Below are 72,089 nucleotides of genomic sequence, written 5' to 3' on the forward strand. Positions count from 1 at the left end.
TACTGTATAGATCTTCCAAACAAAAACTAAACAAAGAACCATAGAACAAAATAATACAATCAATAATTTGGACTTAACAGACATATATAGAATATTTCATCCATCAACAAGAGAATACACTTTCTTCTCAGCAATACATGGATCCTTCTCTAAAATAGACCATATGTTATGCCACAAAGCAACTCTTAGCAAATATGAAAAAAATAGAAAGCTAATACCCTGCATTCTATCAGATCATAAAGGAATAAAATTAGAAATCAATGATATAATAAAAATATAAGCTACTCCAATACCTGAAGACTAAATAAAATGCTATTTAATGATGAATGGATAGCTGAAGAAATCAGGAATTAAATAAAAAAATAATATAGGTAATGAGAACACCAATACAACATAACAAAATCTCTGTAACACAATGAAGGCAGTGCAAAGAGGAAAATTTATTGCATTGATCTCATTCATTAAAAGAATAAAAAGTCAACAAATAAATGAACTAACATTACATATCAAAACCCTATAAAAAGAACAAATCAATTCCTAAAGTAGCAGAAGACAGGAAATAATTAAAATCAGATTTGTAATCAATGAAATTAAAACAAAAGAAACAATTCAGAAAATTGACAAAATGAAAAATTGATTCTTTGAAAAAAATAAATAAAATTGATAAGTCACACTAATGAAGAGAAAGAGAAAGAATACTCAAATTACTAAAACCGTGATGAAAAAGGATGTATCACCACAGACATGTCTGAAAACAGAAGATAATTAGAAACTACTTTGAAAATTTATACTCCAAAAAAATTGGAAAATCTCAAAGACATTGACAAAGTTTAGAGATATATACCTGCCCTAACTGAATCAGGAGGACATATACAATTTAAACAGATCTATTTCAAGCAATGAAATAGAAGATGTCATTAAAAAGTCCACCAATCAAGAAAAGCCCAGGACCAGATAGATTCTCAGCTTTCTACACAACCTTCAAAGAAGAATTAACACCAATATTCCTCAAATTATTCCATGAAATAGAAAAGGAAGGAACCTTCCAAACTCATCCTAGGAGGCTAGTATCTCACTGATAGCAAAACCAGATAAAGACACATCAAGGAAAGAAAACTTCAGACAAATATCCCTGATGATCATAGATGCCAAAATTCTCAATAAAATTCTGGGACATACAAAAACATATTAAAAAGTTAGTGCACCACAATCAAGTGGGGTTCAGCCCAGGAATGCAAGGTTGGTTCAACATAGGGAAATCAATAAACATAATTAATCACATCAATAGACTTAAAGACAAGAATCATATGATATCTTAATAGATGCACAAAAAGCATTTGACAAAACGCAGTAAGTCTTCATGTTCAAATCACTAGGAAAAACTAGGGATAGTAGGAATACCTCAACATTGTAGAAAGCTATCTATGCTAACCACAAGGCCATCATCATTCTACATGGAGAATAATTAAAAGCATTCCTTCTAAAAACTGGAACAAGACAGGGATGCCCTCTTTCACCACTTAAAATACACATAGTCCTGGAATCTCTAGCCAGAGCAATTAGAAGAAAGAAATTAAAGGGATACAAATAGAAAAAAAAAAAGGATTTGAACTATCATTATTTGCTGATGACATGATTCTATATTTAGAAGATCCAAAAAATTCCACCAGAAAATTTCTAGAACTATAAACAATAAATGAATTCAGCAAAATAGCAGGATATAAAATCAACACCCATAAATCAAATGCATTTCTGTACATCAGTGATGAATCCTCTGAAAGAGAAATTAGGAAAACTACCCCATTCACAATAGCCTCAAAAAAAAGGGAAAGATCTTCCATGCACTTGTATAGGCGAATTGTCATACTACCAAAAGCATTATACAGATTTAATGCAATTCCTCTTAAAATCCCAATGATATTTTTCATAGAACTAGAAAAAGCAACATGAAATTAATTTGGAAAAATAAGAGACCCAGAAGAGCCAAAGCAATCCTTAGCAAGTACAGTGAGGCAAAAGGCACAGTAATACCAGAACTTAAACTATACTACAGAGCCACAGTGACAAAAATGACATGGTACTGGGACCAAGACAGACACATAAACCAATGGTATAGAATAGAAGACACGGGGACTAATCCACATAAATACAGTTATCTCATACTAGATAAAGGTGCCAAAAATTGAGAAAAGACAGCCTCTTCAACAAAGAGTGCTGGGAAAACTAGAAATCCTCATGTAACAAAATGAAATTAAATCCCTATATATTCCACCTTACACAAAAGTCAACCCAAGTGGATCAAAGACTTAGGCCTTTGAACAGAGACACTATCCCTAATAGAAAAAAGTAGGCCCAAATCTTCACCATGTTGGCTTAGGAAATGACTTCTTTAACAAGACCTCCAAAGCACAAGAAGTAAAATCAAGAATCAATAAATGGGATGGATTTAAACTAAAAAGATTCCTCGCAGCAAAGGAAACAATTAATAATGTGAAGAGAGAGCCTACAGAATGGGAAAAAAATCTTTACCACATGCACATCAGATAGAGCATTAATCCCCCGGTTATGTGAAGAACTCTAAAAACTCAACACCAAAAAAACAAATAACCCAATCAATAAATGAGTTAAAGATCTGGACATGCATTTCACAGAAGAAGAATTGCAGATACATGAAAAAATGTTCAAAATCTCAAGCCATTAGAGAAATGCAAATCAAAATTATACTGAGATTCCATGTCATTCTAGTCAGAATGGCAATCATCAAGAATACAAACAATGTTGGTGAAGATGTGGGCAAAAAAGGCACACTCATACATTGCTGGTAGAACTGCAAATTGGTGCAGCCAATATGGAAAGCAGTATGGAGATTCCTTGGAAAACTAGGAATGGAACCACCATTTGACCCAGCTATCCCACAACTTGTTTTATACCCAAAGGACTCAAAATCAGCATACTATAGTAATGCAGCCACATCAATGTTTATAGCAGCACAATTCAAAAGAGCCAAACTGTGGAACCAACCTAGATGCCCTTTAACAAATGAATGGATAAAGAATATGTTGGTATGTATACACAATGGAATACTACTCAGCCTTAAAGAGGGATGAAATTATGGCATTTGCAGGTAAATGGATGGAGCTGGAGAATATTATCCTAAGTTAAATAAGCCAACCCAAAAAAAACAAAGGCCAAATGTTTTCTCTGATATGTAGATGATATTTCACAATAAGGTGGGCAGCGGGGCTAGAGAAAAATAGAGGTACTTTGGATTAGGCAGAGAGGCGTGAAGGGACGGGTGGTATAGGAGTAGAAAGGATAGTAAAATGAATCAGACATTATTATCCTATGTACACATATGATTACACAAGTGGTGTGATTCTACATCATGTACAGTCAGAAAAAAATGAGAAGTTATACTCCATTTGTGTATGATGTGTCAAAATCCATTCTACTTCCTCGTCAACACTTATTGTTGTTTGTATTCTTAATAGCTGCCATTCTGACTGGAGTGAGATGAAATCTTAGAGTACTTTTGATTTGCATTTCTCTAATTGCTAGAGATGTTGAACATTTTTTTCATATATTTGTTGATTAATTGTATGTCATCCTCTACATTATTAGTGGGACTGCAAATTGGTGCAGCCAATATGGAAAGCAGTATGGATATTCCTTGGAAAACTGGGAATGGAACGACCATTTGAGCCAGCTATCCCTCTCCTCTGTCTATATCCAAAAGACTTAAGAACAGCATACTACAGGGACATAGCTACATCAATGTTTATAGCAGCACAATTCACAATACTTAAACTTTGGATCTAACATAGATGTCCTTCGGTAGATGAATGGATAATGAAAATGTGGTATATATACACAATGGAATACTATTCAGCATTAAAAGAGAATAAAATCATGGCATCTGCAGGTAAATGGATGGGACTGGAGAATGTAATGCTAAGTGAAGTTAGCCAGTCTCCAAAAAAACAAATGCAGAATTTTTTTTTTTTCCTGATACAAGGATGCTGATTCATAATGGGGTTAGTGGGGAGGAGCATGGGTGGATTAGATGAACTCTAGATAGAGTAAAGGGGAAGGGAAGGGGCATGGGGGTAGGAAAGACGGTGGAATGAGATGGACATCATTACCCTAAGTACATGTTTTAAGACACGAATGGCGTGAGTCTACTCTGTGTGCAACCAGAGATGTGAAAATGTGTGCTCTATATGTGTACTATGAATTGTAATGCATTCTGCTGTCATACATAACAAATTAGAATTTTTAAAAATCCATTCTACTGTCATGTTTAATTAACTAACAACAAAAAAAAACCCCTATGGGTTATTATAGCAAAGAGCAGTTCCCTGGCCCACTGACCGCTGAGGAGAAATGGAGGTGAAACTGGGCAAGGCTGCCTGCCCTACACGTGGTGGAGTTGAGGTCTACACTGTGTGAGGCATCCCTGGAACACAGACTCAATCTAGGAAGTTGAATCTGTAATATGTTGTCTGAGCTGACAGGTGGAAAAGAAATATGAATCTATTTAGCATCTTTACATTCCTGAAAAGTGCCATGCAATAACTGGGTCTCCAAGCTCTCTTCCAGGATTTTGCAGTCACTCCTTGTCTAGTTAAATGAGCTGGATCACTTCATGCAAACCATCCATGCTTATTCTCCCCTTTATACCTCATTAACTCTTCCCTTAAATGCCCCCCTTTCTCCTGGGTCCAGAAGCAGACCCTGAAGCACAGATACAGGTAATGGACTAAGAAAACACACCTACAAGAAACCAGAAGGGCAGATAGGAAGAAGGGGAGGCCAGGGGGCAGAAAGAAAGACTGTGTGGTCGCCCCTGAAGCCCCAGGATGTGACCTGTGTTGCAGGGAGCTCTAGGTATAAATGCCACCCTGAAGGTGGTGCTAAGACAAAGGTGAGGGGCTAATGTATTCCAGAAACCCCTGCAGACGTTGGAAATGGCTGCCCGGAAGTAGTTCAGGTGGGGCACCTCAAGTTCACTCTGCCTGTCATAGTTTCTCCCATTTGGGAGGTCACAGTGTCTGAGGGGAAACTCACAGAAGGAAAGTCGGTGCAATAGATCAATTTCCTGACATTGCATCTGGTCCTAAAGTCTACCTTACGCTCACCATGTCCATCTCTACCGTTCTTTCAGAACATCCCTTGGCATTGGCTGATGTTTCGGTGTTAGCAGTGATCCAAGCCTTCATCCCTGAGAAGTCGGGGTCCTAGCTACCATTTTTATCAAACCATAGCATGAGAACACTAAGCAATGGGGGGAGGGTGTCCTAAGGGCAGAACACATTTCTGCCTGTTCCCATTGTGAAGCAGCGACTCCCTCTCATGACCCTAGTCACTCTTGACTTTCACACATTTTTTCTGGGGCTGTACATACCAAGAGTTCAGCCCAAGCTCCCACCTCCTCTATGAAGGCTTCCCTGGTTTTTGCAGACCACAGAGCCTTCCTCCTTGCCTAACTCAAAGAACCTACTGCCGTACCTCTCCTCTGGTCTGAATCACATGTTGCACCGTGAATCCTCATTACAGGACTTCTGTTGACCTTGGACTAGAACTCTGGTGACTTAGAGTGTGTGTCTTACCTTTCCACTGGGAACTGAACTCATTTCATCTCATACTCGACTCACCTACCTCCAGTGCTGGGTGCAGACTGCTGTGCGCCCGTGGGTTGGTCAACTCGTGTGGAATCGGCGACTGAACACCTTACAGAGTAGCCTGTGTGCGCCCCGGACTAGATGCTGATTTTCTCATATAAGTGTGGTTTCCCTGAGTTCCCTCATGTATTTGGTTTTCAATGACACTCATTATCATTCAGTCCACAATCATCTTTCAAACAATGAAGAAAAGACAGCTTTGAGAGGTTTAACCACTTCACAATTTAAAATCAGCTCAAATCCTTAAAAGCATATGTTTTTAGAGAATCCATTACAAATTACTTGCAAATGAAGGCCATGACTTTTTTCCCACGCAGAGAGATTTGTCTTTTTTGGCATTACTCTGACCTCGAAATTGACAAACCTGCTTTGTTTAGGGATACTGGAGGGCATAGGAAACACTGCCAATCATTACAGAAAGGGGCAATTCAATTTCCACTGAGCATCTTTTTGGTGCCAGAAATTGTCCTAGGTGCTTGATATGAACTGCATTGTCCAGGAGATTTTTTTTTTCTCCTTTTTTCTTCTTTTCTCTGAAGCTCATACATCGGAGGGTTTTGAAGCATGTTATAGTCTCTTGTGGGAACTTAAAGAGAAAGGGAAAAAACTCAAACCACTCTGCTTTGCAATTAATTACTTCTTCTGGGAAGACTTTGCCTTATAATTATAGCATTTATCTGTATTTATCATTTTTTTATTGTTTCTGTTCTGTTGTATGCTTTATTTAGAACCAAAAGTCAAATACAAAATTAGTACTAATCTTAACCACATGACTCCAAGCATGCTATCTCTTCTCCACAAGCAGTACTGAGATGAAATAGAATATTTATATTACTAATGATAAAGGTTAAGATATAATGAATGCTTGCTGAGCCGGGCACCCTGTACAGCTCTTTACACACATCATCTCATTTAATGCTTATAGAAATTTCTCACAATAGGTACTATCATTATCTCTGTTTAACAAATACAGAAAATTAAGACTCAAAGAAGCCGAATGCTTTCCCAAAGATCATATAGCTAGATTGTAAGCTACACAGACTAGAGATCCTGATTCCCTCCTTGGACATGGATGAGAGGGTTATTCTCAGCCCTGGTCTTGCTGGCTTGGGTCTCAGTTTCCTCATTTATTGAAGGGTCACATTACTTCCCCCTGTCTTTCCATTCATCCACTGGCCCATTTTAGAACATTTTATTTTTGCTGTTTCTTATTTTACTTAAAGGATTTATCAGTGGCTCTCAAAGAACAGAAAGTATTTCACATTCCTCTTTATATCTAAAATTCCTAAGCCACTATTGTAAATGCTTTAACTGTATTAGTTAATTTAATCCTCACATGCCAAGAGGAAGATATTCTTTGTAGCTGAGTTTATTTCATACTTAAGGAGGTTACTTGACCTCAATCACAATCACATTAACAGAGTCAGATAGATTCGAACTTATGTAGTTTGGCTCCAGGGTGTATGCTCTTAATTACTATGCTGTACGAGAAAGTAATTTAATTTCCTTCTTAAATACAGGTCTAATTTCAGAAAGAATTTTTCTGTACCTTTTTATCTCCTGTATTCCTTTACTCTTTGGCTCTTGTTTTTATTCTGTTTTCTGTATTTATTCTTTCTGTAAATGGAAATATAATTTTCATTGCATGGTACTTTAAAAATCCCAGATATTAAATCTAATAGAGACATGAATATTAGTTTATCATTGATTTTTGTTTTCCTTAGGAGTGGTATGGAAAGAGAAAAGGTTTCCTCTAATTTTCAAATTTTACAACCTTGAATGTGAAGGGTAGCACAATATGTGAATGTGAAGGTACCTCCACAGTATGTCAATTGAGTATGATTACTTGAGCCAAAGACAATTGTGAAGGAGTAGATATCAGCAAAAAGCTCTCTGCCCTCATCTTATTTGCCCAACAGCAGGACAAATGTTCAAATATGCCTATCCTCTCATCTCTTCCAGAAGGACAAACATCAGTCACAGAGACAAACTTAGACTCTTGTCAGCTTGAAACTGGCACCAGAATAGTCCCTATCACAAACTTTACTCAGTGGACTCATTGACCCTTGGTTTCACACATATTTGCCTGCCCATGATTTACCCTCCCCAGAGGTTCAAGGTCTGTTTCCTTTGTCTTGCATTTCTCTAAATATATGTAGTTCCTTGGCTAGGATGCTATATAATCCAAATCTAACCAAACATTTGAGACATACATCTCTGAATCTTGCCCTCTATATGAGGTATTCTTGTGAATAAGCTTCTATTTGATTTCCTCTTGTGAATCTGTGTTTTACTACAGAGGACCAGCTCAGACCCTACAAGGAGAGAAGAAAAAAAATACTTTGTTTCTTCCCCTACAAGTTCAAGGAGAAAATCCTACATGGGTCCAGAAAAAAGGTAAGTAATATTAAAAGTACAAGAATATGAATGACTTCAGATTTTGACTCTTAGACTTAGAGAAAATAAGGTTTTTAATTAAATCAACACAAGTCTAAGATGAACAAAACAATTACAGTGAGCCTTAGGTCTCAGATATGCACTTGGTCTCACAAGTCACAGAAACCAGATCTTATTTAAGGCATAGGGACTGAAAAAGATTATTAACTAATTTCTCTAATTGTAAAAAAATAGAATAAATAATAAAACTAAATGGAATATAATTTTTAAAATAACTGTCATTTTTTAAATAGAAGCTGTAAAATATCAAATTAAAAAAAAAAGGTCAGTTAGGCATTCTAACATTGCAAAATCCTGAGGCATAACTAATAACTAAAGGATTTAAAAGAATTTATTTATTTATTCAAAAGAATTTCCAATGATCAAAACATTACCCTTTGGTAATGATTTTTATCAAGAAATAAAAGAGCAAAAGTTTAAAAGATAAACAAATCCACTTTTTTTTTTTTTTTTTTGGCAGTGCTGGGGATTGAAGTCAGGGCCTCGCATGTCTACAGAAAATAGTTGCAGGCATAATCAAGACCACAGACTCTGCATCCTTCCCAGCCTGCCCATGAATGTTTTGAGATCCATCAGTGAGAGATGCCTTTGTACCCACAAGTGGAACAAATTAATAAAATTAAATCTAATACAATAACACTCACATGTATGACATGTGACAGTAATACTACATAAGGTTAAGACAGAAGATGGTGATAAAGGCAGAGTTATAGACAGCTAATGAAAAATTGATAGGTGATAGATGATGGATTTATTATAATAAAGGTGCATTTAAAAGTTTAGTCACAATATATCTTCCTGGTATTGAATTGTAGAAAAGTGATACTCCAAGGCTGTCCAGACCAAAGGAGAGCTGTGGATTTAGTTTTCCATTTATGACAAGATGAGTATTGAAATAGAGAGTCTTAGGAACTTTCACAGTTTCCTGTCTGTTCAATCTAGCAGTGAAAAAGTTTGAAGCTGTATTTCGTACCTTTCTTTTTTTTTAAACCATTTTTCTAGTAATTCATTTTTATGATTTTTATAAAAGAATAAGCCTCTGGTGGGTTAGAAATTTTTAAAATAAAGCAGTTCCTTTCCCCTAGATAGCATGAGAAGCTGTAATAAAATTATATGTGGTCATGGGGATGCCATGGATTTTCCCCTCTGTGGTGGCTGCACAAATGCACAAATTTAATTGGGCTACATTTTACATTTCCAGGGATTGTGATTGTCACCATCATTGTAGGAGAAAGTAGAGGAGGTGGATGAGCTGAGAGAAAGCATTGCAGCTGTGAGCTAGAACAGCAAGTCTGGGCGTTCTGCAGTTACTGTCCCTCTCCCTTGACTTCAAGGCTAGAGCTGCCTTTGAAGCCCTAGAGCAGGAGGAATGCGGGAATGCCTGTCAGGCTTTAGGAAATAAGTGGAATCGGTGACCTGCCTCAGCCCCATTTTGCTTTGGTAGCACTTTTTATATGGCCACAGTTTATTATCCATGCAAAGCAAAGCTGCCTTCCAATGAGATGTGTGTGCACAGGTGCTCAAACGTGCACAGGGCTAACTCCTTTCTGCAAAAAGACAAACAAGTGAGCTAAAAAAAATCTCCAGTCTACTCCACCCATTTCTACTGCTTATCGCAAACCACAGAAAGTACAAAAAGTCCATTCTTAGGCTTGTTTATGTCACCTTTCTCTGAAAAGAGACAATGATTATCTTAATGTACATTTTTTGCCTTATCTATAGATTATTTTTTCAGAAAATTGATAAAATTTGACTAATCTTAGCAAGCATTTATCTTGTCCCCCATGAGCTCTCCCCATTTCTTGGTCCACTGAACTCATGACCAGTGATAGATCAATAGTACCTATTACCTGGAAAATGCCAGGTGTCAGGACCAGCTTACTTTCAGACTGACTTGCTAGTGGCAAATACAGCTTTTTCTTTTCTCATCATTATATCCTTTAACAAGCAATTTAAAAATATATATATATCACAATGTAGTTCATTGTGCTCCTAGGTGAATGTTCCCCCAGGGTCTCCTGTGTGTGGACCCTGTGTATGGGCTGGAATGTAGGTGCTAATATGAAGTTCTGAGGTACAGATTACACTTATGTTGAAAAGGAACTCAAAATAGAAGAAATGGACTCACATATTCTCCAGGCGTTAGATCGAACATCTGAAGGAAAGTTTAAATTATCATTGACTAAATCCCATTTTCCATTGATCCATAGTGCACATGTCATAAGAAGAAAGGGTTTAAGAATACTCGTACCCAGACTCACAGTTGGTGTCATGTGCTCACAGTTCAGGGCAGGAGGCTGCCTACATTTCTGTTTCTTAGAAATGTTCTGCTAATTAAAAAAAAAAAAAAAAGCAAGAAAAAAGAATATGATGGAAAACAGTCCTAGAAACCTGTGATCGTATTTTAAAATATAAGGAAAATTAGATGAGCTAGTTATTTTTCAAATATGTTTAAAAGCAATGGAAAGAACCATGTGTTGAATATAACAGATGCATGAAAAAAAAAAAAAAAGACTCCAGAAGCAGCTGCAGGTAACTTAGGATAAAGAGAAAATCCCAGCAGCATCAGACATTAATTTATTGTGAACACTGGTAGTTTGTATTAAGAGGGGTCTCTCCAAAATATCAAAATAAAACACAACAAATTGTAGCCTATATAGATATGTACGATATAACAAAACGAAAACATACAAAGTACAACATAAGCCTGGCACGGTGGTGCACACTTGTAACCGCAGCAACCCGGGGAGCCTGAGACAGGAAAATCGCAAGTTGCCGGCCTTAGCGACTTAGCAAGGCCATAAGCAACTTAACTTCAAAATAAAACAGGCCGAGGGATGTGGCTTACCAGTAAAGAACCACTGGGTTAAATCTTCAGTACCAAAACAACAACAAAAAGTACAATACAATAGTATCAAATAAGTAATCAACAGCAAGAATATATTAATTCAGGCTAGTGTTATAATTAAGGCAGTACTAACACAATAAACTCACCATGTACTTGAAATCTGTATTTAATAAATAAATATTTAAAACCATTGAAAGAGAAAAGGAAAATGACAACACAAATCCTAAATAAAACAATGCAAGGGTAACAAATTATATTACATTTCTGATAAAATTCTGGGGGGAAAATATCCGTGAAATTTACACATTTGAATTTAATCAATTTATCAAGCACTAATAAATATATTAATTAATAAAAATTGGAATAAAATGAGAACTTCAGCAATTTGCTTGTGCTTGTGTGGTATCTCTTATCTCTACTACAAAGATTGAAATCAATGTCTGACTTCCTTGGGAGATTCGAGCCTCTGTAGAACTGGTGGGTGGGTCATGTCTGGGTGTCAGTTACCCATGTAGTAAGTGCTCAGTAAATAATTTTAATGAATAAAAGAATTTAAAAAAAAAAAGAAATTTCTGAGTTTCAGGACGAGATGAAGAGAGTTAAAACAATAGAAGGTGTTGATGAAGACTCTAAAATGAAAGCATTTAACTCTGACATTTACTGGACAATTTTTCAAAACACCTTCAAAGCGGGGAAAGGAAGACAATCATGAAATATTACTTTTTGAGAGACAGTAAGTGTCAGGCATTATGCTCAGAAACCTCTGTGTGGGAGCAGGTAAGTGGGTGGGTATACAAATGAGATCAGAAGACATGAAAGTATCAATGTTTGTTAATATATGATTGAAAATCAGAAAATAAGAGACATATAAATCCTAAAACAAATTAAGCACTTTTTTGTTGTAGGATCTATGGAAAACCCAAGTATTGCAATTGAATTCTTATGCATCTAGGATAGTTAGAATGTGAAGGAATGAATGACATTCCAGGCAGCAAAAACTGAGTACCTATGACTCTTGTGTTAACAAAGAGATCTTCCTTGCAGTCTCGGACTCATACCCCCATGGACTCACACCCCCATCATAAATGTACAAAACCACATGCATTAATAGAAAGGGAGAGCCTCAGTACGGTTGAAAAGCTTTAAAGGACCTGTACTATTCTATGTAGAAATCCACTTCAGTGGCATTATTTGAGTCATGCCCCATCCACACTCCATCCCATCTTCCACCTCTAGATTGGTTTTCTTAAAATATAAATTGTTTGATGCATCCAATGGTCCAGATCTTCCACGTTCACCAAACCCCTCCCCTGCCATGGTTCAGAAAAAGGCCATTCTCCAAAATCATGTGCACGGTCTTTTCCATTTGTGATGTATCACCACCTTTTAAAATATTCCTATCTGAAGGCTGTTTGTTTTGTTTTTGTTTTTGGTTTGGTTTTTGGTACCAGGGATTGAACCCAGGGGCACTTAACTACTGAGCTATATCCCCAGCCCTTTTTGTTTTTATTTTTTATTTTTCAGTTTTGAGACAGGTTCTCACTAATTTGCTCAGACCTTTCTAAGTTGCTGAGGCTTATGATCCTCCTGTCTCAGCCCCCAGAGCTTTTGAGTTTTTATTGTTTTCTTATGGTAGCAAGAACATTTAATAGGAGACCTACCCTTTTAACAAACTTAGTCCCTCCTCATCTGCAGGGAATGTGTTCCAAGAAGTTCCTTGGATGCCTAAAAGCACAGATTATTTGATACCTCATATAAGTGGAACTAGATTGTCCTATGACTGGCCTATTACACTTAGCAGAGTGTCCTTCAATCTCATTCATATTGTCACATTTAATTTTTATATCAATTTTCTTTCTCCATAATTGCCTTCTTATTGATTTCTAATACCCATGTTCCTCATCCTGCATTTTTTCTATTCATTTGCCTTCCTGTGAAGCTTCTCTAAATCTTTTTCAGTTTGGGCTACTTCTTCATCATTGAGCATATAATCTTATCTGCTGCCCCCTACTGACACCTTCGCTTGCTTGTGACATTTCTTGTAGGCTTTGCTTCTAGTGAGCTGAATAATCTGTGCTTCTGCAATGTTTCCAATTAGACTGAACATGTGCCTCTCACCACATTTGTATTTCTCATCGCATTCAGCACGGTGTCTTACATGTAGTCACACAGCAGTAAATATTCTTTAATTGATGGGATAGTCATAAATTCCTTAGAGGAACATTTCATTTGGCTTTCTATCCCCAAAGTCTAGGAAATACCTGATGTAAAGCGAATGCTCAATAAATATTGCTGTATGTGAGGAGAAACAGGTTTCATGTGCATGGAGAAATACATTTTTCTTGTTCCTGGAAATGTGGCAAAGTTACATCACAGAGGAGCAGTGAGACGGGAGACATTACTGGGGCAATCTTTGGAAAATACAACTCATCATTTCATTTTTCAACCCCAACAGTTCTGCTCCTGCCTCAGTGCTTTGTGCTGGCCCTTCCCTCTGCCTAGAACGCTGTTCTCCTGATAGCAGCCTGTGTTGCTCTCTTGTAACTTTCAAGCCTTTGAGCTCTCTTTTACTTAAAGTCTGCTAATATGTCAGTTCCTCACCAATCACTCTATTTTACCTTACACCTGAACACCTCTCCTTGTGACCAGGTACTCACAATTGCCCACGACTCACCCATCTAACTTTGGCTTGATCAAACTTCAGCCAAGGCCCTGAACTTTGGCTTGCATTCAAGTTTTAATGAACACAAAACCACTAAAATGTGGAACATCCCCCCTCAACAGCTTATTTTGATAACAAGCCAGCCACAAAGAAAAACATCTCTACTGAGGAAGCCTCTTCTGCCACCTGCTCCCCCCCACTTTCTTCCCCCCTCCCCTGCAAACTTCAGGCTAGTTCTGCCTTCCCTTCTCTATGAACAATAAGCCCTTTCCTGTTTGATTTTGAGATGCTTCAGATTTCTGAGATCAAAGAACCCTTCTTATTGCAATTGTCTTTTAAAATCAAGTTCCCCTTTATCTAAGTCTGTATTTATTTTGATTTGACACCTGGAACACTTAATTCATTTTACTGCATACCATTTTTGTATTACTAATAGCTTTCTAGCATACAGTACATCTTATTTATTTAATACTACCTATTCGTTATGTTGGTGCGCTCTCTCTCTCTCTCTCTCTCTCTCTCTCAGAATATGAACAACATGGCAGCAGGACACTTTTCTCTTTTGAATTTTCTCTACTGAATTCCCATCACCGACTCCAAACACGGCAGGTGCTCCAACAGCTTTGTCAATATAATGGATAAGCTGACTGGTGCCTGCAGTGGGATGGAAGCTGGTCCCACCTAATGCATCAAGATATAGAGGGATGTTTGCTCCCCATTCTGGCAGGATCTCACACCCTTTCCTTGTTAACTAAGCTCTGACATTTCCTTGCAGTAGGCTCTTATTTCAATCTCCTAATTCCATAAAACTAGCACTCTGAGTTGGTTTTTCTTAATCCTAACTTCTTTTCCTCTCTCTCCTCTTGAACTTCACTCAGAAACCAAAGCCAGGTTATTTCTGGGCAATTTTTCCCTGTGCTGTCCTCCCTTTGGATTTTCAATCATTTCCTCTTAACACGTTGCTGTTAATTTGAGCCAAACTCAGGTCCTACCTAATACCAGACACCTGCCAGTCCCTCCTTGCGGCCTGTTGTCCTCAGATTCCGTGTTCTGTCACCTGGTCTGGACCTCCCTCTCTCCCCACCAGCCAGTTCCACCCCAGCTTTCTCTGCCTCCTTAGTGGGTACCATTCCTGTTTCTGTCACCTCCTCTTTTACGTCCTGCTGTTTACTGAACTAAGTCCCACATCCTAAGACAGAAGAAAAAGAAACCAATCTTCTCTTCCCAATCAGGCAGGGTTATTGTTTAAAGGTAGAACTTTTGTCAAAAAGATCTGATAACACAATGATTTTATGTTCCAAAGCTTTCTCCCATTTCCAGGACCTAGGTAGAGAGAGGGAAAGAGGAGGGGAAGAATCAAATGTTTTATGATCATAATGAGTTTCGGGTCATGACCACATAATTCACCTTTTTATCACACACTGCTGATCCTCTAAATAAAATACTAGACCCCATTAAAATGAATGAGACACCAACGTCTCAGAATGTCACCCAAGCATTGCTAATTAGGGGGTTATGCTCAAAAGCATCCAAGGTACACAAGCCTTTGAGTTTGCAAAATTGATCCAGAAATCTGATGAAGGAAATTTATAAGATTTCTGACCCAACAGGGAAAGCATGAAAGTTAAGAAACTCAAAACCATGGTGGGGAGGGGAGGGCAGCAAGGGAGGGGACTCCCCTTGCATTTAAAAATGAAATGTATTTGTTTCCAACTTTACTTTTAAATGTAGGCAGCCTCACACTATATTTTAATATCCTTGTTGACTTATTTTCCAATTGTTGGATCCTCAAATGAGGCAGATGGTCACAGAAAGAGGCCTCGAATCCAAATCAACAGCCTCATTCAGCATCTGAGTCTCATTTGTAAAGTGTAAATAATAATTTATGTGCCTATCCATGAGTTAATAATGTGGATTAAACAAGGAGTCAAATTTAAAATATTTTTTTAATTTTTTTTAGTTGTTGATGGACCTTTATTTTATTCATTTATTTATATGCAGTGCTGAGACTTGAACCCAGTGCCTCACACATGTAAGGCAAATGCACTACCACTGAGCCATAACCATAGCCCTTAATATATATTTTAATGCTAAAGTTATAACCAGTCATAAATCTATGTGTTAACTTGGAATATAGGAGAATACTGATATGAATGGAAACATTTCTCTTTTTATTTAATAGAAACATTACTGTATAAGATAATTAATATTTTAAAACGTAGTTCTTACCCTAAATCAATATATAAATTTAATATATTTTAAATGTATTTGCTAAATGAATCTAAAATGCAAGTGGAATAGTAAATGAGAATAACTGAGATTTGGGGGGAAGGAAAGGGAAGAGCAAGAGGGGGCCTGTCGTGCTATCAGGATGTCACACTATAAGGTACCAATCAAAAGTGTGGGGGGAAAAGAGGGGCCTTGTTCTAAGATAGAAATTCCAATGTAAGACTTAAAAAAAAAAATGGTTCTCAACTGGGAAGTGATTTTTGTCTGCCAGGGGTAGTTGACAATGTCCTTGAGAGGTTTGTGCTTGTCACAACTGGGCTGGGAGTGGAAGGCACGTGCCCCTGACTTCTATCTGGCAGTACCCTAGGGTGTTGTTCAACCTCGCACAATGCACACGAGGATCCTCGCAGCCAAGCATTATCCAGGCGGCATGTGAATAGGGACAAGCTGAAGAAGCATTGAGCTAAGTATCAAAACTGTGGAGTAGGACTGAGAGTGACAGAGAGTGGCAAGTTCAGGTGGATTCTCAGAGAGCACAAGAGGACTACACAAAATAGCATGTCCCACCAGCTTGATGGCATCCTTAATAAATGCCAGTGACTAGTGGATTGCAAGGAATGATTGTGTCTTTATTTTATACCAAAAACTAGATGTTTTAATAAAATAAACAAAAGAAAATAGGAAGTGAATAGTTATTTAAACTTGGGGTGGAGAAACTATTTCTAGAAGTGACATTTCCTCTATCCACCTTCTAAGATCCACTATAAGTTCCGGTTCCTGTTCCTGAATCCCCGTAAAGTGGTAGGTAGGTAGGAGGGTACACACACTCCCCTTGCCCAGCCAACACTCCAACACCCAGTGACAGGAGGCTGGCTCAGGTCTGCAGATAAACACGAGACCTGGGTGAACAGGGTTTTGTAAAAGCTGTCCGTTTCGCCTTTCAGCCCTGCTTTCCAAACCAGGACAGAGTGCTGCCAAGGCACACACTGCTTCCCTCCTCAGGACTGCAGCATGACATTGTGTTTGATGTTTCTTCTTTTAATTCCCCATCCCTGGGAGGATACTGAGGGTCTAGCAGATCTGACCTCAAAGCAATAATATACAGAACTCTTTTGCAACTTTTAGTCCCAAAGAGCTGTGCACAACCCAATTAAATCTGCGGGTGTATTTGGAGACGCTCTTCCCAGTCCATCGTACCTCATTTATTTCTTTTGTGCATAGAAATCCATATGGTCCTGTAGCCTCGTTTGGACTCAGGATATGAGCCCGTCCCATCACTAGCCACAGGAGCACCTGGGACAGACTCACAAGTAAGGAGACAATGAGAGTCGACAACTGGGACTCCAGAAAGCAGAAGAGGTTCTCTGCAGAGAAAAAGATCTCAGAGCCACGGTGGGTCATGCACTGAGCAGGACAAAGGCAGGATGTCAAATTAGACAACATGGTCTATTATGCTTCAGAGAATCAGAGCCTCCCAAACCTTTGCAGAGAAACACAATCCTGGGATTTAAGCAGCAAGAGCTGTTGAGCCTAAAATAAGTACCCTGAGGTTATACACTCTTCCCTTAACACAGTCTTTCTGTAAAATGTTGTCCCAGACAACACTGAGTTTTAGTTTCTTCTTTGAATTGTCCACATTATCTACCCAATCATCAGTTTTTCACAAAAGTTCCTCTATTTTGTTTTTTTTGTTTGTTTGGTTTTTTGGTTTCTTTTTTTTTTTGCATCTGTAAAGTTTGATTTTTTTCTTTAATTTTGCACATAACCCTAATGGGGCTTTCCATCTCTACTCTGAGCAACGTAAGGGCAAGGACATTGTTATTTTGTTTCCTGAAGAACATAAAGCATTGATCCTTTTCCCCAAAATAGTGGTATTTGTGATTTTTAATTATAGCTGGTTGATAACTCTATAGAGTGAGTGGAAGATAGAATAATACCTCATTTACTGGAATTCACTATGCCAGCAGACTTATCCGTTTGATAAGAAAGAACCAGTAAGTAAGAAAAAGGAAAACTTAAAACGTCCAAAGTAGGTGTTACTAAGTTAACTTTGCACCCTCTTAAATAAGCATAACTAAAAGACAAAACCTGAAGTGACTACCTCTGGGAATTATTTTAACAATATGAAATAAGATTTAAGTATGGAGTAAAAAAAAAAAAAAAAAAAAAAACCATTGTTGTTATAGATAGCATAAAATGTGGATTATCTTTCACCAAAAACCAAACAATTTGAACCCCTCTCCTGGCTACAGAAAGAAGAGTCTATTATTAGGTAACAAAGAACTTACACAAAGTAATTTTTAGAAATTAAATGACTGCTACATTGGTTAGAGAAGAAATTCCAAGAGACACTAAAATATCTCAAATAATCATAATGAAAACACCACATATCAATTTGAGGCAGCAGCTAAGGCAGTGCTAGGGGGAAAAAATCACAACCATCTATACTTAGACCAAAAAAAAAAAAGTGATTTGTGTTCTACCTTAAAAAAGGGTCAGAAAAAGAAGAGCAACCTGAACACAAGGTGGACAGAAAGGAAAGATACAGTAAATACAAAAACCCGAATCTATAAAATGGCACGGAAACCTTTGAGAAAATGAGAAAACCAGACAGGTTTTTTAAAAAATCTTCAAACACTTTGAGAGTGCATATTATGTGCTACACTAATTAATGACACAAATTAAAACAGTACAGTTTATTGTGTTCCTGTCCCCAAATTCACCACATTTGAGGTTTCAGAGACACACTTCACAGAATGATTCCAGCATGAAACACCCAAAAGTCCATCTGGTCAGAGGTGCCTACGACCCAGAAGGAGCCCGGTAAATGTTTGTCAAGGGAGTGAATGAACTCTCTCCTTTAACAGATGGGGAGGCCCAAGGAGGGGAAGAGGCTTGACCAGGGTCACTGAAGCCGTAAGCGGTGGAGCCTGTGTTGAATGAAACCTCTGGACTTGGCATTTGTCCTTCCTGTCGGACGATGTCCTCTTCCTTAGCCATTTCATCTGTCATGTCTCAGCCCTCTGATGCCATTAGTGAGCCTAAATAACCAGTTCTGTTTTGAAATGTCCCTGGCAACCCATCCTTAGGAAGAGTTTCATTAATACTCGCCAGGCAAGGAGCCCACGGGGACAGGGAGAGGTGACAGGCCCACTGACCTCTGGACTTACCGCTCCACCTAGCACGGTGGAGCCGAACTGGGTCTCCTCCTGCTGGCGAGAATCGCCTTCCTCAAACTCTCCCGCGCTCAGTAACAGCTGGTGTGTCAGATTAAACCTGCTGCAACACATTTCCTTGGGACTGAGCTAAGGCACAACTGAGACAGGAGGACTAATTCCCACCAGCGCAGACTGAGCCTTTGTGAAACACAGAGGAAAAAAAATAACAGGGCTGTAATCCAAGTAGGATCAGGGGCAGGACGTGCTCAGACCTTAGTAACTCAGCAACTCAGATCAGAAAGGAGGCAGAAGCTGGAACTGACAGAAAAGTGGCAGGAAACGTAGCAGGAAGTGGTTGTAGGGCCGGCACTTGCAAAGGCACAGCCAGTTCTAGCTCCTGAATACATAAAAATGATAGAAAGTATATTTATGTTATGTCCTGTATATTGGGAACTCTTCTCAATGTGGTATAAAACATGTAGAATTTGTTTAATGCTCCCAGCAAACTTAGAATGTAAAAAGCTATTGTTGTCCCCATTTTACAGATGGGAAAATGGAGTCAGAGATAGGTTAAGTAGATTACCTAAGTTCACAAGGTTCATAAGTGTTAGAATCAGCCTGTCGGTGCAGGTGGTCTTCTTCCAAAGTTCATGGTTTTGCTGCTCTCTCCCCTCTACCAATGCTCCATAAAGAATCACTTTTATTCTGGACATGAGCTCTTGACTAGATAGACAGACCCACCCTCTGAGGCTCCTCCAGAGGCCAAAACACTGCAGCATGACAAGCACTTGAAGCTCAAGCCTCAAAGAAGGTTAAACATAGGCTGAGTAGCAGGCGTATCCATTCCTCCCTCTCTCCATTGATTCTGTATGAATCACGTAGCCCTTGAAGGAGTGGACTGGGATATGACCAGAGTTAATACTCTGAAGGAACAGAGGATGGTTGTTTGAAAGTGAATCACCAATTTTGATTTAACACCCACCACAGACGAGTTTTGCACACTGGAGGCTGTCTGGGGCTCAGAGAGGGAAGAGAACGAAGGCAGAGTAGCTGTCTGCGATCAGATGATGTGTGAGGTCTGAGCGGGCGGCAGGGTCCTGCGCCTGCTCTTATGGACTCGCAGTCTGAAAGGGGAGACAAGTATCAATCACGGAATCCATGAGTGCGTGTGTAGGGGCAGAGTGAGCCAGGGCCTCCAAGAGAAGGAAGATCACTCCATCAGCCATGCACAAAGGAAGCCGAGCTGGCCCTGGGCATCAGCGTCATCTGCCGCAAGAAAGAGATGCTCGGCTTGGGCTGGGGCTGAAGGATGAAAGGCTTTATCGAGGTGGCACAAAAAAGATGAGAAGAGAGTTCTAGAAAGAATAAACAGCTCTTGTAAAAGCAAAGAGCTAGGAGGCAATGAGGCCCCCTGGGTGGCCAGCCCCAAGGCAGCGAGCAGAGCCAGTGAATTGAAACTGCAGGGAGAGGCAGGCCACGCAGCATCTGGGGTCAGGAAAACCACCCAGGGACGTAAGCAGAGCAGTGGCCTCATGTAGGGACACTCGATGCTCCCAATGAGTGACAATAAATAATGAAACTCAGACCCTCCAGCCTCTACCTCCAGCCTCTCTGTATTCTTCCCAGCAATGCAAAGCCCAGCCAGAGTCCCTCACCAAGCCACTCAGACCCCAGAACTTCAGGGTTGGCACAACATCCATTCCACATATTTGCAAAACCTTCTCACGCCCTGTCTGAAGCCCAGTCAGTCAGCGCTCTGTGGGGAAGTGAGTGTCTGAAGTCAGCATGGGTTTCATAGCTGGTAATTTCCAGCAAATCAAAGCACCTTATGAGTCTCCCTTCTTCAACTGCACAAAAGGGATGGTAACGTCAATCTGTGACTCTGATAATGTGAACAATGTTTCCGGCATCATCTCCAGTTTTCTGCAGGTACCCAATAATTAACAATTTAATTTGAATTCAGCTCTTCATTTCGAGTTCTCAGCTGAGCAAAAGTTCTAAGACACCATCCTGTGTATCAAACAGAGCTCATCATTAAATTAGCCCAGTAGTCCACCAAATAATTACACATGTTAGAGAAGCCTATTAAAAAAAGCAGAAATTTAAATAATCATGAACTTCCCCAAGGTAAAGAAAAGAGGAACCAAAGAAAGGAAAGTTGTCGACTGTGGGTATAATTTTCCATTGTTTCATTCCTTGAAAAATGACATAATTTTGCTTGGGCTCCAAAAATTAAAGACATACCACCAAAAGAAGATGAACTGTAAATATTTTGGCCAGAAGTAAACATTTGAAAAAATTATCTATTTGTATATTTGTATATATCTATTTGCCTATTCAAATGTATTTGTATATTTGTGTGTGTTTATTTGTCTTTTCCATTTCTACTTGCAGGCTCATTCCATAGTAAGTGTTCTAAATCATGAGAGGAATAAAATTCAGTGCCTCCCTTTAAGGACTTCACAGTCTGCAGAAGAGAAATATATTCAAGTAAATAAGTGCAGATTTAGGAATAGAGTGCTATAGAAGAGTTTGGAGCAAGGGATACTCTCCCTGCTTGTGAGAATATCAAGAAAAGCCTCCTCCAGAGGTGAGTTTCACCTGAGCAGGATTTGAGGCTTGTATTCTAAATTTTCTAAGAAAAGAAGAAACAGCATTGATGGTAGGAAGAATGGTCTATACAAAGAAGTGAAGGCTCCAAAATGTTATGTTTTCTCATGTTCCTACTAAGGCATCTCCTTGTCGACTTTCAGGTAAAAACATTAGGCAATGGATGGGTGATAAACATTTCCAGATGTAAGAAAAGTTCTAAATACTGGGAAATGAAAAGCATCATGGCAACTTGATTATAAGCCTTACCTGTTGATGATAGAAGGCAGAGGGAATAACCATTGCGAGCATGCAATTCCCTGTCATGTTACAAGGACAGCTTCATGACACCGCTGTGACCTGGTGGGTGATTGAAGAGGGGCTAATTACTTCTGACCTAGTTGTTCTATTATGATGGGTTGATATATGCAATAGATGAGAGAAAATGGGCTTTTGGAATTGTAATAGGTAACATTTTGCTTTGGACTCAGTTGAATTTGAACCAGGGAACAGGATGAAATAGAGCAGGGGAGATGGCAAACACCCGAGGAGGGGTGTCACATATCGGTTAGTCTGACATGAGAAGGTGTCTTGACATCACTTCATAACAAATCCGACAACTGTGGTTCCACCTTTTTCCTGCAAATAAGGGCCTCTTTACAAGCTGAAGGTCTGCAGAGCCCTTAGTACAAGAACATCATTTGTGTGGAACTTTCACATCACTCCTTTCAAAAAAATATATAAATTTTCTCATATTTCTGGGGTGGGTATAATCCCTCTGCCCCTAATCCATTTTGGAGATAAAGAAGCCAAATCCTAGGGAAGTAGCCAACTAGTTGCCAAGTTATGAAATCGTGAGTTAAGCCTTTCCTGTTCTGCTTAGAAACCCAATGTCCTGCCTGACTCTGCTCTTAGTTGGGAGAGGGAGGCCTGGGAGAACAATTTGTGCCTGTGGGAGACACAGAGATTCCAAGACACCAAGGCAGGACAGAGCCAGGAGACAGGAGAGGGCAGCACTGTCTTTCCCCAGCCCTCAGGGTCAGTGAAGGGGAAAGGAAGAAGCCCTGCCAGACCTGCTGGGGAGGGAGGTCCTGCAGATGCATGCCTCCATGAGTTCCTGTGGACCTGAAGCTGGTGTCCTGTAAGTGCACAGGATGAGGATTGTGACACTAACCCTGCAGGTTCACACTGGCAAACTGGAACCACTGTGGGTTGTAAGACACTTCTGTGGGCTGGAGCAAACAGTCATTGATTTTCCTAACATCTCTCTCTCCTTCTCTCTTTTTTTTTTTTTTTTTTTTTTGCAATGTACAACTCAGATATGGGTTGGTGAAACAGGCTAAGGTTTTAAAAATGATACTCTTTATTTATGAGCAACCATGTCTGCAGAACCCTTTTGCAATATTGGAGTCAAGGCCCAACACAACCTTTTCAGCAATCATAAGCTCCATTTACCATTGTATCACTAGCAAACACACTGCAGATGTGCAAAAAGACTTGCCTAAATAATAGGGAATGATTGCATAATGTGCAGAAAGTAGGTATTAGGTTTCATCAAATGGTGTTCACAAGCAATAAATAAGACTTGCAGAATCTGCTGGATATAAAGTGTATTGTAATATCCATCTTCTACTCTTCTGAAGTCCTGAGTAACACTATCCAGGGCAAACAATTAATAGCCGTTTGCTTTGTAATAGCGCACGTGCGCGCGCGCACACACACACACACACACACACACACACACACTCACTGAGTCCCCTTCAATCTTCTGAGTTGTAGCAGGCTATTGAGGGTTGAACAGTTTGATGAAGCTATTATGTGACTTTTCATTTACTATCCAAGAAGGCAAATTCCTAGGGAATGTGTGGGGGTGTTGATGGTATTTTATGGGGCCTACAATCATTTGTCATGTTGGTTGGGTGAGTTAATTAACTCAGAGATTTCGTATCTCTAGTAGTGAAAGTGGAAATGCTAACAGTCATTGAGTTTCAAGGGAAAAACGTGAAACTGTGGGCATGGAGGTCAGACTTCCTGAATCCAAATCCTTCTTCCACCACCACCGTGGACCCCGGGTGCTCCATGCAGATTCCTTTGAAGGACTGAGAACAGGCCTGTGGCTGCTGGAGTATGTACTATGATCATCCCACTGTTGGGTCCCTCTCCACAGATTGCTCTCCAGTAGCCAAAGAGAGCTGCCTTGCCCGACACTATACCCCACCTCCTGGGGAGATTCTGCAAGAATTCAAAGGCTTGGATGTCTCTGAAGGGCCATTTCAACACCAGAAATGCCTTCTGGGACAGTTTCAGCCAGGTCACATTATCTTTACTCAAACCTGCCTCACTCTCTCTCCCCCTGACAGGTACTGCTCGGGAGAACACTCCCCAATAAACTTCCTGCAAGAAAAATTTCCAATTCAGAATCTCTTTCCAGGAATCTTGGTATTTTGTAAAAAAGTATCACACTGGTAAAGGCACATGGTAGAGTTGGAATTCTGATAAGAATCCCGTGAGTTCAAGCCCAAGTCTCCTCTTGGCCTCCATCTTTCTGTCTCTGCACATGAAATGGGGTGAAGGACGTCTGCACACAATAGGCCCTTGTATTTCAGCTCCTTAATAATCAGTGTATTCTGATCTTAGCAGGAATTGTCATAAAGAAATTGATGTTATCATCATAATCTCTTTGATCTAGTCCAGTTTTTCCATCAGAGAAGGATGCCAGGACTTAGGTATATATATATATAGGTATATATATATATATATATATATATATATATATATATATATACTTATTTTCTCACATATTTTTAATTTCTTTATAATTTTAAAAATTACTAAAATGAGTATAAGCTTGAACAATAAAAATTTTTTAAATAAATTTTTATTTATATATAACAACAAGAATTTTAGACAGATGATCATGCAAACTAGCAAAGATCACTACCTTTCATCCATCAACCACTCATCATTCATTCATTTATTTTTTATCCATCCAAACGGCCACTCTATGTTGTGGACTTCCCAAGCATCATAAGAAGCTCTAAGAAATTCCAAACACAATCCACTTTCACCTTCACATCGACAATATGAAGATTAGTAGATTCTCAATCTTTTCCTAGATGATCCAGATAGGAAGAGGCACAGTGAAAACTCTAACCCCGCTGTCTCTAAAGCCCCTGCCTTTACAACTACCACAGTATGTTGTCATCCTCACTGGTACCCAACTAAATAAAAGTGATAGGAACTTTTATGTGAAAAATAACCAAAAAAAAAAAAATCTTAAAGTTCAGGAGAGAAGACTATTTAAATAAATAAATAATCCTCTGAAACTTCCCAGAAAAGGCACAGGTTGGCCTTTTGGGGAACCTAGACGCACTTCCAGAGAGAAAGCCTGGCGATTTTATTTAAGAAATGAGTAGAAGGGTCCCAGACTTGAATCGAAGACTTGAGTTCAAGTTCTGTCTTCATCTATTACCAACTGTGTTTCCCCAGACATCTTACTGAACTCTCTGAGCTTTTCTTTTGTCATTGTAGAAGACCTCATGTTTTGAAGAAAATATCAAACACATTTACTCCACCAGCAGATAATATGGTAGACATTTAACAAATGTGTTTAATTTGAGCTATCCCACATCTCTAGGCTATAGTAAGAAAATGGTGTAAAGTGATTCAGCTACTTTGTAGTCATTCTTTTATTTTGCATTATACTATTTGGTCATGAAATGCCAAACATTCACGTGTTTTTGCCACACATGGACACACACACACACACACACACACACATACACACACACACACTCCCACAGTTAGGGATGAGTCAGAATCCACAAGGAAGGAGTGTTTAGGCACCAGGATAAACTTTCACATGGAGAGCAGCAGTAGTCTTCTTAATTAAAATCTCTGAAGAACTCTTGTTGTTGACAATATCACCACCCAAAGCTATATTTACGTTGTTAATTATTCACGTTGCCTTGAATAAGAAACAATGCCCAGGCTTCCCATAAAATTTCCAAAAATTAAACCAGGGAAATGGGCAATAAATGTCATTTGAAATGGTACTGATGCTAGTTAATTGCAAGACAACTGTAAAATATTGGGACATGAGGTGCTTCAACAATGCCTAATTAGTAACTATATGGACATTTTCTTGGAAAAAAATGGCAATTACGTGGAGCAAACACTTAGCAGTCATCATCAAAGGCCCTTTACCAATATTAGCTCATTAATCTTTCCCACAACACCTGGTAGGAGGCAATACCCATCCACATTGAGAGAAGGGGTAATGGGGGGACCAAATCCACTTCTGCTGCCGTCGCTTATCGATTTGTCACCCTCACACTGAAAGCACCCAGGAGGGATTCCCTCGGCCAGAGCAGAAAGGTGGTTTGCTTATTAGCTTGCCCAGGCCAGGTGCGAGGCCAGTGTAGTGACTTCTTGGTTCCTCCTCACCTCCAGCCCCGCCCCAGGTCCCAGAGAATCCCCCACATTGCACTGCACCTGCAGAATGCACTCTCTTGAAGTTAGCCCTGTTCCTTTTCCTCTGCAAGAAGGCTTTGGACTTCAAACACACAAGACCACAGGGGAGGCAGCGCTGGGCCCCCTTCCATGAAGCCCAGCTTACCACAGCCGAACATGGTTCACAACTTTTGGTTTCAACACAACTATAAGATCTGGAATTATGTCCTAAGTATAAGAGAATCGAATCAGGTGCAAACATAAAACAGCAGTGAATTGTATCTTACGTGACCTAATTTAATCCACATTAAAATTGGTGGCAAACATCTCATTTGTACCTAATTTTGTGTTCTCTCTCCAAAAGAGGGTCCCCGAATTGTATAAATTCTAGACTCAAGAAAACATGGATCTGCTGTTTATGCCTGTTGAGTTCCTCCTTCTGAGTCAGGAGCCACATTTTGTGGGATTCCTGAGGGCTGACCCCCTACAGAGGTCGAGTCGGCTTCTCAACCCCTACAGCAGCTGCATCCTCCACTGAGGCCCGTGTTCATTTTCTGACCTAACATCATCTGTCTTCAAAAAGTTATGAATAATAATGTGAAAATAGAGAATAAGAAAGGGATGGAGATCCACAGGAAGAAGGGAAGGGAGAAGAAGGGGGGCTGGGGTGGAGAGAGGAGGTGAGAGCCGCCTGTGCCCCCACACAGGTGAGCGCCTAATGTGCATTCACCTAACGACAATATGTGATGGGGACAACCACCCCCCACACACTTCATCGACAAAGACACTAAGGCCTGGGGAGTTTACGTGACCTCCAAACCCCACAGCTGGTATGAAGGTGAGCCACACCACAGTGCCACCCCCAACAGACCCTAAGTTCTCAGCTCTCCCCACGATGCTGCCTGAGAATGTGTTTCTTGTTCACCTCCCACTTGCCTCTTAAGCCCTCGCCTAATCCACGGCCAGTGAAGAGCATCTGGGGATGTTACTACCCTGAAAAAAATGTTGGATGATTTGAAATCCAATTTTCTTAGAGCAACATATACAGTTCAAGGAAGAAGCAAGAAGCATCCTTAATTTGTTCCTGTGTATGAGGAAAGAAGACACATGATCATGTAAGATCATGGGAGGATAGATTTTAGGGTCTGATGAGCCTCAATTAAAAAATCCTGGGCCCTATTCCACATCAGTAAAATGGGCACAGTGATAGTACCTATACGTGAGTCTGATATGATGATTAAATGAGCAGATATTTAGTGCCTGGTACTTAGGAAGCACTCAATGATTTCTGGCTGTGTTTTAAAAATACCAACTATGAATGATTGCTAGTGATCACTCCTTCATTCAGAGTGTACTGTATTAACCAACCACGCTGACTGGCCCTGGAGTCACACAATTTAGACTTAAATCCTGTCTCATCAAATTACTTTCTACATAACCACAAGGGCTCTGCTGAGCCTCTGTGCCTCCGCTTCCTTATTAATATCAAGGATGTAGTAACAGCATCTGCTCGATCTTTTTAATAAAGATGGTTGCAGAGACTGAAAGAGTCTTGCATGAAAGCTTTTTAAGCCTCTGCCTGGCCAACAACAAGAGGTGGATGGATGTCGGCTAGTGATAGATTTCAGGCAGGCACACCTTGCGCACAGAAGGACTTGGTCTGTGTTTGAGACACAGAGTCAAAAAAATTAACTAAACATTCACTCAACAAACATCCATCATCTGCTAGGTAAAAGATGGCGTCCTGTGGACCATGGATTCAGGCATCAATACATTGCTCCTGCCCTCGGCTGAGATAATCATGTGTTCTGGCATAGACAAAGCCACAAGGATCATTAGAAGCATGTGAAGGGAGAAACTACTCTTTCTCAGAGCATCCAGGGATGTTGAACAAATGAAGTATTTTATAGTCTCCCAAAATTCCAGGAAGATACATTTTATTCACCTCTGGCACCCTCGGGTTTGTTTAATATCTCAGTTCTTATGTCAAGTGAACAAATGATGGCCTTTCTTCATGAAGTGATAGCCTGTCTTTAAACATTGCTACAGACAGGGAGTTGGGGAACTAGCGGATTCCACTGCTCCATGGCTCCTAAGTCCTTCCACCTACTGATTGGACTGCAGCCTGGTCCCCTGGACACACCCACACTTGGAGATGGCCCTTTCTCTGCAGAAGGGAAGAGCAAATCTAAGCCCTCTCCCACCCTGCAGGCCTTTCTCACATGCCCAAGTCATTATTTCTTTCAGTTAAACTTTTGGGCCTCCCATGATGAAACCCTCACACACGAGCACCTTTTCTCAGCCCTGAGCATCTCAATGGCAGAAGTAAAGGCTGAACCGCGCCCTGGGCACTCCCGCCACCCACCACCCTCTGCCTTAGTCTCAGCATCTCCCCCTCCTCCCCGTCTGCCCTGCCCACACTTGTGACTTGGGACCACTCTGCCAGAGTTCCCCTCTTAGTCCTTACCGGGGGCCTAACCCATGCTCAAGTCTCAGCCCCTGGAAACAGGAGCTGCTGCAGATCTGTCTCAATCTTACTAAGAAAAAATGTCTCCTGCAGGAATTTCAGGGCCCAAGGGGGCCAACATTAGTGTTTGAAGCATTTCTTGTTGGCACAAGGCCAATGCTAATGTGGTCTATGGTGTGGGGCCGCCCCCAATCACCGAGTTCACTTCCAAATGCCAGAGACTGCTGCCCACTGCCAGATGCGGTGTGGTGTGCCTGATGATACAGAATTAACCTGCAGGACTTGCTGACCCTCTTGTCCTCAACAGAGAGCAAAAGCATGATAAAGTCCAGACCCCTCAGCTTACCCTTCTTAGACCCCGAGCTTGGCTCTTATGCCTACCCAACTTATTTACCACTATATCCTCACACCCCAAATCATGGCCAATCTGCAATTTCACTGTGTCTGTCACCTATGAGATTGGCCAGTGTCATACCTTCCGCTTGTGAGACTCTCTGGACCACCTCTGCCACAGCGACCTGCTCAAACCCGATTTCCCAGTGAAGTTTCCCAACACTTTAGTTAAAATGGATCAGGCCCACTCTCATCTTTAGACTCAGAATACTTTTTGAGCTCTTATGAAATTAATTATTCACTCAAAAAAAGAATCATAAGCTCTTATCTGTTAAGGGTACAGCATGTAATCGTCCCAAAAATCACGAGGCAAGGATAATCACCTAAAATATTCTTTTTTGAACAAGAAAGCTGATTAGCATTTAGCATCTTGCCAAAACCACAGGGGATGTGGATGGTGGGATCGTTACTGTCTGCCTTCAGCGTCTGAGCAATCAGGCCCTGGCTCTATCTCCTGAGGCTCCTGCAGGCCCAGAAGCTCAGAAGCAGAAGTTTCCTGAGGACGTGCTCCTAAAAGGCACGCTCCTGGCATGCAAAGGAAGAAGAGAAGCGTGACCTGCGAGGTATTTGTGGGCAGAGGACGAGGGGCAATGGTCCGTGGCCCAGAGAAACCAAGGAGGATCAGAAGGAAACTGAGACCCCTAGTGGCAAGTGGAAGAGGTATCTGAAATGGAGACAGTTCTTTGGGCAAAAGGGAAGCTATGTGCCAAGGCAGGGAGAGGAGGCAGGCCGAGAAAGCTCTACCCATGTCAAAGGGATAAACACCCCAGAGCTATTTAAAAAAGAATGAGAAGAACTTCAAAGGTAAGCAACGCCCTTCCTGACAGAGCATCTTCAGGTCCTGAGTGACACAGTTTTAGAGGGTCCTGGAAGACCCCAGAGTAGAATGTTTCCAGCCATCCTCTAGGAGAGCAGAGGCCATTGGCTCCCCTCTCCACTCTCCACTCAAAGCCAATATGTGCCCCAAGTGGGTGGCAGGCATGTGCACTAAGAAGCGTGAGGGCCCTCTCTTGCCTTCCAACCATCCTAGTCCTCCAGTTTCATTCTGTATCAGGCAGCTCATCGTGAAGACGAATATCAAGCACATGCATTGTATTGGAACAATTTTTAAATATCAACAATCCTCCTGTAGCCTGATGCAAAAGGCAAGTTCAAACCCCTCTAAATACAACGCACAAAGTGTTAGGAGTGATGAGGGAGGCGTGCCCCACGTTGAAACTCCACTGGATCCAACTGCTTGCTCAGTTCTAGAATCTCACCTTCCACATTCCTAACACAAGGCTCTTGAACACCTCTGGAAATGGGGAGTGTGTGAGGCAACAGTTCCCAGCGTTTAATGATTCTAATGTCCTTCTACATCAGAGAAAGTTGAGGTCTGCCCTCTTGTCACCCCCAGCCCTTTTCTCTGGAACTGAACAGAGCAAACGTCTCCACACTTCCACCAAAAGATAGGTGAATATGCGAGGACGTTTGCCTTTCTGGGTCTCTGCTTCTTTAGCCCACAGTTCCTCAATTGTTCTTTAGAATCATAGTGAGATTCTTCATCCTATGAATATCTCCTGCAGGTTTTCCTCCAATGTGTTGGTGTTTCAGCGAGTGTTTCTGTGGGGCCTAAATCTGGAAAATCCTAGTGATGCTGAGCTTTTAGGGAAAGGATTGGTCATTTGGAGGTAAGGTTTTCTGAAAGTCTTTGGTGCAAGAGAAAGGCTATGGATCATCTGGGAATCCAGCCCTGAGGGGATTCCCTACCACCAGGGAACCAGGGAAACTACCCAGGGCTGCCTTGCTATCCTCACTGACCCCAAAGGATGCTCTTAGTATTGGGGTTCTGCACATGAGGAGAAAATTCACCCACACTCCACTCAGGAGCTGACTCTCCAAATCCACCATAAGGTTGACTCTTAAAACATGCTCATCATTGGCTCCCTGACGTGCCAGTCCCAATCCATAGGGCACTTAGCTCCACACTCTATTAGCTGACAGAACGGAGATCTCTGTGAAAATGAGTCTTGTCTGGCTTCCTTCTACACATTTGGACTAATTTTCTGTCCCCTAATTAAACCTCCCTGTGACTGACAGAAGCTGACAAGAAGCAGATGTGCTGATGGAACTAAATATTTTCAATTTTCTCCTCAAGACAATAGACATCCAGGGCAATTCTGACGATCATCATTTCGGGGAAAGCAGAAGGTTGTATTTTTAAAATGGATATGAACATGAAAACAGGAGCCGAGCCGAGGAGGCCTTTGAATGGGTGAAGAAAGCATCCTTGGAGGTATATGGCAGAAATGGTCCTCTCCTCACTCATCAGGAGATAGAATCCCCAGGACAAATGCATAAATGTGACCCTGGACAAATACTTTTACTTCTGCAGTCAGAAGTAGCCATCCTTTCCTGAGCCCCGCACCTAGCATGGAATGAAGCAGTGAGCACCAAGCACAGAGTCCAGAGACTTGGATTTGAGAACTGACTTCGCTTCTTGCTGTCAGATTGTGTTAGTCTGTGCTCTGAACTTCAGAGAATGGCCGTCAGCTGTGTATCAGTCTCACGAATCACTGGGTGAACTTCAAGTTATATAGGTTGGTGAGAATGCTCTGTGTTACTGTAAAAAGTTCTAGAAAGGTAAGATCTGAAGAGCACCACCGCATTCTGCCTCATGTGATAATTAGTTGTACGCGCCACCCACTAGAATTTAAATGCTAGACAGCAGGAATCGCTCTCGTCTCTGCCTCCTCAGTATCTGCCATAGGACCTGTCATGTGCGAGGAGCTTGATGAATGTTTGCTGAGTTGACTTCCATTGAATTGGATTACTAACTTGCAAGGTCTTTGGGGGCAATTGTAGAATCTCATTTCACGTCATTGCCATTGCCTTGCTCAAAGCTGACATGAGGGAGTATGCAATAAATGGTGAGCAAGTGAATGAATAAATTGAGAGGACCTGAAAGACGGGTCTCAAGTCTGCACACTCGGTGGAATCACCTGGAGCGCTTTTAAAAATTAATCTCGGGACACTGCCCCAGAGAGTCATTTAAAAGTTCCTCAGGATATTCTAATATACTTTCAAGGTTGAGAACCAATGACTTTGAATAATAGGAAAATATAAGGGAGAGTTTCTTGCCCCCTGTTTTTGTATCCCCTAACCAATTTAGGTTTTACATTCTTCAGTGAAGCATTTGGATATGGCTCTCAGGTGGAAGAGTGATGTTGTTACTGCCTTTTGGAAAACACCGTCAAGAAGTGATTTGCTAGACTGATGGCTGATGGACCTCCAGTGGCTATCACATTGGCAGAAACTTGCCTCTGTTATGTCCACATAACCGAGCTTGAAGTTCAGATGGCCACCAAGGTGGCACTCCAGATTTCTGCCAGGCTGAAGGCTCTGAGAGGCTGCCACCTGGTGGTCACTAAGCAGTGACAGTTCTGACAGCTGCCTTAAAAAAGGCTTATCTCTCAAATTACATGCCCCAGTCATCTATATTTTAATATTTCTGGAAAATGAATATTTGTTAAGGAAGAGAGGGTTCTGGTTGCTCCATGGAGAGGAGAATGCAGGTCATACTTACCCTGTTGAATAACAAGTGACAGAAGCCAGGAGGGGACAATGGGCTCAAGGACAGAGTACTGTTAATGCCTACCATTGATAAATCTTTACTTCTTTGAGAACAATGTATAGTAACAGTAATTCAACCCCCATTCCCATTTCCCAGGTGGAGAAACTGAGGTACCTGGAGTTTATTGTCTTAAAGTCTCATGGCATGCTACTGGATAAACTGATGGAGAACCGACTTTTTAAAACCAGTGTCTTCAGAAAAGGAAATTCCTTATTATCCAAAAGAAAAATTCTTGGGAAAAGCCAAATTTCAGAACTGAACTTTCATATGTACATATGGAAAACAAAGTACATGTGTACATGTATACTTGTGGATACTTGCAAGCATTTTTTTTAAAAAAATCTTCATAATGAGGATTAGATGACAGAAATTCTTTGTGAAAAATTGGACTTTGTGATACTGTTTTTTATATTTATTTAAAAAAAATTTAGTTGCCAATGAATCTTTTGTTTCATTTATTTATATGTGGTGCTGAGGATCAAACCCAGGGCCTCACACATGCCAGGCAAGTGCTCTACCACTGAGCCACAACACCAGCCCCTCTCTGTATTTCTTTATAAATATATGGAAAGACACAAACTAATTCAAACAAACATCTTAAAGTTCAGTCTTGTCAGATCTGCGGTAATGAACAGATAAAACTTATTGGCAAAGGCACCAGGGATCTGGATGTGAAGTTTGGATTTTCTGTTTCATACAGCCTGTTTTTTCAAGGGTTTAGCTATGTGAGAAGTTGAAAGGATTGTAATTGGGACCAAACAGACTCAGTGTGTGCGTCAGCCCAACCATGAGCTGTGAAACCTTGCACAATTTACTCGAACTCCCAAAGCCTCGTAGAGTTTTCTCTACCAGGATTCTAGAGAGCCTGGAATTTCTAATTCTTTTTGTGGCTTCCGAGGACACAAAGTCTTCTCCAAGCAAAGTCTCCTGGCCAGACACTAGACTGGAAGAGAGAAATGTCCATTGAAACTTTTCTGAGGGCTACCCATGAAGCATTTGTCTGTCTCCCACCTTAGGATACAAATATCTGTGTTCATCTGGTTTCCTTTTGTTTTCCTGCTGCCCTGGTGGAATGAAGGGAGTGTAGTGTTCGTGTCATGAGTGAACACAAGATTTCAAGGAACGACTGTGACAGGAGTGTGGTCTGTTTTTACTTAATATGGGGACGAGGGACTAGAAATAGATAAACAAAACGTCAAAAATGAAATCATTACCTGTTTTGAGAATGGAGTCAAAACTCAAGATTTAAGGTACTAGAAGGTATTGGCATTAAAATCTATGTCAGAGAACTTACATGGGGTAGGATGTTGTGACAGCAGAGCAAGAAAAGCCAATGTCAGAACCCTGGGAGGTGCTCACCCAGGCCTTGGGTTCTGAACTGGCAAAGCAGGTACTTGCCTATGAGATGAGGTTTGAGGGGCACAGGAGAACCACAGACCTCCTTAGCCACAGAGAGTTTTCTCTACCAGGATTCTAGGGACCCTGGAATTCCTAATTCTTTTTTTTAATTTAAGCCTGTCCCCAAAGGGATCCCATTAACAAACATGGATGTTTCCTTAAAAGAATAATGATCGAAGTGCTATTTATCCTGTGTTACTTTATCTTGTAGAGAGGAAAACATGCAATAGAAATAAAGAGTTGAGAAGTTAGAACAGGAAGAGAGTATGGGAAGAGAGATGGAGAAGCTGGCTCCCATGTCTGTTCACCCAAAATGTAGACTTGTGCTGTAATATGGTAAGCTCCACAGACAAGTGGCTATTTAAGTAAATCAAAAAATTCAACTCCTCCACCCCACTAGCCATGTTTCAAACATTCAATAATCCCATGAGGCCAGTGTCAACCATACTGGTCAGAGTGGACATGAAATATTTCCATCAACTTTGTGTTGGACAGCACTGCCTGTGTGAGACACTGAGAGAAGAACTGCATCTCATGCTTCAGAAGTAATAAGCTTTGAAATGAGTGTGTTGTTCTAAACAGGGAGTTGTAGTACCTCCTGGCCTTTTTTGGCTTGGTTACATAAAGAACAAAGAAGGACGCTTTGTTGGCAGCCAGCCTATGTGGATCCCAGAGGGAAAAGATTCAGATTGGACATGCCAGAGGCCACTTCCTGAGCCACCCAAATAGGAACAGTGGCATCACATGTTCATGTCCATGTCATCAGAGCACCCTGATCATAATTGTGTTACATTCTGAGGTTCTCCTGGCAGAGTGAGAAGACCACATCTCACGCAAGAATTCTTCTGTTATCTTGATTGGCTTGATCAATGGTGTCCCATGATCCCTGTAGGCTTTCTCCTCTCTTCTTCATGTTTTTGTGTTTTGTTTTGTTTTGTTTTTATTTTAGCTCCTCTGACTGGGTAATTTCAAATATCTTGGCTTCAAGCACACGGATTCTGTCTTAGACTTGATCAAGTCTGCTGTTGAATCTCTCTATGACATGTTCAAAACTTTGCCATCTTCCTAAGTTCCAGGTTATAGAGACCCTTCATTTAGTTTATAGATAAGTAGCCACTATCTGACCATATGAGAATCAAGATTACCAAAGAGAGCTTTTAAAAAAATACAACTAGGGCTGGGTCTGGGGCTTAGCAGTAGAGTGCTTGCCTTGCATGTGTGGGGCACTGGGTTTGATCCTCAGTACCACATAAAAATAAACAAAATAAAGGTGTCCATCTACAACTAAAACAATATATATTTTTTAAAAAGTGCCAATAAAAAAATACAACTAACCAAAGCTTGAGCATAAATGTAGATAAATAAGAAGCCCAGATTTTAAAACCAAGCTACATTATCTCTATAAAGGAGAAAAAAAAAAAACATTGTGAAAAGGTTGTTTTAGCCAGAAGTATGTGCAAGGGGGTCCCCAGGACAGGACCCTCTGTATTGCCTTGGCAATGTTGATAAACCCATTGCCTGATCATAATTAACAGCAGACAGAGGAAATCCAGGATTTATCTGAATCTCTGTATCTTTATCTATAAAGTGAAACACTCAGATCAAAGTATCTTAAGCACCTTTCAGTCCTGAATAACTGTGTACTACCCCAGGTTTCTATGAAGTCAATGTGAAGCTTCTCTAAGTGAGGATTACTTTATCAGCCAGTAAAAATGGTTATATTTTATCGGCACATATTATTTTACTGCTAAGATAGGGTGTCAGTGCACATTAGCTAGCCACAAAATTGATAGCTAACAAATTGACTGACTTGTCAACTTCTCCAGTGCATTGAATCCTAAGAGGGTTTTCTTTTTCATTTAAAAGAAATTACTTTTTAAAAGGACCATTTTCAGTTCTTTTGCTAGATTCATCCCTCGAATGATTTCTGCCTGTGTAAGCCCTCTTCCTGTGCATGCCCCCTGCTTCTGCCCTCCACTTCCCCCAAGCTAGCCATGTTTATGCTCAAAGCTGTTTTGTAAATCTCAAGAAAGCATTTGAAGAAAATTAAAAACCTCTGCCAAAACCTATAACCATCACTGAGCTTGGTCATAAACTTTAATTGGAAAACTGATATTAAGTATGTATCTTTATTACATTTTGAAAGTATGAATAATATATGTAATCGTCCAAAGGCTGAGCTGGGAATGTTGCCTTATTATTCAAACATAAATGAAAGTGCAGTACACTGTATTATCAATTAGTGTCCAGCTTCTTTGGAAAAGCAGGCGGAAACAAACACTGAGGGCCCTCAGCTGGTGATTTATAGTCTCCAACATCTTTATTCACAAGCCTAAAAAAGCAGGCTGGTAACAGTCGCCAAAGCAGTTGCCAAGACAACTCATCCCTGGATTTAGTATTACTGCATCAGGAAAGACGCCTACGAGGAATTTAATTAGCTAAAGCCTCGTCCTCCTTGGCCAAAAATGGATGGATTTTCTTTCAACTCAAAGTTTCTTAAAGAATGAGATTCAGTGGAATCGGGGTAGACACAGACACGCAAGATAGACTTACATGCACCCAGAGAGGCTGGGTAATTATAAAATAGTGAGGATAGTTTTCACATGGAGTTTGTACTCAATCTGTCTCAGTAGTTTATGTGAATAACTATGTAGCTAGGATTTCCCGTACACCTATATCACATATCAATAATTATCTAAATAGACACATATAGGTGCATGTTATTCATTCATTCATTCATTCATTCATTCATTCATTCATTTTCTTCTTCTTCCATCTTCTCAAAAATGAAGAGGCAGTTTATAAGAAAGTTAATGAAAGAAACAAAGAGCACCAAAGGAAAAAAATAAATCAAATATAAATCTAATCCAGACTTTAGAATTGTTAGGACTGTTTCATAATTGGTTCTGAGCTTCCAGGTAACCATGGCAATATGGGAAATAGAACAAATTTCTGGCTTCAATTATTCCCCACTGAAAGGAATGGTTTTACTATCCTAAACTCTAGAAGATAAAAATACATACTGTTTTGAGGGGGAGGTGTTGCTTGAAAACCATGTGGATTTGTGATTAACTTTATAAAAATCCTAATTTAAGTGCTATACTTTATTACTTCATGGTCCGTTGCTTTTTCCCCCTCATTTAAATCCTCACCACTCACCGCTAATACACCAGATCTGCAAAGCTAGTAGGACGGGCTGAACTAATCTTGTCTAATAGCATTAATTGCTCTTCACCTGGACTGCACTTCCTTCTTTTCCATGTGCTCCCCTAATTTAATAATCCAAAGGGCAGGCTCTGGGGTCCAACACCCAGCTTTCACCCTCCTGCAAGTGTGACCAACTCTCTCTTTGGGCACTTTTTCTCCTGAATGGGAAAAGCTATCCAACTCCAAACATGCATTATGAAAGCTGTGTATGTACCTGCTAATAACTCCAGAGCTGCATGGTATTTTTGTTCCTTTTAAATCACGTTTGTACATATTAATTCTTCCAATGAACAGGGCAGGCGGGCAAGTGCTGATTTCGATTTGTGTGCATTAAAAATTCTGGGCTTCCTCTCAAGTTTTTAGACCCCAATTCTAGGACTCCATCCTTACCTTTCCTTTCTTCCGGTACATGATCTGAAAACTAAACCATGACTCACATATGTCCAGGCTATTATAAAACCCATCAAACTAGTCACTAACTAGGAAAGCAATAACAGTATAATTTCTAATTATTCCTAATTTCCTGCCTCAGTAGATAATTTAGAGCTAGCCAAGTCTATCTGTCTGGGATGTCAGCCTTATGGGTTTATTAATTTCCAAAGAGATTTTGGCAATTCTAGATCCTTTGCATTTCCGTAAGAATTTTAAAATCAACTTGTCAATTTCCACCAAAAATACAAAAGCCTACTGGAATTTTGATTGGGATGGTGATGAATAGTTAGATAATCTTGGTTGTGATTGACATTTTAACAACATTGCATCTTCCAATCCATAGACAAGGCCATCTTCTTCCTTTTATTGATGCCTTTGGTAATTTCTCTCAGCAATATTTTGTAGTTTTCAATATGTGGGTCTTTCTGATCACTTATTAGATGTACTCCTAAGTAGTACATGTTTTATGCTATTATGAATAATATTTATAAATAATAATATTTTCAAATATTCGTTGCCCATATAAACACAATGGAGCTTTGTATATTCATCTTGTATCCTGTGACTGTGATAGATTCAATTTTTAGTTCTCAGAGCTTTATTGTGAATCCATTGACTATTTCACTCAGAAATTAGGCCTTTCAAAACTGCAGGTACTTTTAAATTTATTTTTCTTATTTAAGTGGACAAGCCAGGACCAGAACAATGTTGAATAGAAATGGCAACAGCACAGGGGTTGCTATTTCGGTCTTGATTAAGGGGAAATAATTCTTTCACCATTAAAGCATAATGTGAGCTATTACTTTCTGTACATGCCTTTTATCAGTTTGAGGGAGGTTTCCCTTATCTCCTAGCTTGCTGAGAGTTTTTATCAATAGTTGATACTGCATTTTCTCCTTCCCTTGTGCATTTCTCTCACATGCACACACTGAATGGTACTCAACTGAAAACTAGAAAGGAATCTCTGGAGTTATTCCAGAATCTCTCTGTATGACTATCTCTTCCTCAGCACTTTACCCTATACACGTTAGCTCCTTGGCTTCCCCAGGTTCCCAAGACCATTTCTTCAGCCTCAACCTGGGTCCTACCTAACAGCCACCTACTTGGACTCATTCAAGGCAGTAAGCTGGAGAAAGTGTAGGGCTCACTTCATTTGTTTCCTTTCTCTCAGGGATTATTGTCTTTCGTTATCTTAAGTTCAAATGGTTTCAAAAACATTGTGTTGTATGTTTTGTCTAATTTCTGCAGAAGAGTTAACTAATCTTTGTTATTCCATCTTGATTAGAAGCAATAATTTGTCTTGCATGAATTTGATACATGTTCCTTCTTAGGGCTTATGCTATGTATAAATCATGCACTAAGTCTTGAGAATCTGCATACTTTCAAAACTCCACACTGAGTTAGTTTATTGATAATCCTGGCTTGTGAAGTACATGTTTACCCCATTTTGTATCTAATGGTACTTGATGTCTGTAAAGAATTTCAGAGCATGAAATTTGGGACGCAGTAGATATTTACCAAGATTATTATCCTCATTTGCTCCCTTTCAGTATTTGAGGGTACCATTCCAAAACGGTGTCACCTCAGTAACTGTTTCCCACTGGGGTTGTTTTTCCTTAGACATGCACAAACACAGCTGTATACTCAGCTCCATGATGTCTTCTTGAAAAATTTGGGGCAACTTACTTGTTCCCACTCCTGAATGGCTGTTCTGCATGGTATGTAGCACTGTTTTAACTTTCTTCACAGCACAGTGAGCATTTGTGTTCATATATAAGTAATACCTACATCACTATATTCTCATGTGAATTTTCCCAGGTAACTAATTTCACAGAAATTACTGGCTTGGTATTTCTACATTAGTCAGCTTTTCATTGCTGTGACCAAAATACCTGAGACGAACAATTTAGAAGGGGAAAAGTTTATTTTGAGATCCTTGAGCAACTTCAGTCAATGGTCAGCCAACTTCATCCTCTAGGCCTAAGGTGAGGCTGAGCATCATGGCAGAAGAACACAGCAGGAAAAGCTGCTCACCTTATGGTAGCCATGAAGCACAGATAGAAAAGGGTAAGGGCCAAGGGCAGGTGAAACTTTCAAGGGCATACTGCCAGGAACCCAAGCCCTCCAGCCATGCCCCACCCTCTTAGAGTTGCAACCCCGTGTCCATCCATTCAAACTAGGATGGACTGATTAGGCTATGGCACTCGTAATTGAATCATTTCACCTCTGAAAGTTCCTGCATTAACACAGGAGCTTTTTGGGGACACCTCATATCCAAAGCATAACAATATCCATTATCTCATTTAGTTATTTTAGAAATAATCATAAATATAGAATATATGATAATACATATTACATCATCTGAATGTATAACTATGAATAAATTTATGATTATGTAATTTAACTATACATATAATTAATGTGAATGCAGAGTTTTTCTTATCTGGTCTTCTTCCTGGGAATATCTGAAAAACAAATACTGAGTTATATTAAGTTTAATTAATATTAAACAGCATTAAGTTGGCAAGTCCCCTATCTTCAGTGCTGCCAAAATTTCTGATCTCATAAGTATCTAAACTGAATTTCAATGATTGAATAAGGGGTAGTGTTGTCACTTGGCACTCTTATACTGAACACACCCTCAGGCTGTGGCTATAATTCCTCAGGATTCTCCATGTGCCTTTCAACACCACTGATATTTAGGAAATTAAGAAAAGTTATTCTTGGCAAGGTCTAATCCCACCACACAAATATTAACTCATAATGGAATTTTGTCCCTTTGTCCTTCAAATCATCCTATAAATTGTTCACAAATTATCAAACTTAATGTATAAACAAAATAAGGGAACTTTGTAATAGGTCAAGGGTTTGATTTTTAAGTCCAAATGCTATATTTTAACTGAGGGTTTAAAAGATAGTTGAGCTATGTCTACACATGCAGCCTGAACTAAGACTGTCTCACCAATCTCATTAGGAATCCTGGTCACATGCAAACCTCGTTGGTGATGAACTCAGCTTCCTAAAAATAAGCTTCATGACATATTCTACCCGAAAAAGGCCTTAGAGGTCATCCAATGCTATATTTCTCAAATTAGTAGGGAAAGAGGAGATGGCAGTAATGAGAATTACCAGGGCAGTGAGGAAAATAATGTACTCTTGGGCACATACAATTTGACAAGGTGCTCACAGTGATTCTTTTTAAGACCTCACAAGTTGCATCAATAATCCCACCATGCTTTATAGCTCTGGCCACCTTCTGGGCCACTTTTAAAAATCCTTCCTAACCAGGTCACATCACAGACCAGATTAGAATCTCTGGATTGGTCCCAGAACAAGTACTTTATTTCCTGGGAAAAGCTACCCACAGAGAAGGGGGACATTGGAGTCAGGATAAGTTCCCAGCTCCCTCTAGAGTGGCCACCAAGATGGTGGTTCTCCACCCTCTCTGGGCATCTCTCCCTCTAAGAATTGCTATGCTATACAGGGAAAATATTTAAAATGTTGCTTTAATTGTGGCAAAATAGAACTTACCACCCTCATCATTTTTAAGTACACAATTCAGTGTATTCACATTGTTTTATAACAGGTTTCTGGAACTTATGCATTTTCTAAAACTGAAACTCTATGACTATTGAATTCCAGCTACCATTTCTCCCTCTCTGGCCCCTCCCCAGAAACCACCATTCTGGTTTCTGTTTCTTTGAGTTTGACCACCTCATCTGAAGGGAATCACACAGTATTTGGATTATTTTACTTAAGTTTTATCCGTGTTGCAGCATGTGAAGATATTTCCTTCTTTTTGTAGAGTTAAATAATAGTACTCTGTATATAAATACCCCATTTCTTTATCCACTCATCTGGCAATGGACATTCGAGTTGCTTCCACATCTTGGCTATTGTGAATAATACACAAATATCTTTTCAACATCCTGTTTTGAATTATTTTGTATATTCACCCAAAGTGGGATTGCTGGATCGTTTGACAATTCAATTTTTAATATTTTTGAGGAAATTCCGTGCTGTTTTCCATAACAGTACACCATCTTACATTCACACCAACAACACGCAAGTGTTCCAAAAGGCAGAGAATGCTTCGAAAATTTCTATGTCATTCTTGCACAGGGACCATGCTAATCTTCCCTGTGAAGTTCCAATGTTAGTAGATGTGCTGCCAAAATGAACACTAATTAAATAAATCTTGATACAATTTTCAGAACATCTTATTAACACATCCCAGGGGGCTGGCAGACTGAGTCTTCCAGATTTATTTTTTAGAGCACATTTGAATAATTCATTGTAAGAGGAATCAGATCAATGGTTTTAAAAAAAAAATGTACTAATAGGCAGACCTCTATGGGTGGCAGCTCTGAAAAGGTAGACACAAAACAGAGAATCAGCCTCATCTGGGAACTTACAAATGCCCAGGCTCCAGCCCAGATCTACTGAACCAGAAATCCTGTGGGTAGGTCTCAACAACCTCTGTTTAAAAGCCTTCCAGAGATGCTGATGTATACTCAAGTATGAAACCTATGTCATGATTTTGTGGCACTTAAGAAGACTCTTCTAATACTTTTACCATATATGCCTGAAATGTCAACAAACATTTTTTCTTTTTGTTTTATTTTGCTTCTTATTTGTTGGTTGGTTGGTATTTTACATATCATAGTTGCCTTGCACTAAGAATAAAAGCCAGCTTTGTCAACAGCTGACCCTATGATTTGTAGCTATATTAACTTCTTATTGACTAATGTGTGCTGAAAAATGAGAACAGTACATCAGGATGGCAAATATGTGCCTTACATACCACCTCCACTTCTCCAGAGCCCGAGACAGGCATAGTGCATGACCAGGGTACTCCACACCACCCCGTCCAGGCAGCCTCAAAATCCGTCTCAACACAGCCCTAACAAAAGCCCTAACAAGAGCCCGAGATAAACCCTCACTGCACACCTCTCCAGGAAATCTAGATCAACCCATCTAGCTTGACCCTTTTCAAGTTGTGTGGATTCTAATGTCTATCAATTTTATGGGATTCTCTAACACTGCAATTATTCTGTGAGCACAATTTCATCATCTACAAAATACTAATACTAATTATGTCATGGGATTTTTAGGAAACTTAAATGAAATAATTTAATTAGAAGAGCTAGGCAGAGTGGAACACCCCTATAATCCCTGTGATTTAGAAGGCTGAGTCAGGAGGATCACAAGTTCAAGGCCAGTCTCAGCAAAATTAGTGAGGCCTTAAGCAACTTTAGCAAGACCCTGTCTCAAAATAAAAAATAAAAAGAGCCAGAGATTTAGCTCAGTGGTAAAACACCTCTGGGTTTGATCCCCAGCAACAAATAATAAATAAATAAAATCTACATATTTGTTCAACAGTAACTGAAGCATGAAAAGTGACATTTTTTCCAATTATTTTATCTGCCCTCACAATAGCAAAATCCAAATAACCATCTTCCTCATGCAAAACTACACTCCAGATGTATGACCTTTTTAGTGCTGACCCAATAAGATGTTTTTTAATGAGTTCACTTTCCTCCTGGATTAGCCATAAAGAAGTTAAGATTTATTGTGTTTAGAAAAGCTTGTTAGCCCATTTTCTATTGTATTTCATTCATTCTGTCCAAGAACACATTAAGATATGTGCATTGGTATTGTTTTTTTGTTTTTTTTACAGATGAAAAAACTGGGGTAGAAAGAAGTTAAGGAAAGTAAGTAGTCATAAGCTTGTAAGCATTACCAGCTACCTAATTTTCAGGGCTCAGTGGAAAATGAAAATCCGGAGCTTCTTGTTCAATAGATTACTAGGAATTTCAAAACAGAAACAGCACAGCATTTAACAGGCCCGTTCTGGGGATAGTGCTGGACACTTAGGCAAGGTGTAAGACCACACAGCCTGTCTAGCTTGTGTCAGAACTGAGCCCAACAGCTGTGCCATTCTTCTGTTTCAACTCATGGGAATATCAATGACTTCACAAGGACACCTTGGATCTCTGGCTTTCAGAGAGCCACAGGCAATAAGAGTGAAAACCCGAAGACAACTCAGTTGGCTTTGTGTATTTGATGAGGGCTGATTCTGTTCCCAAAGCAGGAGTGACAGCCATGTGGATTTGAGTCAGAAGACATAGGTTCAAAGCCTGGCTTGGGAAGATGTCCCTGCATGGCCTCTGGCAAGTCATTCAGCACTAGATTACTAGGAATATAGTAATCCTCCCCCAAAAGAATGAAGAGGCTATCTCTTAATTAATAGATTCAGTCATTAAATCAATAGGTCATAAATGCATACAGTAGCAACTGAGTTTCTGAGAATACTGTCTGTGAGGTTAACTACAGCTGCAAGGCCCTTCCCAGCTACCTCCTCCTGGGTGTTTATATCCACTGATTTAAACTGGGGCTGAGAGGTCCCCAGAGCAGGAGGAAAATCTAAACAGTGACTCCCACATCGAATGACAGGTGGTTGAACTATAGGGAGATCGACTGAAGACTGCAGCGACCCTGGGGAGGATTTACTGAATACTCCACAGATCCTGATTCATCAGCCCTTGGGAACATATCCTTTTAAATATTAACAAGGAATGACTCTGAGACCTTACATCATCTACTGCAAAAATAGTTTCTTCGCTTTCTTATTTTCCTCAGTTTCACAGGTACCGCTGCTCATCCTGTCCACCAAGACTCTGCATTCTCCTTGGTGACGGTGGATGGGCAGTTACTGACCGAGGAACCCAACTTGCCATCTCGTCAAGCAGTAATTTAAGTTAGGTCTTTAAAACTTTGCCAATTTATGACAAGGGTTAAGAAATATATCATTTTAACCAAATGGAAAGTTGCAGAGGTGATGAGAGGCACAAGATCCTATTGCTCAGTAAGGGGTCTTGCCAAGAAATCCAAATACTAAAAAAAAAAAAGAAATCCACTTCTTCAGATTGATTACTGCCTGGTCTTATCTGTGGTTAGACAGACCCAATGTGGTCTTTCAACCTTGCCCCTAGCAATGTCTCCATGTTCTAACCATTCATCTTTTCTGGATTTCAAAATTCTCATTGAAGAAAATAATAAATAATACCTATCTTCCAGGATCAATGTGAAGATTAAATGAAATAATACAAGTGCAGGAATATATCAGAGTCTATATCACAATACATATATGCTGCTGATGAGTGATTGCATAAATAGGCAATCAGTTGTAGGCACATCAGTGAACATTTCTCTTCTTACACATTCTCACTCCAGAACCATCCAAGACATAAACAGGAGGAATAAACACTATATTTATTCTTACACAGGAATTTATAGTTTACCAAATAGCACATCATTTATCTCATGCAATCATCATAAAAGTCCTTGAGATAGTCCAGAGAGGAGTTTTCACTAGCATTTGATAGAAAAGCAAAATAAGTCTAAGGGCAGTAATTTTAATAATCCATATAATAAAAATTAAGAAGTAAATAGTGAGGGAGGGTGGAGGGAAAAAATGAGGAAGGAAGTAAAGAAATAGAAAGGAAGAAAGCAGAAAAGAAACCAGTGTGAGACATCTTACTCCAAACTCTTTCCCTTTTAGAAATCACCAGCCATTTATCTTTGCACACTGAAAGAACCCATCTGCAGTCATGGGACTAGGTGTTAGCACAATCAAAACAGACATTTCTTTCCTGACTAAACCTGATTAATGGCTTAATCTGTCTACAGTCTTATTTCTGGAAAATGCAAAAGAGGCTTTTTCATAGAAGGCTGTCAGGAAGAGTTCGGCCTCAGAAGAGGCAATCTTTAATCATCTTCAGTCATGCTATCTCCAAGTTGGCTTCTGGTGGAGGGACGATCAGGACACACAGTCATTTCAAAAGTGTCATTCTCAGAGTCTGACCTGCCACTCAGAATCAAGAATAACTTCAGATGAAGCCAAGGACAGGTTTATGATAAAGGGAGCTTTTAGATTAGACTCCAAAGAAGTAGACCAACTCAGGAATTCCACAGGCATTTGGCAACCTGAATAGACAGATGTCCTGAAATCAAGCAGAAACAAGGAAGAAGTGGAGGGATGTAGGAGACTTCACTGAGAGTTAATAAATCAAGATCCAAAAGAAAACTCCAAATAGAATATGCCATTTAATCACCCCAGACAATAGAGAAGGAGGTATTTTCATCCTCATTGAACACACCAAAAAATTGTAGCTCATAGAATTTAGGCAACTTGTCCAGCATCCGTGGAAGAGCTTCAGTTTAAATTCTGACTTGTCTGAACCTAAGGCTTGTGTTTTATCACCAGAGCAAGAGTTCTTAACTAGCAGATCAGTACAGGGCTGACAGGAAAGGAAAAATACAGAAATGGCTGTCCTGTTCTAACACCAATATTCTGATTCAGTACATCTGGAATGGGTCCCATTATTCTATATTTTTAACATGTTATCTGGGCTATTAAAGGGGACAGCTGGATATGAAAAATTATAACTTGCCTACTCTAGAGACAAAGAAGTATTTCTTGTAGCAGAGATTCTTGGCACTTGGCTGGTGTAATAGCTATAGATTGCTCCTTGACACTCAACGTCTGAGAAACAGCCTATTTCTTTATATTTGCCAATCAATTATGTCCTCTTCAATCTTACACCTAACGACATTAATAGGTGACTTTGGGTGAACTTGGAACATGAAGAAGCTCTGAGACTTACTCAAAAAATTTTAAAAGGTCCTTTCTTCAGCCACTGTCAGTCATCACCATTACTCAATCTGCCAAACAGCCTAAGTTTTCCCTATCTGCACAAGCCACAGAGTCCCTGATCCTTCACATAGACACTCCTTGGCACTCAGGCTGAGATCTTAAATCCCTATCCTTTTAAGACCCTAACTTTCCCTGTGTGCTATTGGTAGGTAGTTCTCACTAACTCAAGGTGAATGAAAGTCCAACCATCGTAATCAAACACAAGGAATCTTCCCTAACCACCTCCTAACCCATCAAGCTAAGTAGCTCTTTATTCCAACTCTAGGACACTGTCACCTGTCCTTCCTCCACATTTTTCCTTTCAAAAAGAAGTATAATGTTAGGATGTGCATGGTACCTTAGACCCAAAAAACATCAGATTCCATTTGTCTTTTAGGAGAATAAGTTCAGTCTAAAAGTGTGTGATTGATCTTTCATCCCCAAGGATGAACTACTTCTCCAAAACAAGGGAAAACAAAACTCAAGGTTGAGTCTTCATATTCTGCTGCATTAAATTCCCATTAACCTGCCCCATCACAGAGTTTACAAACTGTAATGCAAAATGAGATTCCATTCAAATGGATGTGAGTGTGTGTTGGGCCACTTGAGGTGCCTATACTCCATGAGCTAAATTTGAAAAACAAAATGTGTTTCCTTCCTCACAGATCTCATAATCCTATTGTGAAATAGAACATATGTAAAAGGCCTTTGGATTTGTACACCTCAGGATTCCTATTTCTTTTTTCTTTCTCTCTCTTATTCATTACCTCACAGGTTTTTTAAGCCTAGGCTTTCTTCACTGGCCAAAATAAATATAAATAAAACCTGGATGTTTTCTTTAAATGACAAAAAAAGGTATGTCAAGATACTTTGAAAACTATAAAACGTTACACCAATGTATCAGGAGCTCTACAAAGTAAAAACCATACAAAGGTATCACTATATTAGGCAATAATGTCTCCTCGGGCTTCATCTTATCTCCTCTACCCTAATTTCTTCTTTGTCACATTATCCTCATCCACTTAAGCTTATCTTTAATTTTGTTTTATCTCACTGCATTCAAGGAAAATGTCTTAAATCTTATCTGTAAAAAAACTGAGATATTAAGCAAACAAACAGAGGCATTATTTATAGAAAATCTATAAAGCAGTGCAAATTCCACTGCAGCATAGAGAAATAAACCTTTAAAGGCGTCCAGAGAAGGAAAGATTGAGGAGAAGCAGATTAAGGAAGCCTGGACAGAAGAGATAGGCCAAGCTCAAGCAGATGTGTAGGGAGGGACAGGATTTGAACACAATGGCATCTGTGATAGACAACAGGGTTCATTGTTGAGATCAGAGTTCATATTGGTGAGCAACAAAAGAAAAGCAAAGATGGCTAATAGAATCCCCAAAGAGGTGTGTGTGTGTGTGTGTGTGTGTGTGTGTGTGTGAACCAATTGTGATTTCTTCCAAGCAGGCAATCAGATTCAAAATTCAAAAATCAATGTAATCCATTATATCTACATGGAAAAGAGAAACAATCATGTGATTACAGCAGTGGATGATGAAATATCCATTTATGACAAAAGCTTCTCAGCAAACTATAAAATGAAAGGATACTTCTTTAGTTGATAACATCTATCAAACCAAACCAAACTATAGCTAACATCATAATTAATGGTAAGAAACCAGATTATGTCTTCCTAAGATAAGGCAAAGATAACCTTCTCTCATCACCTCTACTATTATACTAGATGCTAAACAATAAAAGGAAAAGAGGAGATGAATAATATTCAGAGAGTGTTACGGTTTAGATATGAGGTGTCCCCCAAAAACTCATGTGTGAGACAATGCAAGAATGTTCAGAGGTGAAATGATTAGCTTATGAGAGTTGTAACCCAATCAGTGGATTAATCCATTTGAATGTATTAACTGGGTGGTAACCGTGGGTAGATAGGATAAGGCTGGATATGATTAGAACTGGGTGGTAATTTTAGCTAGATAGGATAAGTAGGTCACTGGAGGCATGCCTTTGGGTTGATATCTGATTTTGGTGAGTGGAGCTCTCTGTCTCCTGGTGGCTGTACCTTGACTTGCTTTCCCCACTGCCCTTCTGCTATGATGTCCTGCCCCACCACATAGTCACAGCTATGGAGTTGGCCAGCCATGAACTGAATCTCTGAAACCGTGAGTCAAAATAAACATTTCCTCCTCTAAATTCCTCTAGTCAGGTCTTTTAGCTATGCAAAGCTGACTAAAACAGGAAGAAGTGAATAAAACTATCTTTATTCAGGGATGACATAGTTGTCTATGTAGACAGTATTAACTCAAATTTATAGGTTATTATAGCAAGGTCACAGCATACTAGGTAGATATACAAAATTCAGCAATAATCCATCAGCAATAAATAATTATAAAAGGAAAAAATTCCTAAAATATCATTTACAACATAACACACAAAATATAAACACTGAACTATAAATCTAGGACTACAAGAAGCTGTACATAAGCACTATACTCTATGTGGTAAGGTTTTCCCAAGACAAATATATTAATGATTCTAATACCCCTATTGTGTACATTGGAGTTGAACAATTAAGGAAATGGATGGACAACTGTGGGAGCCATATTCTCACTATTGGAATGAGAGATTACACAAAAAGCCAGGGTAAAGTCCAGAACAATCCAAGTGGCGCTCGGTGAGAACTGGAGTCACCAGTACGAACTCATGTTTAGCTAAAAATAGATTCAGGTGTCTACATGCAGAAGCATTTAGAGATGAGTATGTACACTGGTTAGTGAACAAATATCTTTTCAGCTCTGTCAACGGAGACAGAAGTGACTTCCCCATGACAATGCCACTGTAGCAATGATGTCAACACAACACACGTGCCAAATGAGTACATTTCCAGTGGCCAAAGTTGGTATAATTTAAGAACAGAGTGTACTAGTATTAAATTATAACACAAATATAAAATCAATATTCATGAGTAGTTAATAATTAATAAATAAATGAAAATCTACAGTGCAGAGGAATTCCAGATAATTTATGGAAACAGTTTATCTTCAAGGAGGTGGATTGTACTTCTTGACTGCGTAAGTGTGGGCTGCATAGAGTGACTTTCTACCAAAAGGTACAGTTATAGAAAGCAGGACGAAAGACTAATTTCACAAAGGATAAACTTGATAAACAATACCTCAGCCACAGAATCAATGTCCACATAAAGAGTAGTAAATGATGTTTATAGCACAAACAATAAATAGGATTTGAAGAGAGTGGCACTTTTCCTCTGTGGTCTTTCCCCCACAGACCCATAACCCCACTGATCTAATCATAAGAAAAGCACCAGACAAATCCCAGTTGAAAGCCAGGCTGCAAAACACCTGACCAGTGCTTATAAAACTGTCCAGGTTATTGAAGACAAGGAAAGTCCGACAGATTGTCACAACCCAGAGGAGTTCAAGAAGATGTGACAGCTAAGTGTCATGTAGAATTCTGAATGGGGTCTGTAACAAAGAACACAGAGTGAATATGAAGGAAATACAAATAAATATGAACTCTAGTTAATGAAACTTCATCAGGGTTGGTTTGTCAATTGCAGCACACGCGCCATGGTAACGTAAAATGCAACTTATTAGACAAACTGGGTAAGGAGTATGGGAGAAACTTCCATCCTATCTCCACAATTTTTCTCCAAATCTAAAGTTGTTAGAAAATTAAAAATTAACAAGTAAATGAACAGCAGAGAAGGTAAACCAGAGGGCCATCCAAGGTCAAAGAAAATTGGGAGTGCCTAGCCCAAGGTCATCCAGCTAGTCATGGCTGAGTTAGAATCAAGATTGAGACCCGAGTAAGTCTGGGCCCCGAGGGATAAGGCAAAGAATCAGAACAGGAGGAGATAATGAAACACTATCCTCAGAATATCTTCTTCTAAATTCAAACACGAACTCAGCTTGCCCACTCTGTGATCCTCGGAGAATGTGAACAAAGCTCAGATAATGACAATGTGCTAGCTGATCATGGTGCCAACAGGAAGGGAAGCGTCTGGAATGAGTTCCCTCTTCAGTTTATATAGGCTTCCTTGCGCTAGCTAGAGACATTAAACATTCCACCCCCGGCCCTATAGGAAACAGATTGTAGAGATGGAATCTCTGTCCTTTGCGATCATGTCAGCATTTTGTGATTTATAAAGAGCACTGACTTTGCCAGGAGCCACTTTGCCACTGCGTCTGACATTGGGCCTAAGGACAGCTCTCACTCGCTGGGTCTCTCAAGAGCCATGCACAAGGCTGTGCTATGTCATTCAACCTCACCTGAGTGCTGTGAAGTCAAGATCATCACACCTATTTTCAAGATTAAACAACATGTACTTCTAAGAGTCGGATGGCCTGCAAAGTCATGCCACTGAGCAAGGATGGGAACCCACGTGTGTTTATTCGGGAAACCACCCTGCCTCTGTGACCTTGGAAAAATTATTTTATTTATTTTCAAACACCCTATGGTGCTTTCATGAGCTGGGCCCCATTCCAAGTCCTTTATAAATAATAACCACTTTTGTGGTAGGTGTTGCTAATGACTCCATTTTAGAAATAAAGCAACTGACTTCATCTTTCTGAGTCTGAGCCCTTTCTGAAAATTTTTTCCAAGAGTCCCCTGCAGCTCTAACAGTCATTGATTCACTAATAAGCAATATGCCTTCAAAGTCAAGTTCCCCAGCTCTGTGCCTGGAACAGGTCCATTTTGAAGATTGGGCAAAGTCCTTTGAATGACACCCACAAAGCTCATTACAAAACTATGGAGCAAAAACTTATCAAACTTAATTTTTCTTGGAAAATGGCATAGCAGACATAGATGGATCAGCTGGCGTCTGTGCAAGTTGCTTTTTAAAATACATATTCATTTGAAAAATGTCCTGGAAATACAGTGGAGCGGAAGGATCCAAAAGGCTTCCATCAGAGGGATTTGGTCTCTCATCCTCTCCTCCCTTAACACAAAAAGGGGCGAGAGAGAAAAATGCAAGGAAAGAAGGGAGTGAGAAAGAGAAGGAAGAAAGACGGAGAGAAAGAGGGAGAAACAGGGAAAGGAGAGAGAAAGAAATGAATACTGAAGGAAATCCGCTGAATCTCAACAAGGGCGGCACAGTACACTTGGTCTTAGTGCGACCTGGGTTCAGATCTTTTCTTCTGTCCTTTAGAAAACATGTGACCATCAAGTAATTCAGTTTATCTGAAAACCCCAAACAATGTCTCTTCTATAGGATTTTTGTGTGACGACTCTTGAATGTGTGTGATGATAGGGCACCGAGCCACCACCATGGGTCCTACCTAGGAATCCCTCCTTCGCTCTCTAGGCGTCCTCCTGGTGTCGCCAACAGCAGGCAGTAAGATCAGGGAAGCGACGGGGCCTCCTCTAATTTAAAGTGAACCTTGAGAACATCCTGAAAATGCCATTGGAAAGCCATACCTTCAACCATCACAGCAAAAATAATAACTCCAGTGCCATCAAGACTTGAGGGAACCGAACAACCTCTAAAATTACTGAGAAACGTTTTTGTCTGCACTGAAGGTGATATTAGCAACTCCACGCGGACCCATCCTGACCATCACAAATTCCCTAAACCAATGAGCAGAGCCAACGGAGGCTAAGAATGAATGCCATGTCCCAGATTGTTCTAAGCATTATCAGTACATAAAAATGACAAGTATGTCTTGAGTTTCCCCAGCGACATTATTCAGAGTCACGGACACTCAACCTCAGGCTATAAATTGTGATCCTCATTCCATTTGATGGAATAGAGGGAGACTGTCTCTAAGTGTGTATCTAGACTTTGTCATTCAACAACCAACCTATTTATTCAAGGAAACTTTTCTTTCTCTAAGGCCTTCAGTGAGCATTTCTTTCATGCTCACCATATCAGAGAAACTTTGCTACTAAAGATGGAGTTCAAATTCCAGCTCTTTTACTTAATAACCGTAAGCACTCTTGGGCCTCAGTTGCCTAATTTAAAAAGTTAAGAATAGCCTTTTCATAGACAGCAATTAAAGAGGCTGGGAAGGAGGATCACAAGTTCAAGACCAGTCACCAACATAGCAACTGGCCCTAGTTATGTCAAATCAAATCCTCACACAGAGCAAGCATCCTAGCTCAGATCTTACCAGTCACCCTGTCCCAAATAAATAAATAAGTAAATAAGGACTGGGGATATAGCTCAGCAACCCTGAGTTTAATCTCTAGTACCAAAAAAAAAAAAAAAAATAGATATTCAGACATTCTCTTCAGCGGGAGCTAAATAACATAATCAAAACATTATAATACAATCAAATATTATAATCAAATAATACAATCAAAATTTAAAAAGCAAAAGCAAAAATAATATAATCAAAATAAAAAGCTAATCAAAATGCCCATCAAAGCATCTCTGTCTAAATTAGTTATTCAAATATGACAATTATTGATTTATTGTTCCATATTATTATTTATTGTCATCTGATTCCTGTGCCTTATTTATGCTCTTGACAACTCCATTCTGAACTCATAGTGCCCCATACTTAAAATCCTGACATTCTAATTTCTAATCTAGATGACTTCTGATCAAGTCTCACCAATTCTGTACTTGGAAACTCATGCAAGAGAAAATGTCCTGTTGTGGATTTAAACAAGATTGAAAGATAGAAATAATCCCGTTGTGCTGGCCCAGGCCTGTAATCTCAGCTTGGTGAATTTAAGGCTAACCTGAGCAACTCAGAGAGATCACAATAAAAAATAAAAAGGTCTGGGATGTAGCTCAGTGGCAGAGTGCCCTTCAATTTAGTCCCTAGCACCATGGGGGGAAAAAGATGGAAGTAGATATGTTCCCGCTCACCTTGAAAAGGCAGTTGTGGCTAATCTACTGGTTACTGATCAGAAAGAAGGTGCCCACAGCCAAGGGTACTGATTTGTAGATTACTAAATTATTCAGGCTGATAAGGAAGAAGGAAACCCACAAAAGGCTAAGAAAACCAAGACGTTAAACAGCACATAGAGGTGACGCTCAACACAGTAACAAGCACACCAGGCCACTCAGGTTGTCTAGAATAACCTACATGAGATAAGCATTCTGGATTTGGAAGAGTTCGTGATTCTGCTCATGCATTCTAATGTAATCCTTGAGATAATTAAAATGTCTCAAAAACTAGTGAGTGAGGTGTCAAAGCAGATAACTCAATAGAGATGTCAGCTCTCTGTATAACATCTGTCAAAACAGTGATGAGGATTTAAGACTAGAATGATTTTCTCTTTCCTTGGCCAATAGATGGGATGACAGTGACTTCTTCCTAGTGTGTGCTCAATCAAGTGTAGGCTTTGCAAAGACAGAGGGGGCAGGAGCAGAGGTAAGATAAGCTCCTGTAGAAACTCTTTCCCAGTAAATTCTACCTTGAACTGTTGACAAGACCTAGTTTTACCTCCTATTCCTACACCAGAAATAACTTTCAAAAACATGTAAAAGTAATTCATTTTTCTTCTCTTGATTAAAAAATCCTCAGAAAGGTCACATTTTGTGGGATGTATACCCTTTAGATACCTGAACTCTCCCTATCTTTCAATCATGAGATGTACAGATTTCTTTGAAGTCTACAGATAAAATTAATTGATGCCCATCCCCACCCTCTGTCCATATCTGTCTTAGTCCATTTTCTGCTATTTAACAAAATACCTGAGACTGGAAAATGCATAAAGAATAGAAGAACAGAGACTGGGAAGTGGAAGAGCACGGAGCAGGCCTCTGCTTGACATCTGGTAAAGGCCGTCTTACTGTGTCATAGCATGGTGAAGGATACTGCATGGAGAGATGGTTCTGGAACAACCTCTTTCTGGGATATAAACTGGCTCTGAGGTGCTGAGACATGGAAGAAGGAGTCAGACAGATTCAGGATTTCCCAGAATGCAACTTATTGGAGGGACTTACCAATAGAAGCACGATTCTGTATGGCAGCAAGGCTAGGCAGATCCTAATTTGGGTCTGAAGGAGGGGGAAGTGGTTAGGTCAAAAGTGACCTCATCCAAGCCTGAATATACCTGGTTTATGTAGAGCTAATATCAAGGGCATTTCCGCCATAGTGAGTTCCAGAGTCCAGGTTGTAAAGCTCCACAGGCCACTCTAATGGTTTTATCTCTTTATAGCTTGCTGGAAAGCTGAGCAGGAAAACTGACCAGAATTTCTCAGGCAGTCATGGCAGTTTTAACTCAAACTGGCCCTGGTTATGTCAAATCAAATCCCCACACAGAGCAAGCATGCGACCTCAGATCTTCCTCTAAGAGTTGGCAAGAGCAAAGTCATGAATGCTATAATGGGGCCCCACCCATAACTTCACCTTATTCTTATTATCTTCAAAAAGGCTTGCTTCCAAATAGCACTAACATAAATCTTTGAGGATTAAGTTTCCAACATGGGAACTTTGGAGACACATATTCAAACAACAGTAATATCTGTCTCTAGCATTCCTTTAAGATATTTTCTGAAACCTTTATGTCCCAGTAAACTTTTTTAAGTTAAACCATACATGATGGTATAGTAGGTAAGAGCATGGGAACTGGAACCAAACTGCATGAATATGAATCTCAGACTGGCGGTTCTGAACTGCAGAGCTTTTGTCTGGTTACTTAACTTTCTATGTTTCATATTCCTCATCAGTAAATCAGATATGGTAATAGTACTTAACTCCTAGGCTGGTTATTGGCATTTAACCAGGTAACATGTAGACACCCTAACAAAATAAATGTTACCATTTTAAGTTTAATAAACACAATCCTGGCCAGACACAGTGGCGCACAGCTGTAATTCCAGCAGTTCAGGAGGCTGAGACAGGAGGATCATGAGTTCAAAGCCAGCCTCAGCAAAAGCAAGGCCCTAAGCAATTCAGTGAGACCCTATCTCTAAACAAAATACAAAATAGATAGGGCTGGGGATGTGGCTCAGTGGTCAAGTGCCCCTGAGTTCAATCCCCAATGCCACTCCCCAAAAATAAATAAATAAATAAACAGTCCTCAGAGTCAGCTTGCTGTGATGGAGGGGTGGTGTGGGGTGGAGGGATATCGAAAGAACAAGATCTCTGTTGCCAGTAAGATCTCAGTTTGAAGCCCAGCTTCCCTGATAATCAACTGGTTGCCACTTAACAATGTCATGTTACCACTTCATTTCTTACACTAGAGGTGAAAATACCTATAACACAGAGTTTGGAGACATAAGATCATATAGGAGAACACATGGCTCTTTCTATTTGCTGAAGAAATATTTGCTCTCTTTCTCCTTTCATGCCCAAGCTCACCTCTAACACTACCAACCTGCTCCCTGGTGACAATGTGATAATATAATCTCCTCTGCCATCACAGTGGGAGATTTGAGAGCGTTGATTTGAAGCAACTGAATACCTTATTTCATTTTTTAACTGGTGCATAATGGATCCTTGGTGCATTTTTAAATGAATATAATAAGGCCAGTGACAGAATAGAAAGGTCAAAGAGTAAAAGATGCCGGAGATTAACACACAGGATCTAGTCTCAGGTGTGTGATTCCAATGGAGCCACCATCTGGAGAGTCTCTTTTCAGTCATATGTAGTTCATACCACCCACTTACTGCTGGTCCTCAGAAGTAATGGTCAGAGCAAAATGAGGAAAGCTTGTTGTAAACATGTTAGTTAATATTCGTCATCATGTCACCTGTTTTGTGCCTGTTTTTCTGTGAACCTGCTTACATAAAGAAAAGCAAGATGGGCTGTGGTTGTGGCTCAGTGGTAGAATGCTCGCCTGGCACATGCAAGGCCCTGGGTTCAATCCTCAGCACCACATAAAAAAAGTAAATAAATAAAATAAAGGTTAAAAAAAAGGAAAAGAAAAGCAAGATGTCCATAGTTAGATTCTCAGAGAAGCAAATCAGAGATATTTTGATGATGTCCTAAAATAACATCCTGTCTTTGGAAGGCAGGACCTTCCTCTTTCCCTGTTCTTGTGGGGTTTGGAATCAGAGCTGTATTTTAATTCTGGCTCTACCATTTATTATGTGTCCACTATGGGGGAAGTGGCTGTCTTCATCTGTAAAATGGGAATATAATACTTCCTGTGAAAGAATTAAATGAAATAATGCAGTAAGCCTTTGGAAGAGCACCCAGCTCTTTAGTTCTACTTTTTGGATTATTTCCTTTATTATTATTCAGTTGGTTCAGACTGCTATAACAAAATACCTTAGATTGGATAACTTATGAACAACAGAAATTTATCTCTCCAAGTTCTAGAGGCTGGAAAGTTTAATATCAAGGTGCTGGTAAAGGCATTATCTGGTGAGGACCCAGAGACTGGTTCACAGATGGTACCACCTCACAGCATTCTCTTGTGGTGGAAAATTCTCTATCACTAATCTAGAATGCTTGCTGTCTGGTGTCTCTTTTATATGGACACCAATCCCATTCATGAAGTTAGAGATGCATGACATAATCACTTTCCTAAAGCCCCACATTCTAATAACATCACCTTGGTGGCTACATTTCAACATCTGAATTTGGAAGAGTTACAAATATTCAGATGCCAGCAGTTATTCTGGTTTCCAGAATATTCAGACTTTCTAAAAAACCCAAAATTACAAATACAACCTTAATGGGAGCTCATATTCCAACCCAGTGTTTTTTCTACAGTTCAAAAATTTCCCTTTTTTTATAATGGAGAATTGATTCAAAATCTGACCACATGTGAACTTATATCTGGATTTTCCTCCTGCTAGGAATGTTGCCTATTTCCTCTGTGGATAGATGTCTTCCCTGAATTCTGCAGCCTTTTGTCTTTCAATAGATCATTGGAATCACCCCAACACAGTTTTTTATCAGTACTTTATATGAATTTTTGTGTATAATTTTGTCTTCTCCCGATTTCAGCAACCTCTTGTGAAGACCAGAGAGCTCTATACATTTCTTTGAAGCCAGTCTTCATTCCCCATTTATTGAATTGATATGTCTCTTACTAGGTTCCTATAAGGCAGCTAGTGAATGAATGACAAAACATGATAGAAAGAAAGGAAGAAAGAGATCATTTTATAACTCCTTTAAGACATAGGGGAGTTGTAAAAAGGTAGTAGATTCTCAATATATTTTCAAATTAATGAGTAAAGGAAAATAAATAAGTACTGAAAAACTCTTGGATTATCAAAAATACTATTTACTAGTGCTATGTCTTTTCTCTAGAGAACTAAAACTCAGTTTGGGTGTTTTTTTGTGTGTGTGTGTTTTGTTTTTGTTTGCTTCTATAGCATAAGTTAATCATAAAAAGCATCAGAAGGGGCACCACTCTGTGGCCTGCCCAAGAGTCATAGGAAAAAAGCATCAGGAACAATATGATACATACACTGGAAAAAAAATTATCTATCACTAATCTAGGATGCTAGAATACAGTGTTTGAACTATAAATACTTCCATTTTTCCCTTGTAAGGATCTTTTTCACGCAAATATTGGATATTGTTATGAACCTTCCCACTCATTTACAGCATAGCTCATACAGCCTAGATTTCTTTTTAATGTGCATCTATACAGATTATAGTTTCTGTTGTCTCTTCAGGATCATTTTTGCAAACAACAAACAAGTCCACAGAACAGAAGAATTAATCCATAGTTTTTTTCTTTTTTCTTTTTCTTTCTCTCCTTGCTTCATTCCTTCTTACCTTGGCTTTCTCTCTCTTTTTTTCTGTCATTCATACATGTTTTGTCATTCATTCACTAGATGCTTTACAGGAACCTTGTAAGAGGTTGGTCTTTGGGACCTTTGATCAATGATTACATTCAATATGATTCAATTAAGCCAAAGGATAACTACTACTTATCCTTCAAGATTCCTTTTACTGGGCAGCACTAGCACTCATTCGCTATTCTCCCAAGACTTTGGACATCTCTATTTTTTAGCATCCTTTCCTCCCTCCACCTGTGATTTCCTTAGGGCTCCTCAAGGATAGGAAATGTGCCTAAGTGGTCTCCGTACCATCATGTGACCTGCAAAGGTTCTGGCACTATGGTGAGGCCTTATTTAATTAATTAGCTACTCATGGCATAAGCTGAAATTTCAGATCCCACTTCCCCATTTTAAACATTAGCTACTTGCTCCTAAGCTCCCAAATCTTCTTGTTAATATACTAACCACTTATAATAGCCAATTGCACACTTCAGGTTTGCTTTCCTTTCAAATTTCTGAACAACTCAAGGACAGAAACTGTCAGTTAGTCATCTTTATTTCTCTAGCATGTAGTCCAAGAAGACAGCCTCTTTGATGGTCACATTTGCCCTTCCCTAGGCTCTGCCCTTCCTTAGACTGAGTCTAAACCCTCAAAATTCCACAATGACTTAATTTTATCTTTAGCACCCTCTACTTGATCATTCTTTCTTCATTTATATTATTTCTTTGCTTCTCAAAATGAAGTGGAATTTATTTCTCAGTCTTAAGAGAGGTTGTGTCAATCTAACAAGATTGAATAAAAAATAAGTAGAAAGTTTAAAAGGACCAATAACAAATAAGGATATTGAATCAGCAATAAAAATCTTCCCAACAAAGAAAAGGGTCAGATGGCTTCACAGGTGAATTCTACCAAAGATTTAAAAAAGAATTAGTTGATTATTCTTAAACTCTTCCAATAAACAGAAAGAATAATATTTCTTGACTCATTTTATGAGATCACCATCAACTTAACAGCAAAGTCAACAACAGACACCACAAAAACTAAAATTACAGGACAAGACCCCTCATGAGCATGGATGCAAAAACCCTCAACAAAATATCAGGAAACTGAATTAAACAGCACGTTGGAAGGATTATACATTATGATCAAGCTGAATTTATCCCTGCAATACAAGAATAGGTTGACAAACACAGTACAAGCAATGTGATACACCACATTAACAGAATAAAGAATTAAAAGTGTGTAATCATCACAATAGACAGAGAAAAAGCATTTGACAAGATTTAACATGATTTTAGAACTAAAAGAAAAATATCCTAAATGAATTAGATATAGAAGGAATGTACCTCAACATATTAATAAAGGCCATATATCCCAAACTCACAGCTAACATCATATTCAATGGTGAAAATTTGAAATATTTTCCTCAAAGATCCAGTCCAAGAAAAAGGTGCCCATTTTCATCACTTCTGTTCAACATAATATTGTAAATCCTAGCCAGATCAATTAGGCAAGAAAAATAAATAAAGGGCACCCAAACTGGAGAAAAAAAATGAAATCATCTCTGTTTATGAGATAGTATGATGTTGTATGTAAAAATCCCTAATGACTCTATACACACAAAAAAAAAATTGTTAGAACCATTTAATGAATTCTATGAAGTTACAAAATACAAAATTGAAAAAAAATCTGTTGGGCTTTAATAATCTAACAGGAAACTATTTGAAAAGGAAAATAATAAAAACAATCACATTTATAAAAACATCAAAAAACAACTTTATTCTTTGGATCAAATTTGACCAAGGAAGAAAAAAACTTGTACACTGAAACCACCAAACATTGATAAGAGAAATTAAATGACACAAATAAATAGAGAGGTATCCCATGTTCATGGATTGTTAGAATCAATATCATTAATATTTCCATATTACTCAAAGTGATCTGAAAATTTAATGCAATCCCAATCCAAATTCCAATGATACATTTTTACAAAAAACAGAAGGAAAAATCATAGAATTTGCATGGCACCACAAAAAAAGAGTACTGAATATCCAAATGAAGCCATATGCATCACACTTTCTGATTTCAAACTACATTACAAAGCTAAAGTAATCAAGAATATGGTACTGATATAGGCTGATGTAACAAAACAAATTCTAAAATAAAATCATCCATATATAGTTCATGCTTTTATTCAAAGGTGCCAAGAATACACAGTGAAGAGAGGATGTCTCTTCAAGAAATTACATTGAGACAACTTTATAATCACATGAAAAATGAAATTATACTTCTATATTAAATCATACACAAGTATCAACTAAAAATAGATTAAATTCTTAAATTTAGTGCCTGAAACTATAAAACTCCCAGAAGAAAACAGAGAAAAGCTTCTTGATGTTGGAAATGGCAATGAGATCTTGAATGTGTCACCAAAAATTAAAGAAAACAAAGGCAAAAATAGACAAATATAATTACATTAAGCCAAAAACTTCTACACAGAGAAAGAAGAAATAAACAGCTTATGGTATGTTGAGAAAATATTTGCAGATTATGTATCTGATAAAGAGTTAATATCCAAAATACATAAGAATCAACTCAATAGAAGAAAATTAACATGAGAAAGTACCTAAGTACATATTTCTCCAAAGAAGACATATGAATGGTAAAAAAACAAAAACAACAACAACAAAAAAAAAAATTGAAAAGGTTCTACATATCACCAATCATCAGAGAAATGCCAATCAAAGCCATAGAAGATATCATCTCAGACCTGATAATACAGTCATTCATTTAAAAAAAAAAGATAACAAATGTTGACAAGGAGGTACAGGAAAGGGAATTCTTATACACTTTGTGTAGAAATGTAAATTGGTATAGCCACTGTAGAAATCAGTATGGGACTCCTCAAAAGATTAAAAATAGAACTATTGCATGATCCAGCGATCTACCTCAGGGTGTATTTTCAAAGTAATTGAAATTAGGATCTTGAATAAATCTCTCCTCCAATGTTCACTGCTGCATTATCTACAGTACCCAAAACAATGGAAGAAATCTAAATGTCTATCAACAAATTAATTCACAAAGGAAAAACAATGCCTATCTACACATAATGGAATATGATTCACCCTTAAAAAGGAAGAAAATTGTTCCATTTGTGATGACAAGGATAAACCCATAGGATAGGCTAAGAAAGATAAGCCACTCACATATGTGATCTTACTTATATAAAGAAGAGAGAATGGTCAAATTTGTAGAAGCAAAGAATAGAATGATGATTTCCAGGGAATTGGGGCAAACGGAAGCAAGGAAGAATTGGTTAAAGAATACAAAGTTTCATTTATGCAAGATTAATTATTTCTAAATATCTATTCTATAGCATAGTACATGTGGTTAACAATACCCTATGGTATACTTAAAATTCTGGGCTGGGTTTGTAGCTCAGTGGTAGAGCACTTGGCTAGTATGTGTGAAGCACTGGGTTCAATTCTCAGCACTACATGTAAATAAATAAAATAAAGATCCAGGGACAACTAAAAGAACATATTCAAAAAAATAAATAAAAAGCAAATCCTTCTTTTTATTTAATTGATTTCATTTTTTTAAATACATGACATAGAGCACAATTTTTTATATCTTTGTATATAAAGTATGTTCATGCCAATTCATGTCTTTATACATGTACTTTTTTGGTTTTTTTTTTTGTATTACAATTCTTATTACACATATATACCACAATTTTTCATATCTCTGTTTGTATATAGAGTATGCTGACACCCTATTCGTGTCTTCATACATGTACTTTGGATAATGATGCCCATCACATTTCACCATTCTTGCTAATCCCCTGCCCCCTCCTTTTCCCTCCCACCACTCTTTCCTATCTAGAATTCATCTATTCTTCCCATACTCCCCCTCCCTACCCCACTATGAGTCAGCCTCCTTATATCAGAGAAAACATTTGGCATTTTTTTTTTTGAAAATCCTTCTTTTTAAAAATTCTGCTAAGAAATACATATCATCAAACAGGACTTCTAAAATACGTTGTGGAGAAAAATTCATCTCTAGCTTCCCTCCTCTTCTGTCATTCAATCCTCTTATGTGATGACTGGTGGCCATAAGAAGTCCAGTGGAATATGAGTGAGGATCCAAGGTCTCATGAGTTTTAAGCTCTCTTTTTCTATATGAGGATGATTGGGTTAGTATTCTGTGACAGATAGAAAAACTGCTGGTCAACATCTACAACACTCAGATCAAATCTGTTCATAATTATTGAGCATTTGTCATTAATTACAGCCACATGCACTGAGCACTTATTGAGATGTGAGGCCCAATGCTAGGTCATATGAATGACAAGATGATGAATTACAATTTTGACAATATTAAATCCTTTACACTTATAAAGAGCTTTGCTATTAACAGAGAACTCACACATACTTTATCACGTACAATCCTCACATACCAGGGAGAGAGAATGTATTATCCCTACTTTACATAGGGCAAAGTATATATGTCCCAGTCACAGGGCCAGTATTTAGCACAACTGAGACCTGAACATAGAATTTCTGAGGTCAGAAAAAGTAGCCAGTCCCTGATTTCCAAGAGGTTACCATTCTATAAAGGATACAGAAAAATAACTTAAGGAAGCATTTTTTTTTTTTAAAAAAAAAAAAAGGAAAAATCACATAGGGAAGACAAGACAGAGAAGAACTGAATTAAGGAGACAGTTGTAAGCCCTGCCCTTCCTTCCCTTCCAAACTCTTTTTCCACTGAATTAGTGGCCTTATGTGATGGAAGCCTCAGCCACAATTTAAAAGGGCCCCGACTTTCCCAGCAGGAGAGACCATCCACACGCTGCAGGTACAGGTACGAGTGATGTAGTCCACAGAGAACACAGAAGATCCAGAAGCAGCATCTAAAACTGAGAGGACCTAGGTTTACTACCTAGGTAAGGAGGAGGCTTTCTAGCAAATGAGAAGGAAGAAGTCTGCATTTAAAACTGGACTCTGTGATAGGCAAAGATCATGAGCTAATTAGTGTTGGGAAATTAGTCTATGTATGAGATACAACTCTGAATAATTCATACCCATGGCTTGGCAGATGAAAGACCATGAGCCATACTGCCGAGCTCTGTGCAGACCTCTGGGTAACCATCAGATGAATTGTTCAAGATGCACTTTTTTGAGCCTGTTGGCCATGTGTGTGGGGGGGGGGGGAAGAAGAAAAGAGTGAAAAACAGAATTCCCTCATCAGCTTCATTTCTGCTATTCTTTGCACTTCTGTGTCTGAGGGAATTGATTTCTGCATTTTCTAGGGTGAGTGTGAAGGGCCAAGCATTCTTTATCTTTTGTCACTAATTATCCACCTATTATAAAATCAATATTTATTCTAATTCATTATTATTTATTCCTCATCCTTAGGGATAATGCTCACTCAAGAGCCAATCAGAGATGTGTAAGGATTTGGTGGATCTTCCAAACCCCTTTCCCTCTTTTTCTCACAGATTCCTATCACCCCTGTAAAGAGGATTGAAATACTTGGGGGTGGGTGGCAATGGAGTCCATTTGATTGGCAGTAGCAAGTGTCTGGAACAGGTGAGTTAAAGTGAACTCGGAAGACAAATAATTGAGACCAAAGATGATGAGTACCAGGTGTAGCTAGTCTGGGGAGTGCTGGAGAGGGTAGACAGGTGAACACACCAGGCACTGAACTGTACTTAGGTAGTTTATGATTCATGTTCTTGCATATTCAGCAATGTTTTGCCTGGAGAGTTTTCATCTCTCAAGACTGACACTGCTTACCTGTACAAGTGGGATGGAGTCAATATGCAATGATCCAGCAACTATTACTCCACCTATTACGGGGCCATGTTCATGTTAGCCACGTGTCCCCCTTGAGGTTGTGACATTTTTGTCCACTGGCATTCTCCAGCTCATGAAGTCTTTCTACTAGTATGAGATGCCCTCCACATTTTTCTAATGTCTACCTCTTGTCTTATCTGGGCCTCTGTAACACCCCTGGAAATTCCAGCCACTGTGGCCATGTCTGCATTGATTACCAAGCACAGTCATTGCCACTGTTGCCCTGGAGACTGAGAAATGAGGGCAAAAGAACTTCATGATAGACTGTTGCAGTAGAGTGGAAGGAAGCAAAGAACTCAGATTAATCCATTTTTCCATTAAAAAATAATTTAAAAATCTCTGCTTACTCGAGAGTCAAACCCAAGCTTATGAAGTCTGTCCTTGGAAACAAATGCAGAACAGGGACATCATGGAGTGCCTAAGACTGTCCTTCCCCTTCATGCCCAAGGCTTTGTCACTCAGCCACATTTATCTACCTGGCTCTTCCCTCAGACAAGGTTTTCTCCCAGGCACTCCTTACTCCCTAGGGCAAGCCTATCTCACTCATGTTACAGTTTGTTTTCATTTCAGCGATCAATACAGCCTCCTATAAAACTAAAACAAACTCTTACTCTTCTACTTTCAGATAGCACATGGAATTATCAAATAAAAGAAATTTAGGAAGAACCCAAATAACAAATCAAGACAAAATTACTATAAGAAAATTAGTTCTAAACCCATTTTGGAGACCACTTATAGCTGAGCCTGTTTATTCTGCAAAATGTGGATGACTAGTTTATGCATCTTTCAAGAATTATCTGAACATACTTAAATAAATATATATACAAAATTTGAAAAGTTTAAAGGGTAGCTTTTACATGTGCTTGATTTTGATGAGGCTTTTCCAGCAAGATCATCCAAAGAAAGTGAAACTTGGTTTTTATCTGTATAGGAAAATGTGACTTAAGTGAGGGAAAGAAGCTGAAAACTGCTTCCTGTCCCTCTAAGTGAATCCTCAGGAGAACAACAGTGGTGAAGCTAATCAAAACTCTGTTGAACACCAAATATCTATAGATACCAACTAAATCTAAGATAATTATTTTATCTAAGTCCTCCAAGTGGTCCAACATGCTGATATGCACTCAAAGTGCCTGCTCTGATTATTAGGTCTGCCATGGCCCTTCCTCAGAGCACCATGGCATCCTTTTTTAAGGTCTGGGGAGCACCCACCAAATGCATTTGAGAAATCAGGGAGTGCAAAGGTAACTACTGGTGACTGGTACAACTCAGGTTGACTCCAAGGCCTGTCTTCATCAGCAGGGCTTTTGGTTTTCAGAGGACACTGGACTTCCCTCTTTCAGCTGTCCTTACTTTTGACCTTTACCAATTGTGTGGTAATGGCTTCGTAAACTCTTTACCAAATAGTAAGAAAATGTATTCAATGGTTTTTCCAACCAACTGAACACATTTGAAAAGGTAAAGGAAGGAGAGTAAGAGCAAATATTCTCACAATTCCCCTTCACTAATGACACAAAAGTCTCTTCTTCCCTCTTTGGATGACACCACCCTCTTTCATTCATTCTCTGAATATCCAAATCTACTCGACTCACTAATTGAGAGTTAGCACATAGTCCCCCTCATCCATGAGGGCTTTCCTGATCATCCCACCACCAAAAACTTAACTGACTCATGGGAAAACTTGAGCAGGGAGGGCACTGCTTATCAACATGACTGCCTCTTGTCTGTGCCATTTAGTGCTTATACTGGAGAAACTTGAGTCAGGATCTAAGTGATATGAAAAAAGATTATGGCAATGAAAATTATATGGGATTTCCACATATGTTCCAAGGGAGATATAAGTTTGAATTCTGGATCTACCACTTGGTAAAACCAATAGTTAAGAAGTGATTTTTTTTTTTTTTTTTTTTAAGCAAAAGACCTGCACTAACATAAGGATTAATTGTCTTCACATAACTAAGACAACCCAGGCCCAGTACAGCTGTTCACAGAAGTCACCAGGACCCTGGCTCCTCTTCCTAAAGTCTCCTTCCTCCTGAGTGCATGTGGCTTTCATCCTCCTGTTTGTAGCCTTGTGGTTTCAAGGTGCCTGCTAAACTTCTAGGCTTTCCCTTCAGGCCCCAAAGAGGAAAGAAGGGGAAAAGACAATGTTGATCAAGAAAAAATAGGGTGCTGCAGCTGAGGTTGCCCATCTCTAATCAGGAAAACAAAAGTTTTCCCAGAATTCACACCAGTCACATGCCATTGACCAAAACTGTGTTAAATGACTCCATTAACTGTAAGAGGTCTGGGAAGAAGAGGCCCAGGAAAACTAATTGACCTCTTTTTACCTCCATTTCCAAATGTTAAAGAAAGGAGAAACAATGCCTGCCTTTGTAGAGGTTTTCTAGAATTTGTGAATCTCTCATAGTGAATAACATGTACCGTGCTCAGCAATTTAAAAAAAAATGAATAAGAAATAAAAATATGCTGTAATTATAATACCCTCTTGATCACTAAAAAACTATCATTACAGTGTTTACTTTGAGCTAATCACTGTGCAAAGCCCTATGAATATAAAAATAATTAAAACTTAATCTTTACCATCAAGGAAATAACCACCTAGCAGGAAAAATGCATATAGAGATATATAAGTTTAATTAAATGTAACAAGCTGCTGGGCTGTCTGCATGTGAGGAGAAATGGGAGCAGAGAAGACAAAACGAATAAGAATTCCTGTTGGACTTAGGGAGGACTTCATGGAGAAAGTGATAAGTGACAGGGACATGCAGGAATTTGCAGGGGGAGAAAAGAGGAAAGCACCTGTTATGGTTTGAATATGAGGTGTCCCCCAGGAGCTCAGGTTTGAGATAATGCAAGAACTTCCAGAAGTGAAATGATTAGATGTGAGAGTTGTAACCTAATCAGGGGGTTAACCCACTGATATGCCGGGAGCTGTAGGTTGTGGCTAGAAGGTCACTGGGTATATGCTTTGGGGATTTACATTTTGTCCCTAGTAAGCAGAGCTCTCTCCACTTCCTGAGCTGCTTTTCCCTACCACACTCTCCGCATGATGTTATTATGCATCACCCTGAGCCCAGAACTATAGAGTTGGCTGACCATGTACTGACCCTCTGAAACCATGAGCTAAAATAAACTTTTCCTTCTCCAACTTGTTCTTTTCAAGTCTTTTGGTTACAATGTGATGAAAAAGCTGACTGAAACAGCATCTGAGAGATCAGGATGTGCAATGTGAAAAGGCACACAGATACAAAGCACTGGGCAGCTTCATGGCAGGCACAACCACAGATGACTGACAGTCAGTAAGGAGGATGCATTTTCTACTCATCACAGTTACTGTGGTGGGATTAAGGTACAGGCTACACAACTTTTGACATGTCTCCCAGTGATTCCCAGCTCCTAGAATTTATATTTTCATGAAATCCCCTCTCCTTTATGGGCTGGATATAGTGATTTGCTTCTAATAAAAAGAAAGTGGCAAAAATGATGGAATGTCAATTCCATGATTAGGTTGCAAATAACTATGACTACATCTTGCAGGTACTCTTTCTCTCCGTGTTTCTTCTCAAGGGATGGAGAGGTCATGTGGCAAAGAACGAGAGGCAGCTCACAGCCAATAGCCAGCAAGAAATAGAATACCTCCCTCAGTTCAATAGCCCAAAAGGAACCAAATCTTCTCAACAACCACTGAGTGAGTTTGGAAATAGATTCTGTCTCTGATGAATTCTAAGAAGATCGCCTGATGCCTGAGTACAGCCTCTGAGAGACTCTACAGCAAAAGACGAAGCTAAGTCATGCCCTGACCCCTGGTTCACAGGAACTGCTGTTCTAAGCCACTAGGTTTTGAAGCAATGCCTTATGCAGCAATAGATATCTAGTACAGTTACCAAAATGTTACCAGTCACCCATACGGTACCTCACTTTTGGTATGCTCCTTAAAGACTCTAACTGAGCTAATTGATCCTGTTATCTTCAAATACAATGTCTGACTGATCCTCTGCACCTCCAGACTGCCCATAAACTGACCACAGCTATATGTTCATCAGACACACCCTCCCTTCTCCTCAACTGCTATACCAAGTTTGAACTCCTACGAGGTCTACCTTAATTGCCAGGACTTCCAAGGAACTTCCTCTGATCTCTCTAGATGTTACTGGATTCCTCTGGATTATGGCATCAGTGGTTTGTAGGCAACTGTCTGTCACTTGATTCCTCAGTGGATTTCAGGATTTCAATTTCAGTTTTTTACTGTAATTATTTTACCTAATGCATTGTACTCTAATATGAATACTCTGATCCATCCAAGGATTTTGTAGGTATCTGAAAACTGTTCTGACCAATCTTGGGATTTATTTTGCCTCCCCCTGAGACAATAACAATATTAGTTTTCTAAAATTGCCAAATTCTAGCATACAAGTAAGGAGAGAAGCATGTATTGGTTTGACTAGTGTTTTTGAAGTATCTCCACTGCTCTTTCAGGCACCATGGGGATTAAAGGTTTTTAAACAATGGTCCCTTTTTTAAGCAACACATATTCTATCAGGAAAATTGATAAGTTGCTCTAATTGACCTAACTGGAAGACCAACTAAAATAATAAATTTCTTCCAATTGACCTCACCAGAATATTAGCATGAGGTCAACTGTAAGTGTAAGACCAAGGGTATCATAGTGGAGCTCTCTGAGACACAGACAAGGAGATGGAATTTGATTTGCAGGATGATTATTAAGGATGGCCTTTGGGACTAAGCCAGTGGAAAGGAAAATCAGGATTCAACAAAGGGTGGAATCAAAATGGAGGATAAGCCCAAAGGTAGACACAAGAAGCATCATAAATGCTTTGGAGTCAGCACAGACCTTCCAAGCAGTGTCACATGGGGCTGAGAAGGCCAGTCCTGTACACCCTGTTTCAGTCAGTCATTCAATGAGGGTGGGTAAAGCAGAAGGAGGAGAATCTGAATTCTCCAGCCAAGGCATCCCTGAAGGCTGACAGATAGACCTGGGATGGAGAGTCCTTCCTAGAAAAGGAACCTGGGCATTCTCGGAGCCCATAAACATGGCATGAAGAAATGGTGAGTGTAGACGGGCACACACAAGCTTCATTGGGCAGGGAGGGAGAAAGCACAGTATCAGGTGGTGGAGGAGTGAGGGAGGGTTTCTCTCAGCAATGCTACGCCATTTCCTTTTTGTATTATAAGAAGAGAGAAACCAGTTTGTGGGGAGAAGCCAATCATACAGGAGAGCAGAATACAACTAGCAAAATAAAGCAAACTTATTTCTCTCTCCTTCATCCCCATGTAGAACTTCTTATACCTCATTACAACACTGAGTCCATTATAATATACCTAGTGTCCCCCCCACTGAACCATAATCTGTACAAAAGCAGGCACCCAAATAATTGTCAAATTTTATCCTCTGCAGTTTGAATTGCACAGAACATAGCTTGTAACTGCCTGTTGAGTCACAGAATTAACTATAACAAATAGAAAGCCCTAAATCCCTTGAATATTACGTTTTGCTTAACTTAAATAAGGTTGTTTAAACATCATGCATTTTTTAAAGTAACAATAATGTCTCCCACCTACTGTGTAAACCCATCTTTCCACTGGTATGGGGTGGGGGAAAGCACAGGTGTTTCTAGCCATAATTATATTAGATAATCAACAGACCCAGCTCTGACAGCCCCCAGGAGTTTGTCAACCCATTACAGAAATAAAAAAATCCAAATTGATATGTCCACAGCCTGGGAGTTTAGATAGATGTTAAAATTTTGAGACATCTCAAGATGTTGTGAAGTCTTTCTTCTTTTTAGTATCTTTTTTCTCCTTTGAAGTAATGGCTATGAAAGATGATTAACTCATAGCTTATTGGATTGGGAACCAAATAAATCAATATTGTTTTCTTTACAACTACAGAGCTCCCAATGAACAGTTTTCACAGACTATACGTATTTTTAATAATCTTCAATGGACAGATCTTTACCATTGATCTGCCAGGGGTTAGGAAAGAATGAGGGAAAGTTCTTATAGTTAACCTTCATGGGGCCTTGATTACTTGTTGTTGTTTGTGTTGTTTGTTTCCTCAGTGGCTGAAATGAAAATCAGCATTACAAGAAAGATTTGTCTGTGGCTTTCATTCCCAGAACACCAGAGGAATGTAAAAGAAGGCGTCTTAATGGAAAAGCATCATTCCGAATTCTTGTAATTCTCCATAGATGCATCTAATCCAGTCTGGTATGTGATAAAAGAATACTGATTAGTGAAGAGAATCTTTAATATGAGACTGTGCAATGCTCGCCCTTTGGAGAGTTCATGATTATGTAAATCTCTGATTCTATATCAAGGGGTTTGAATATGTGCTGCACAACAGTAAAATACCAAATAGACTGTTTCGTTCCAAGTATTAAACCCTCAACACTCAAGAAGGAGAAACTGCAAGGGATTAAAAAGGAAAAAAAAAAGAAGAAAGAAAACTGTAATGAGTAATTGCAAGGAAAAGAAAGTTGCAATGCTTTGGGGGCAGTTTTGACCACTAGTTCTAAATAAAACACAGAGTGTGTCTATTAAAAGGGAGCGAGCTGAGGAAACTTCCCCAAGATGCTGTAAGATAGAAATGGAGAGCCCAAAAAGCAAGTCATTTTGCAATTAGCACATTAGAATTTATACAAGTTCTTGGTCAACATAAACTGCAAAGTTATTCCACCAAAGTTGCCATGACTAAAAACATTCTGGCTGTCCCTCTTCTGGAATTCTTTTTTAGAGCATGAAATGCATGTTTTTGAATAGCTTCTATGGCATAACATTTTTATGTTCTTAGAGTGAGTTTATTTTTTATGTTTATTTATCCATTAGAAATTGTCAGAAGTCACTCAGAGCTGAGCTCCACCAAAAAGCTAGGCGATTAAGAAGGGTCACAAGTCTAGCATAACACTGATTGTATGGCCTGAATTATTTAGTAGTGTGTGCTTAACTGATTGAGGGGATTGTAGAGGCAGCTTGATCAAGGAAAGACCAACACTCAAAAGAGAAGTGCTTCAGAAGAGGAAAAAAAATGCATTCATAAATGTGAGTCCAGGCAGGCTTGTTGAAAAGTACTCCGGTCCATTTATTCACAAATTTAGCAGCTTGTTCAGCAAGCATGGATCACCCTTGAGCCCAGAGCACAATGCCCAGTGTTGGAGACATTCAAACAAATAGGACCCAGTTTTGTGTCTGGCATGTCTCTAATTGGCCAGACACTGGGAAAATTACTTATCAGAGACATGCACAGGTACCACAGAATGACACAGAACTCTGACCAAGAGACAGCTTCATGCCATTTTGACCATTTACACTCTTGGAGCTCTGGTGAAATTTATGGATCACTTATCAAAATAATGTTTTAGGATACATAAATATAATGCATAGGATCACAGGGAAACTAATAAGACTGAAGTATAGTTATCAAAATGTCTTCAAATATGTCTAATATGTCCTCATAATTCATGAGCTTATTAGCTGATACAAATGAGATCAAGTGGTGGATCTAATAACTACTGTAGTTACAAAATAGTGAAGAACATTGCAATATTTTGAGGTATCCAAAACAATACTAAAGTATGTGAATACATCTGTGCTGTCTATTGGAGACATAATCACAAATACTGCTAATACTAACAGGCTTTATTAACTACGTTCATAGTCAAATAAATCTATTGATCTTCATGAGAAGCTAATGAAAATAGATGATTTTCCCATCATCGTACCTTCTGAAGTCCATCTATGGACCTGTTGGGAATGGTGAAGCCACATTAAGAACCCCAGTATAACACAAGATGACCAAGCTGAGCACTGAAACAGAAGCTAAGGAGGGCCATCTAGATAGAGCCATGTGGGAGAGACTCCCATCAGCATCTGGACCTGTGTGGGCAAAGGCACACAGGTGGGACACTTGGGGAAATTCAGACCGTTTTGATTACTAGTAGATGGTACCTTGTAGTATGACTTCTAATTCTGACGAGTTTTAATTTTGTTTCACTCCATTTACTGAGTGCCTGTGCATTGTCCATAGATGCTCTCTGTCCCCTAGGCAGTGCCAACTGTGAGACAAGTGTCATCCTTTTTGTCTTATTTTCACAATATGACTCATAGGGATTACACAAGAGGACACCTGGATTCCAATTCTGTGTTTTGACATTATTTACCTTACAATACAGGGTAAAATGTTTATTCTCTCATTCATTTCCATCCATCAATAATTCTTCAACACCTATTATGTGCCAACTACTGTGTAAGGCACCAAGG

At 39.4% G+C, this 72,089-nt stretch overlaps 1 long non-coding RNA gene and 1 other non-coding gene across 2 annotated transcripts; both read right to left on the reverse strand.

Annotated features, from left to right (window-relative positions):
• Nucleotides 1-18,558: 18,558 nt before the first annotated feature.
• Nucleotides 18,559-19,419, reverse strand: LOC114104053 (uncharacterized). The gene is made up of 2 exons (XR_003584764.3): nucleotides 19,036-19,419; nucleotides 18,559-18,918 (listed from the first exon to the last, which is right to left on the reverse strand). It is a non-coding gene; the product is annotated as an uncharacterized lncRNA (long non-coding RNA).
• A 22,244-nt stretch (nucleotides 19,420-41,663) lies between these two features.
• Nucleotides 41,664-41,770, reverse strand: LOC114106527 (U6 spliceosomal RNA). Its single transcript, XR_003585210.1, has one exon. It is a non-coding gene; the product is annotated as a U6 spliceosomal RNA (small nuclear RNA).
• Between the last annotated feature and the right edge of the window lie 30,319 nt (nucleotides 41,771-72,089).

The sequence above is a fragment of the Marmota flaviventris genome, chromosome 15 (assembly GCF_047511675.1).
Source record: "Marmota flaviventris isolate mMarFla1 chromosome 15, mMarFla1.hap1, whole genome shotgun sequence".
NCBI classification, from domain to species: domain Eukaryota; kingdom Metazoa; phylum Chordata; class Mammalia; order Rodentia; family Sciuridae; genus Marmota; species Marmota flaviventris.